General features: G+C 43.7%; 4 protein-coding genes across 9 annotated transcripts in view; all 4 read right to left on the bottom strand.

Moving 5' to 3' along the window:
- nfatc2a (nuclear factor of activated T cells 2a) overlaps positions 1-9,178 on the bottom strand; it is a 20,651-nt gene extending 11,473 nt beyond the window's left edge. For 2 of the 5 annotated variants that reach the window (XM_056591447.1, XM_056591448.1), the window contains exons 1-6: positions 7,077-7,760; positions 5,568-6,576; positions 5,137-5,305; positions 2,484-2,686; positions 2,181-2,353; positions 328-468 (exon numbers count right to left, since the gene is read on the bottom strand). In XM_056591447.1, coding sequence (XP_056447422.1) covers positions 328-468; positions 2,181-2,353; positions 2,484-2,686; positions 5,137-5,305; positions 5,568-6,576; positions 7,077-7,209 — 1,828 coding nt within the window. In that variant the 5' untranslated portion in view covers positions 7,210-7,760. Of the gene's footprint in view, positions 1-327; positions 469-2,180; positions 2,354-2,483; positions 2,687-5,136; positions 5,306-5,567; positions 6,577-7,076; positions 7,761-8,664 lie in introns of those variants that run through there. The other 3 variants (XM_056591457.1, XM_056591445.1, XM_056591446.1) reach the window with 3 other exon arrangements.
- Positions 9,179-13,627: 4,449 nt separating this feature from the next.
- LOC130383658 (probable phospholipid-transporting ATPase IIA) lies at positions 13,628-43,237 on the bottom strand. Its single transcript, XM_056591444.1, has 28 exons — positions 43,085-43,237; positions 41,611-41,755; positions 39,538-39,651; positions 39,266-39,374; positions 38,031-38,089; positions 36,887-36,938; positions 35,595-35,689; positions 35,052-35,132; positions 34,884-34,959; positions 34,207-34,283; positions 33,893-34,053; positions 33,466-33,608; positions 32,472-32,584; positions 31,450-31,659; positions 26,950-27,111; positions 25,970-26,062; positions 25,630-25,713; positions 24,526-24,696; positions 23,362-23,460; positions 21,873-21,962; positions 21,563-21,707; positions 21,196-21,260; positions 20,686-20,841; positions 19,239-19,303; positions 18,847-18,955; positions 18,219-18,276; positions 17,525-17,728; positions 13,628-15,981 (listed from the first exon to the last, which is right to left on the bottom strand). The coding sequence occupies exons 1-28, from the start codon at positions 43,150-43,152 to the stop codon at positions 15,845-15,847; spliced, it is 3,141 nt and encodes a 1,046-aa protein (XP_056447419.1). The 5' UTR covers positions 43,153-43,237; the 3' UTR covers positions 13,628-15,844.
- A 391-nt stretch (positions 43,238-43,628) lies between these two features.
- Positions 43,629-50,320, bottom strand: sall4 (spalt-like transcription factor 4). Its single transcript, XM_056591443.1, has 4 exons — positions 50,140-50,320; positions 45,783-48,233; positions 45,385-45,683; positions 43,629-45,293 (listed from the first exon to the last, which is right to left on the bottom strand). The coding sequence occupies exons 1-4, from the start codon at positions 50,204-50,206 to the stop codon at positions 44,862-44,864; spliced, it is 3,249 nt and encodes a 1,082-aa protein (XP_056447418.1). The 5' UTR covers positions 50,207-50,320; the 3' UTR covers positions 43,629-44,861.
- Positions 50,321-69,749: 19,429 nt separating this feature from the next.
- zfp64 (zinc finger protein 64 homolog (mouse)) overlaps positions 69,750-72,089 on the bottom strand; it is an 8,769-nt gene continuing 6,429 nt past the window's right edge. Inside the window, exon 7 of one of the 2 annotated variants that reach the window (XM_056591441.1) lies at positions 69,750-72,089. This exon is cut by the window's right edge and continues 1,806 nt beyond it. The gene's annotated coding sequence lies outside the window, so the exon portion shown is untranslated. The other variant, XR_008895850.1, reaches the window with a different exon arrangement.

Raw genomic sequence — 72,089 nt, 5'->3', positions numbered from 1 at the left:
TCTGCGTTGTGGTGCGATGGCAGGGAACCCAGGAAAAACGTGAGGGGGGACGGGGGACGGGGGGGACGGGGACGTTGTAGTCTCAGTAGCACTCCGAGAGCCAGCGATGTTTACGAGCCAAGGGCTATTCTCTCTGACAGCCCTGGAGCCGGTGAGTCATGACACCATATGCTTTGAGAAGGTCTCATCGCGCTGCCGCTGCTCACCAATATAAAGTTTGGTTTATAGCAACCAAAGGTGAATCACTAAGGGAAGGATTTCCCGAAGTTGGGGGAATAAAGACGTGCAGCGTTAAAGTGGTCAGGGGATCCCTATGCTACTGCTCACCTTGGGTTTTCTCCATGAAGATCACCCTGGAGTCGGAGCTGAAGTTCTGCCCCGTCAGGATCATCTGCTGGCCCCCCAGGACGGAGCAGCCGTCCATATCCTGCTTCTCCACTAGAGGGAGCTCATGGGCCGAGCGCTGGGCTGAAGCCGAAAAGGAGGGAGACACAGTAGAAGAAGAAATAAGAGACAGTCTATGGCCCTGCCATGATTTTGAAGGCTGACACACACATTATTACCAGAATATTACATCACCATGATTATATGTAGGTTATAAGTATTATTTTTTTAGAATCAACAAGATGCATTACACGGAACAATTCATCAATTGTAAATCAAATCATAAATGGAACCAATTATATTAGCAACCTGTCAGGATTATGGACTCAATCCAACAAATTGTCACCGCACACCCTGCGTAGCCTAAAGGACACCCAACCAGTTTTCCCCCGCACACTGGTGGGAAACCAGGCGATTAAAAACGACGGAATGGTAAATGTTGAATATAAACTATGCAGATAGGAGATTGTTGTCAATTAACAACAATAGAGGATCGTTGAGCTGTTCCTAATAAATCAAAGCTCTTCCTTGCAGGCAGAAGCGTTTAAAATCAACACCAACGCAGCCTGAGCTACACAGAAAGTTGTGCATCATGTTTATGCTTATTCTGGCTCGACGCGCGCACGGTACACCTGTTCTGCAACAAAATAATAAAATCCGAAAAACACACCACCGCTTGTGTTGTCACTTCGCATCACTTGTCAGCTCAGGTGCCATTCGTTACCCACTGGAGCGGGAGCTGAGGAGTTGGCAAACATTCGTGTGACCTTTGCGCAGGTTTGTTGGGCCTACTACCGTGTGAGTCAACAAAACAACGAGGCGGACATGACGAGAGACCATCGTCTCTCCGTTTGCTTATCGGCCCGGCCCCGGCAGATGTGCTGCAGGGAGTGAGGCTGCACACGACGCAGGTTCACGCTTGATTGTATTTTTACTGACTGCACTGGATCGGATGTTCGTCTGATGGTAATATCCTGGTGGGAGATAGGACGGCAGTAACTGACTGCGCTGCACTATCTACCGAGGGAAATTACATCGCCCATGTTCTGTCACCAGGACTTTAGTGTGCGGTGGATGTGCAGAGCATTGTTTGGTTGACGAGCGAGTGGCGTAAGGCTTAATAAAGGGCCTTGTTTGACTTTGATTAGGTGCCTAATAAACATGTGTGTACTTCCTCACTGATCTTTGGTGAACCAAACGCACCCGTGATCCGTGTGCACATAGTCAGACTGCTTGGTGATGAGCTTCTATGTGCATGTGCACATGTTGCACACACCCACACAGAAACACACACACACACACACACACACACACACACACAAGCACTCACACGCACATACACACACACACACACACACATGCACTGACATGCACACATGCACAAAAACACTCGCTCACCCACACTCACAGACACACACACACACACACACACACACACACACACACACAAGCACACACACACACACACACACACACACACACACATACACACACAAACACCCACACAAACATGCTCACAGCCATGCATTCACCTACAGACAAACACACAAAGACATAGAATCATACAGACATGCACGCTGCAGCCTGCCAATCAAGACACAACAACCCCAACTCACCAAACATATTACTCAGCAACAGAATTTCTCCAAACTCACTGGACATGCAAAAGGCCCTTAAACGCTTGCAAGAAGCCTGACCAATGCCTTGCCCTTAAAACCTCAGCATAAAGCCCTGCCAGTCCTAATCTATGTGTGTGTGCGTGTGTGTGTGTAATGTATATGACGTGTCTTGCTTACAGCACTCTATGGGATGTGAGGCGGCCTGCAGTGAGATGTGCTGCCCTCCAGGTTGAGGGATGTGGACTCGGAACACCAGGCGCACGCGGGTGTTCTTCCGCCCGATGTCCGTCTCCCCTTTCCTCAGTTCGATGTCGGCGTTCCTGAGCTTCAGAATTCCGGCGCAGTCGATTCTGTGAAGTAAAAAAACGTAAACACGTCATGTCAAAATAACGTCCTGTTAAAAAAAAAAAATGTAGATGGCCGGATGCTAGGCTCGGATCTCGGTGCAATTCTGAAGCTATGCATGAGGAAAACGCTCACATGGCTTTCATGTTGTTCTTTGGCTCCAGGGGGATCTCCAGGACTTTGGTGCCGTTGACTACCTTCTCTAGGCTGGTGGTGGTGACCGTCTTGCCCGTGATGCGGTGGACCTGGTAGAAGGCATGCGGCTTCAGGATGCGCTCGTCTGCTGTGCCGATGAAGATCTGCAGGCCGAGGGGCTCCTTGCCTTTGTAGCCGTGCAGCTGTCGAGTCAAAACGAGGAGTGTAGGTTACTGGGACAGCTCTGCACACGAATGCAGACACAATCACTCTGCTCGCTGTCTGTTTCTCAGTTCCTGAAGGCAATCCTTTGTTGCTTATTCTCGTGATCGATTCAAACTATTTGGAAAGTGTTGAGTGGTTAGTAAGTGAACTTGATTAAGCCAGAACTATTGACAAGTTATTACATTTAAGGCAACCTCATTGGGCTCAGAATAACATCTAATAATAAAAAATAACATTCTGCAGCATAGCTTATTATATCGCGATATAGCTTATATAGTCTTTTCCTTCTGTTACAGCATGCATGGACTGAGTATCGAAAACGGGAACCACCCTCTCCTGAAGTTAATGACAGATTGACAAAAGCTTTGTGGAGGGACACACTTTAACACATGGCAGACACAAAGAGCCGTGAATGGATTGCACCTGCAATTGAAGTGGGCGTGTGTGTAAGTGAGTGTGTGTGTGTGTGTGTGTGTGTGTGTGTGTGTGTGTGTGTGTGTGTGTGTGTGTGTGTGTGTGTGTGTGTGTGTGTGTGTGTGTGTGTGTGTGTGTGTGTGTGTGTGCTTATGTGTTTGTGGTGGTTGGTGGTTTTGGGGCTTGTACAGTGTTCAGTAAGTTCAGTGACTTTGCATATGAGCAAGTAAGAGAGAGAGAGAGAGCGGGAAAGAGGGGGAGAGGCACTGACACGAAACCTGAGACCAATGACTGAGGAAATGTGCAGAAACCACAGCAGTCGTACCTGCATGTAGAACACGATTTTAAAAAAAAGAAACAATGGCAGTGAAGTGACTGAACCGTGTTCATCATCAAACTAAAAAATGTAATTATATTATTTATTCTTAACTTAACCTTAATCTTTGTTCTAAAACACTATAGTAAATAGCAAGTTTGTCTCTTCCACTCAAACCATAATGTTTACATTGCAGCGACCATGACCAGCTGACAAATAAGGAGTTAGAAGAAAAAAAAGGGGGGGAAAAAACACTATGGCAAAATGGCCTGCAGAACCACTGAAGTAGAGGAAGTTCGCCGTAAACACGCCACGGGCCATGTGAACAGGTGGTTGTCATGGCGCCGGGGGCAGTGATGATGAGTCATGAGCAGGAGAGGGCTAGGAAAAGTAAAGTGGAGTATTGGAGTCTCAGGGAGAGAGAGGGAAAGAAAGAGAGAGCTAGAGGGAAAGCATGGGAAATATATATATATAGAGAGAGAGAGAGAGAGAGAGAGAGAGAGAGAGAGAGAGAGAGAGAGAGAGAGAGAGAGAGAGAGAGAGAGAGGAGAGAGAGAGAGAGAGAGAGAGAGAGAGAGAGAGAGAGAGAGAGAGAGAGAGAGAGAGAGAGAGAGAGAGAGAGAGAAGATGGTTCGAGAGGTGGTGGTATGGGGGTGGAGGGAGGGGGGTTGAATGAAGGAAGAGGAAAAAGTAGTTTAAGAGTGTGTATGTGTGTGTGTGTGTGTGTGTGTGTGTGTGTGTGTGTGTGTGTGTGTGTGTGTGTGTGTGTGTGTGTGTGTGTGTGTGTGTGTGTGTTGGGGTTAGTAATGTCTAGCCAGACCGTGTCTATCTGAATGGCCCTGACAAACCAGGCGAGACTGAGGTCAGGTTGGGTATTAATAGAGGGTCAGAAATAAAAATTATTTTGCCTTTAACCCCACATTATATTCAAGACAAGGAATCCAATTCAAACAGGGAACTAATGACCTCCGTCACACGCAAATAGGGAGGCCTCCGCAAGATGTTGTCATGGTAACACAGACACAAAAAATAAATAAATAAAAAACAGATGTGAAACCATAAATGAAGTCCAACAGTAAGCAGTATCCGTATCAACATCGATGGTAAACAACTCTAGCCTTGAGTGTTGAGATGGGCCTAGCATAGTAGAGGAAGGCTCCGATGAACACGGGTGTGCCTGTGGTTTGAAGCCATGAGACTGAGGGAGGGTGACTGCATTGTTTTAAGCCGACAAATACTATTTCAAGTCAGATTGTCAACCTAAAAACAACAACACCACCCTCGAGTGTGTGCTGTTCAGCTCTATTTTATTTGGCTTTGAATAAGGACCCCGATTGACCGGTCATGTCACATGATGCACCTGGCGTGGTCTATGCGTGTGAGGGCCCAAACACAGGCGGTCAAAGTAACCTGCGGAGCAATTCTCAAACACGTGTCTGCAAGACAGAGGCCCCGGCAGCCGCTGTATAATGACTAGGAAATACCATCCCATGGAAACCATGGCACACAAGGGGAGAGAGAGAGGAGACCGCCCAGAGCTGCCAATACACCGCCAGCAGCGATCCCTGTATCCACAGTCACACGGGTGATACAACGCGTAACATGAGGAGGTTCCTAAGCCGTACAAAGGATACACAAAAGGAAATTCCGTTTGTGTTTTTTTTCATTCACGCAATCCCAGAATCATGGGGTTCTCACCTGGACGACGGGATGCCCGCCGGTGGGGGCTTTGACGGCCCCCCGGCTGCCCTCCGTCTCGTAGTGGGCCCGGTGATGGGGCTTGGGCTGCACGTCGATGTGCAGCTCGTAGTGCTCCGTGTGGTTGGGCATGGGCCACTCCAGGGGAGGGAGGGACGCCAGCGGGATGCTGCGGAGGGACAACCCAGGACACTCAAAGGAGGGGATGACGTTAACGCATGACATGCATGCACACACACGCGCACACACACACACACACACACACAGATGTAATACTACCATACATACGTATAACGTACACTGATGTAATTATATCTGCATATTTACAATTTATTCATGATCCTTATATTGTAATTGCTAAGTGAGACACCGGATCACGGCCCCACCAGGGGAGCGGTGTTGACACCTCATTCGGCGGTTGTTTTGTGTACCTGCATAGGCTGGACACCAGAGGTTTGGGCCAGATGGGCGGCATGACGAAGAAGGGCTCCGAGCCGGGCCTGGACTTCATGTCCTGGTCGCAGGACACCAGGTAGTTCCCCTCCACGTGGTTCTCAGGGTACAGGGTGTACACCTGGTTGTGGTTGGCCGTCCTCACGATCTTACTGGGCACCAGGCCGGGCTGTCCGGGGGCGAAGCAGTTCACCACGTTGGCGATGGGGCTGCCGTGGTGGTGGTGGTGGAGGTGGTGCTGGTGGAGGTGGGCGTTGGGGCCGTAGTGGGCCCCGATGTTGTACTCTTCGTGAGTGGTGTGCGACGGGGAGGGGCTGCGGGAGCGGTGTCCCGGGATCAGACCCTGGTTGCGGCACATGTCGTAGGTGCGCTTCCCTTGCGGCGACACCGAGCGTGAGTCGGGCCTGGGGGACGGCGAGCGGGGCCCCCCGGGGCCCCCGTCCTCGGCCAGGCTGGTGTGGGGGGAGGTGCCCGGGGAGGTGCGCGGGGAGCCCCCGGTGTGGATGCTCTGCAGGCGGGGGCAGAGGTCAGCGGCGGTCTGCCCGCTGCCCGGCGACACGCAGGGGGACGCGAAGGGGGAGTAGCTCTCCGAGTGCCAGCTGGTGGAGGAGTTGCTGCTGGCGGGGCTCAGGCACTGGGGCTCCCGGTAGGACTGGCTCTCGTGGCCGGGCACGGTCAGCGTGGGCCGGGGGCTGGTGTTCAGGGGGTGGTTCTGCAGGGAGTCCCTGACATGGTTGTAGTGCTCGCGGGAGGGCGTGATCTCGATGCGGGGGCTCAGAGCCAGGCCGCTGGGGCGCTGCTGGTGGTGCTGGTGGTGGTCCAGGTAGCTCCGGGAGAGCTCCTGGGCGTCGTAGCCTGCGAGGACCTGCACGGCGTGGCCCCCGTAGGACGGGCTGCAGGGCTTGATGCCGTAGGGGGCTTCCTCCAGGGGGAAGGCCTGCTCAGACTCTGGGCTGAGGAGCTTTTGGGCCGTGAGGTTCGGGTCACCTGGGGTGGATAAGTGGGAACAGAGTGAACAACACGCAAGATACAGTTTAAAATACTTGCCTATTTTACTGATTATCACATCATGGTCACCACATCATACTATCAGCAGTCAGTAATGAGCAGTTCATCATTTGTATCGGTCCATTTATTAATTTTGTTATTACTAGTAGTATTAGTATCATTGCTGTGATTCCAACATTGTTATTCCACTTGATGCACCATAGAGGGATCAACATATACAGATTAATCTTTCTAGAATAACCCTTAGGGGCTACATTACAAGAGTTGTAGACTAAAATCTCGATTAAAAAAAGGGCAGCGATGCCAACACTTAAACAAATACATCATCAAATGTGTAATATTTGGATTACACATGTCAAATTAACTTTCACATGTAAATACTATTTATATTAAATAGTAGCCTTATTAACCTGTGCGAGACATTAAGTAGGCATGGGGATTATTTGGCATGGCATCCCGCTTTCAAAAGCCACACCAACCTTGTTTTCCTCCTGCAAAATCGTCACTAGGAGGTTCGTATTCAAACAAATATTCGAACTGCAAATCCTCGTCAGGGTAGTTCATTTTGCTCAGGTCCTCCGCAGCCTCGGTTTCGTCGTAAAAATATGTCATTTGTCTTATTTAGCGGTTTCCCAGTTCAGGCGATAAGAAAATATAACACTTGCGACGTCCCTAACAGAGGCCATGCGACGAGCGAGGGAGAGACTCTGGTGTCGAGATGAGATGCATTGAAGGGGGAACCTGTTCACTTGTTGCTGTAGTTGAATATGGAAGCAAGTGATGCAACAGCCAGCGCTCAGGAACAGCAGGGCGAAGAAAGCACAAAAGTTTCCTTCTTGCATTTTCTCACTTTAGTCAAAAGTTGAAGGCTGGAGTGTATATTCTTATCACCGTGGCTTTATTTCGTGAATGTTTTAATGGGTTAGTTGTTTTATAATTTGACTTCAACATAGGCACCTTTTAAGTGAATGGACAGCTTCTCTTTTGACTTACTGCTGCCCCCGGGTGTTTGACATGTGGCAATTACGCAATAGATGTAGGCCTATAAAAATGTACCATGTGTGTTTGTGCATTGAAGTGGGCGTGTGTGTGTGTGTGTGTGTGTGTGTGTGTGTGTGTGTGTGTGTGTGTGTGTGTGTGTGTGTGTGTGTGTGTGTGTGTGTGTGTGTGTGTGTGTGTGTGTGTGTGCGTGCGTGCGTGTGTGCGTGTGTGTGCGTGCGTGCGTGTGTGTGTGTGTGTGTGTGTGAGAGAGAGAGAGAGAGAGAGGTAGGGGGGATAGTGCGTTCGCGCGTGTGCTTGTGCGTGTGCGCGGCGCGCGCAATGATAGATGCGCTCTATTTTTTACACACTGGACATAATTAATGAGTTGAAATGCCTTAAGGATCACGCCTATCAAGATCGGCTATTCCCCTCCTTCCACCCAGACTGATAGATAGCAGCCTGTACCAGCGGATGGGCCCTGACAGGGGCGTCCACAGGAATAGCCCCGACCCAGAGGTAATATGCTCAGTCAACAAAATAGGCAAGGTCCATCTGATGTTTTTGAGACCTATACAATGCAGCCTATAGTTGTTTAGGTTAAAATACATTAATCAAAACGAAATGAATCTAGATGCAGTACAGATCCCTAGACGCAGTCGGTGGCTATAGGTTATTATAATTCCATGAGATCATTTGCTCCACTTTTTTTTTTATAAATGGGCAACGCTGGTTTATCATCTCGCTTATACTAATGGGCCGCGTTGTGTTCGGTTGTAGGCTTCGGTTGTAGTGACGTAGTTAGCTGTTATTTGTAGCCTTAAACGGCGACGTGTTTCCCGTTCCTCCCCACGAGCCCCTGCCCGCCGCCGTTGGCATGCGCGCGCGGATATTACCGCCCGAAATACTGTGCTGCTAATGTGTGCCCTTCTATTTGGCATTTTTCTTAAGATTAAAGTATTTCTTTTTAGGAAAACACGTTATAGTTACACTTAGGAACATCACACATTAAAAAAAGAAGTCTGTTAAAAATCAAATGTAATGATTACCAGATAATCATTCACACGTCACCACGCGCGGCATCCATACCTTGATCCATGGACCTCATCGCGTGGTACTGGGGCAGTCTCCAAGCCTCCTTGAACATTTGACGGGGAAAAGTTGTAAAACCTAAAAAAAAAAGTTGAAAAATGATCTTCCTCTTGTAACCATAACAGTTCAGACCTCCTTCGTCTGGGAAAAAATAAAAAACTAGGTGAAACACTCCTTTGGTTTGTTCAGGAAATTGAGCTGTAAAGTTAGGCTGCTGTAGACGCAACTCTTGTCTTTATAATGGTCAAAAGTATGAAGCTGCATCGGCGTCTATCGCAGGCGGTTATGGTATGAAGAACCTTTCCTAGCTCTAAGGATTACTTGAGTATCAAGAGCGGCTTCCTTCCCCGCTCTTGGTGTTTATAATGGTCCAATGCTGTAAAATAACGGGATTCCCTCTGTGTTTCCTCCTGTTTATGCGCTTTGCCATGGAAACCTGGAGCCGGTCCATGTTGGAGACTCAGGGCTTTCCTGCAAAGCCCACACTCAGGAATCCATGACGTCTCCGGCTCATGCGCCAAGGCATTTCTGCGGCTTCTCTCAGACAGTAGCGCACAAGAACTTCATTGTAGGGATAAAAAAAATACTGTAGGCTGAGAAAAAATACGAAAAAATAGTCCCGGTGCCTTGATACGGTAGCCTATAGGCCTACATTACATTAAATTGAGCTGCACGGTTTAAAGACTGTCCTCTGTTTGCAGTGGTATGTCTTTCAACATCGTTAATGCTTTGCTAGACCAAATGTTGTGCTTCCAACTGTTTATTTTATTTCACTGAATTATGAAGCCAGACAACTTGGTGGTTAAATCCTGCTTAGCCATCTTGTTTCCATGTTGTTAATAACTATATTCAATGGAAACTTTACTGTTGTTTATCCCTTGAATGGAATGTTTGTTATTTTTAAATGGAAAGTTGATGCATGTTATACCTGGGGGAAAAGTAATGAAAAGCGTCCTTTTTTTTCAAAGACGCTTGAAAAAGTACTGAAAAATAGGTTCCTCTTAACAAGTTGTAAAACTTTTCAGGTACAATTTCAGGTAATAACATCAACATACATTTTGGCCTAAGTTCATGTTTTTAAATTATTGTCAATATTCAATAGTTTCCTTATTAAGATTTGAATGAAGATTGTGCTCTGCTGTATTGAGGACATGAAAGAGTAAACATCACCCAGCAGCACCTCTTCCCCCCAACAAGTAAGTTCAATCTCTCAGAACCTTCTCTCACAGCAACAACAACAACATACTTATATATATATTGACCCACCATGAGATCAAACACAACAGTCAAGAAGTGCAACTTGTTTGAATTTGTCGCGGCGCTAAACTTATCAACCTCTACTGAAACTGCACCTACAGAGACATACTACCATACTACTCCAAATCATGACAGCCATGCATTTACGATTGCAGATGATTGTCAGCAGATGTACGTTAACAGGAAGCCTGCGAGGCTGCACGTTTGGATCGGCTTATGTGGATCCTCGGCTCGTATGTTCGAATAATTGAAAGCATCCCGTATGTTTTTGGGGAGGAGAAGAACAGCATGTTTGCAGTTTGATGGAACATCCTCTTGTGTGGATCATTGGAAGCAGAGGAGCTTCACATGTTTCAGGTTCTGAGATAGTGGAACAACATGTCCTGACCATGCAGCAAGATGCAGCTTATGTTATTTTATTCACCTCAATTTCTTCTCAGAGATGGCAGGATGTTAGGATGTCTCAGCTGTTGGTGGCTGATTATAGGATGACAGCTAATATGCTAATTACATATTCCACTTTTCTTTTAATATTGTTAAGTATACACAAACCAAATAAATGTTCTTACTTACTTTTACTTATTCTCCTCAATGGCCTTTACTAACCATTTTGTCTTATGCCAACTTGGAATTAAAACCTCAACCCATGAAGGCCGTCAATGGAAATAAAGAATTACATGTAGCAAATCCTTCTCTTATTATGTTTCTATCAAAGTCATCTAGCTGGAAATATGTGTACACCAATTGCATTGCCTGAAACAGTGCTGGCATCTATGAAGTCAGACGCCAGCCAGCTCATAGGAAAATCAGAGTTTCCTTGTTGGGCGAAGAGAGGATCTGTTTTGGATTGCGTTAGATTAGGCGGTCTGATATAGTTTGTGCTGGAGACTTTTGGGTGAGCAAGGGGACTGACTCTGTAACCTGTAGTAGCTCGAGGAGCGCATGTTTCTGGGGGTAACTCTGTGACTGGGTCTCGTCTAACACATGTAAGTGACTCCACCACTATGGAACTCTTATGCAATTGAAATTATGAATGAGTAAATGAAAACGGCACAGGCTGGGAAAAGGAAAGCTGCCTGAGTCCAGACAGCCAAAATGCATTTCCGTTTTTTTAAACTTGGAGAGCCAAATTTTTCCAAGTCCGTGCAGTATTTTCCATCACTCGAGAAACAGCTCAGTGAAGTAGGCTAGTCTGGGTTAGAGCTTTGCCCCCTGTAATAGTTTTCCAAGGCTAACATGTGTGATTGAGTAGTTGAATCCAAACAGTGGAACTTTGATATGGAAATGCTACACTGAAACGTGGCTCATGGAAATTCTATCGAGGACATTTTGGGGGCAAAAGTGTGCATGAATTAAAAAAATAGAAGAGTGGACTAAATCATTTGCCTGATATTAAATAAAAATGTATTTTCACGTTATTTATAGCAAGGAAGTTAATATAATTGTACACTTAACTTCCCAATTTATTAATGTTACTGGGACACAATTGACTTTGGAAAATTAGGACTTCTGAAGAAATTACTTTTGTAGAGTGCTACATAACCCTTTCACTTTAAAACATATGTATGTGATACTATTATTTTGGATGACAAAAAATCTGGGGCATTACTTAAAATGCAAATATGTAGATCATTCCCCTTAACCATTAACACTCATCACAGGATCTGTGCGGCCCTCGAAGCAATCATAACCCTTTATTGGCTGAGACAAGTACTGGACCAATCCTATAGCATGTGTCGGTCTGCTGTTAAGACCTGAACCAGTCTGACATGTAAGGTAATTTATAACCCAGCCATAACATGCCTCAATGGATAATACGATACCGTTTCTAAAAAGCTTATTTATTTAGATCAAAGTTTCTTATAAAAATCTAATAAAGTACATTATTTACAAACCCTTGATGAAAGATATATGCACTTAACTGTTTCACATAGAAGGTGTTTCTTTCCCTCCACGCAGATTGTAGATTTTTGAAACCATATAGATTGGATGGATATAAGTAGAGCTTGTGAGGCGGCACGCAGCCCACCGCTGGCAGACTTTGCTTTGGAAAGCGCTGGTGTTGCCATTGTGTAATAAGGAATCCTGCTTCCTTCCTGCCACAACTAGAGATATGTGGAAAACATTTAGCTGCTTTTTCCAAACACTATGAACTCATATGTTCCATCAGTATGGAAACTGCATACCTCCATGCCGGATAAAACAACCTTGTTATGTAACCTGATTCAGATCGATATTCTGGAGTGTCTTGAGTTCAGTGGAAAGTTGCAGACTGACTAGCTCATGGAGTTTTCCCTCTTAGCAGCCACAGTGTGGAATAGTAACAAGGAGACAGGATCACTGTCTCTGGCTTCATTACACTCTGCCTGACCCGGCATTTCAATTCTAAGTCCACCTGTCCATATCCTCTACTTAAACAAGTGCCACAAACCAATAACCGCCATCAAATATATAAACACATCATAAAAACATTCCAATCTAGCGAGCTTCAGGTAAGATATACAGTTTCACATACAGCTTTGATCTGAACATCACAGGGAGATTTGATGTTCAGTGTGATGATGGATGTGTTGCCCTGGTGCTCATGCATCACAAGGGGTCCCACACAGTAGGCCAGGAAACACATCTGCACAGCTTCCTCAGCCCTGATGGGTGCTAGAACAACTCAAAGCATTCCTATCCTACTCGGCTATAAATAGCCCTAGAAAAAGGGTGTGTGTGTTCGTTCTTTGCAATGTTTCTACGGGGTGCCTGGCATCACCAGGGTCCTGTGTTTACACAGGACTAAGAACAGTATATAGTAAACAATTCATCTTCCCTGAATAGTTGGGTAAGTACCATTTAATGTCAATACAAACTAAATGTAATGGTGACTAGGCCACTGCAAACGTAACACTGTGCTGCTATACTGTAGCACACACTGTATACTACAATGCATTATTTATTATTATATGCTAGGCTAATTATGCTATCATTAAGATCTATATGTTGCGACAAAACATCATTCATTCTTCTCTTTACCAAAGTGGTTATGACGCTCACAGCAGCCCCAGTTGACCTGTCACAAACTTCCCATAGCATCCATAGTGTTGAGTTCTCTAGGAGAGGGTGTTGGCATGGTTACGCTGGCCGTACGGTTGTGTCTGTCCCACACGATTTCCATAGCGTCATTTGTCTTAGCCACTCAAGTCAATGAGCGTATGACATATTTTTGGTGTATTCTGTCGTGAATTAGAAAAAGACAGACACTCTCTCTTACAATGTTCCATTGGGAGGAGCATGTTAGGATATTTCCAGAATGGAAAAAACAATCTAGTAATGAATGTTGTGAGGTGCCAATAATAAGACGTAGCAATATGTATGCTTCCAGCCAGGATATCTAACGCAGGTCCCATCAGTGTGCTATACCCGTTTCCAGTTTTTCTGAATCAAAACTCACTGACCTGTTCTCTCCACTGATTGGATTGTACATTTGGCCGTCGTCCAATCGGGCGCCCCGTAGAAGCCCAAAGAGGAGACCTTGAACGTCGGAGCCAAGAGGCGGCTCTGTTTGTTCTGGGGTGGAATTTCAGCTTTATAAGACTGATTAAGTTTATGGGTTTCCATTAATGGTATAAACCTACGCACTAAGGCCATAAAATAATAGTGAGTTTTGACACTGAAATACAGTTTGGTACAATTACAAGGGGTTTAAAAAAAAAGTCTGACTCAACTAATCCCAATTCATTCACAACATCCCGAATGGGCAATGCAAGAAGTCTTCATTTAAAATGAAGTATGACAGTGATAAGTAATAAACAAATACATGATTTATCTTTTTGCATAGAACTATTAGTTTATAACCATCTCAAACGGCAGGGGAGTGACTTGGTCTAAGAGAGTGTGTTGATTATGAGATGGCAAAGGGGGTCTGAAGATATTCTGCCACCAGGGACTCCCTCCACTGGCGAGAAAGGGGCTCAACATGTCGGGTATTAACTCAACGTATAGGATTCAACACATTATGGACACACTTATACACACACATATGCGCACGCACGGAGACCAAAAAAAGAAAACATAAGATTTTATTCATCATCATAACATTATCCACTCAGTTCTTCTTTTTTTTCTTTCATTTCTCGAGAGATAAGTTAATATAATTAAAACAAAAAAATGCTTAATCAAAAATAGTTATTTACAAGCACGATCACATTAATCATGGCTTAATAAAACACGTGTTAATTAACCTCCATTCATCATCCATTTACAATGTCCCTATAACAAAAATGTGTAATCATTATAAAGGTTGTGCAAAAAGTTGCAAATTAAATGGGTTTAAACTTTTATATTTATTCAAATATGCCCAATAAATCAGTACGGATGGCACCTAGTAGCTTATTTTTTCCTCCTGGTTTTCTACAGGTTACCATCATGAGCACAGTCACCATTTCATCATGATATCTGTAAAACAGTCCACAAACACACTTACACAAGGTGAAAAACAAGCAAAATCATTATAACCATTTGCTTCATTTGCGGCAAGTATAATTAATTCCTTAGAGGAAGATGAGAGAGATCTCAGTAATTGAGAATGTGTACTAATTCTGAAGTGAAGATTTCCACAACCTACTTAGCTAAGGTTTTTTGAATCCATCCCAATCATATATGACTCAGGTCAATTCATGGGGGTTAGCTTTAGCTTTGGCCTTTTGGCCGTTTGGTCGTGGTCAATAGAACCAGACAAGAGGGCAGCTGGATTTAGCTTTGGGTCAGTGCATCGGAGTGAGTCATCATGCAGAGCTAAAACATGGCCAGTGTTAGCTTCTAGAAGTGGACACATAGGAGGTCAAGTATCCCTGCTTGTACATCTATAGCTCCCCCCCTGTGTGTGTGTGTGTGAAAGAGAGGGAGAGAGGAAGAGCGAGCATGGCTTGTACACACCGCCAGTAAGGAGCCACGACGGGCCGCAGTGAACTTTTCTCTTGGCTGACCATGTTCCTTAAACACAAGACATGGGGCTGGTTTAACATCAGAGACCAGGGGTCACTCCAAGTAAACAACCACACCGCCTCCATCATGTTGAGGTTGAGTAGCAGGAAATGACGCACAAACAAGTACACAACGAACGCACCAACACGTTCCATGCTCAGTGAAAATGTTTCAGCGTATAATTATCAGTAGCCATTTATAGCGCATGGTTAAGGGATAGTGTGAATCGGGTCCTGAGAATATATGACCGGCTTGGGCTGAAATAAGCCTTCCCTCTTTATGGTTTTGCTTTAGATATGACTCTAAAAGATCCTTACAGCCCCCATAAACCCACCTGTCTACACCTCGGCAGAACTAGGGGAAGAGCTAGCCTCATGATTCACTCACATAACGCGTCTTTCTCATACATTTCCAACTAGGGTTTTTAATAATGCAGATTTCGAGACGTCTGTCAGCATTTACCGCCCGATGCTTGTGTGTTAGTATTAGTAAGTTATTCTATTGACATCTTCCAGTGTACGGAGCTCTGTGGGTGTTGTACCACGATGAAGCCTATCCCATAGGCTATACATCACACTCATGCAGCATAAAAACACCAGTGTCAACCACCAGTAAAAACACATCCAAAACAATCACGACTCACTTTCCCATTCAGCAACAACAACAACAACAAAAAAAAACATCCAAACAAATCGTTGATCTTCTTTTTCTTTCCTTGCGGATGTGCACCGGAGGGATCGGTTCAACCGGAGATAAACAATACATGAATGAATAAATTAATAAAGGGGGGGGGGGGGGGGGGGGATGCAGGGCTCCTCTTCCCCCTGGCCCTCCCCTGAAGCGCGGGCCGGGCCGCGTTGCTGCTCCCTCCCGGTGTAAACGAGCCCGGCGGGAGGCTGGTGGCAGGCGGGCGTTAGGGGGGGGTGAGTGTGAGGGCGGGGCTCCTCCTCTAGGAGGTGAGCTTGGAGTAGCTGGGCGGAGAGAAGCGCCGGCGCAGGTACTTGAGGATGTAGAGCGGCAGGCAGCTCACCAGGGTGATGACCGTCACCTTCCACAGGAACGACACCGTGGCGATGAAATACACGTCTGGACAGAGGGGGGGGGGGAGGTCACAAGGGGTCAGGGGTCACGATAAAGGTGGGATGTGTGAGAGACGCACAGAGCCGAACCATATATAGGGTATGATTAAGATCAATGTCCTACAAAAGAAGACAATAAAAAGAAAAAGGGAAAAGTATGATTTTTGATAAAACAATTAAAAATTCATGAACGTAACAGGATATGTTGTCAAACAATGTCTTAAAGAATCATCAAAATCAACAGAATTTAGCAATAGTATATTACAACATTAATACAGTAAATAAATGCTGCTTCGGACACTGCTATTCTTGGTAGTGCTAGGAATAGAATTATGGATAAAGCCTATTATGCTTTGGAAATAGGAAAATAAATAAACACTGGAAAATAAATAAATGCCTTGGATAAAATGTAACTAAAATTAGGTACAAGCTATTGTTCTAAATAAAGATGTTTTTAGACTAAATTTGACTTTTAAGACCGAAGCCTAAAAAAGTTACCCAAATAGGGCAACTTTTGACCACATTCCTCTCATGATTCTCAGTGGTCTAGATTGCAGGCTAAAACTGAACCTCCCCACCCTACATAAAGGCCCAAAATAAAGCGTTGGAAAGGTTTGAAAAGCTCCATTTTAAGGATGTATGAATAATCTAAGCAAGCAGAAATGCAATTGACATTTTCCTTCACGCAGGCCAAGAAATAGAATATCCAAAAGCCTGAAAACAAAGATCAGGGAACATAAATAGCATGTTTACCTTTGACAAGTTTATAAAAAAAACCACTAACAAATCTGGATTGTATGTAATAGAATAAACAAAAGAACAAGTCTAGTTTGCATTGTTTGCAATGCGGTCGCAGAGGCAACAAGGATTTCCCCTGTAATATCACGCTATGCCAACATGTTCTCCGGAGCAGGGCCACGCGTCAGCATGTTCACCTTGGCTTTCCTGACGGCCCAACACAACAAGGGACAATGGAAGCTCCCCGCAATTATTATTACACACTGCGTTATTCCAAGGTTAGGAAGCTCTGGACACGAGTAATCCCCCAAGACGGATATGTTTAGAATCAGCAGATCGTATTTTTCGGTGTCCACAAGCAAATGTCTAAATAATTAACCGTCAAACCGGCTTGCGTAGAACGTCTATGAATAATTGCAGTGGTTTCCAACCGTTCTGGGCCTGTGATCCCGAGTTAAGGTCAGCCTCAACTTGCGGGAAAGAAGCATGTAGGTATTTGACAATACATTTTAGATCAATAAATATGATTAACACTTTTGAAAGGTCTGGGAGACACCCATTGTTTTTTCTCTTTGAACATTGCGACACGCTGATTAACAGCAGCCGTTTCGCTCTTGGACACAAAGCATTCAGTTGTTTGTTACAGATGGGGTGTGTACCAGACCTTTCAAAACTGTTAATTGTTTTTTATTGATAAGAAATGTAGCGTCAAACACCTAGATGCTTCTCGACCACGGCTGCATATGCGACTCCAAAGTGTGGTGAAACTGAATGAATGTGTTCAATCCGTGTGTATTGATGTGCTCTCTCACCGATGTAGTCGTGGAGAAAGACGAGCGAGGCCACGTAGCAGGACAGACTCAGCAGCTCGGCCACCATCATCAGCCAGTGCCAGGTCTGGACGGTGAGGGCCACCATGAGCAGCTCCGTGAGGATGAGCGAGGTGAAGGAGATGGCCACGATGTGGACGAACTCAGACTCAAACAGCAGCATGGCGCCGTACATTATTATGCTGCCTGCGGGAACAGGGACGAGTCACATGACATGACGATACCTCAAAACATGACATAAGGGTCCTTCTTTTACTCCGATTACTCGGAACAGTCTGTTCCCATTTAAGACGGATGGAATTGAAATTAAAAAATGAGTAGGCCTGAAATGCTGAAAGAATGGCAGGATAATGTGGAGTGTCAAGAGTGTTAGGCTGTTGGAGCCCCAATGTCTTTGGAAGATTCCCAGCCTCTTCCTGCTCATAAGTGACATGCATCAAAATTCTCTGCAAGTCTCTTTGCATAAAAGTGTGACAAAAGAGTAAACTAGACATCTGTAAGCAATGAATGGTTGGCTTTTTAAACATTATCCTTTCTGCAATTTTTACTCCACAAAAGGCAGGCAAATTAGGCATTGAAACACAAACACACGCAAAAATGATAGCGCAATCTCACAAAATATCTTAAAATGCTGTGTTTGCACAGGAATTTGTTTATTATGTGTGATAAACCGTACCTTGGTAGATGCTTATTAGCACCCATATTAGGAATGTTTTGAAGGAAAGCGGTCGGCCCTGTGAAGACAAAAACAAGTCAATAAACGATAAGAGCAATATAATATATTTGGAATAATGTGAGGATCAAGTGAGGATCCCTCCGTAGGAGTAGGGTTAGGGTTGGAGAACAGCCAATAAATGCTCAGCGTAGTTGGCATACAGTACCAGTGTTGTTAAGAAATGCATTTAAGACAGGTCACCTAGCCACAGGCAAACATCTCCTCAATGTACTAAAAGGCTTCCTATTTTTCTGAAACATCCATGTTAAGTCTGTTCCAGGAATAAGTACAATGAATCAAGGAAAGCTTGTGAAAAGCTTGTGTGTTGGATGCATCTGTTTTTTGGACAACAAATCGGCTTTTTTGTGGCACAAAAGTAAAGCATTACATCTACAAGTTTCTAGACAGACAATCTTCTCAGGAATGTTTGGCAGATGCACAGACATAGTCTCTTGATCTCTTCTGGATTATTTCACTGAATGTTGTCAACAAGAGAACCATTAAACTATGCTGCCCATGTCCGTGAAAATCGTAGAATACAATGCTTTTTAAAGGACCAAACATCCAACCACAGTGTGCCGTCACACACCTTCAGTAGATCTTTGTATAACTCCGGGTAGAGCATGGCCACCTCTGACTTCACATCCTTGTCCAACACCAGGGAGAACACGGGGAACATGGTGTAGATGGTGGAGTAGCTGCAACACAAAAGCCGTGGTCAGTCAGGGCGGCCGTATTGTATTTGTATTGCATTGTGCTAGCATTGCGTTTTCCACCTGCACAAAAATATCCTTCTACCATCGGGATCAGTTCAACCTAAAAGTGCATTTCTGCGATGACATAATGTAACCCCCGAACCCCACCCCCGATTCTTATGACATGAAGCTGGACAGGGCTTGAGGCACAGAGAGAATGTCAAGTGAAACAAAGCGAGCAGATGCCCAAGGGAGACGTCACGCTTAGTTAAAGTATTTAGCTCACCCAACGATTAGGAATCCTTGGTAGAGCGGGACAGAGGCAAAGTAGAACACAGACGAGAAGACGGCCTGCGAGCAGAGAGCACAACGTTGTCATTGAGCTATTAAGTGTGAGTCATCATTTACTCGCTTTTCATATTTAACGCATGAGGGCATTTGGAGAGGACCCGGGCCTAGAACATACCAAAACACAAGTCAACAACAAACTGTGGTAAAAGAGGATAGCAGCATGTCCAGTATCTAAGCGAGAAAAACATTCACGCCCAAATAACTACAATGAGGAAATAAATAATTCACACCACTCACTACTAAAAGAGGTCTTAATGCCAATGATGTTGAAAGACCCCCCAGGGCTGCAACCATTGCCGTTTCGGCATTAATAACTCTTTCACTTAAGACCCATTCTATCAAACATGTGGATGGGGATATGAATATTTAACATAGAATATTGACGCAGCCAGACAGATTCTCCAGCCAGGTGTGCCCAGGACTGAGACGTGTCAGTAGTTTGTTGTGGTTTGTCTCGACGTGACAGACAGGAGCCATGTGGTGCAGGAGGAGGGGGGCCTTGTGAGGTCTCAAGAAGGCCGAGCGGGTCAAGTGAGTCACAGGCTGTCCCACAGAGGTGGTGGTTGTGGTGGTGGTGGTGGTGGTGCAGGGGGGGGGGGGGGGGGGGGCTGGACCAGGACCTTGGATGCAGCTGTTGGAGTGGGAACTGGGCAGAAAGGCCACCACGGTGCCCACTTGGTCTGACTCATCCAGGACCGCGCCCTTTTGATGGTCAGACCTTTGAACGGAGCCGTAGCGAGCTTGACCACTGGACCTTGCCGATCATCCGTGACCTTAAGAGTCTGCTTTGGTTTTGTCTCGTTGGCTAAAACGTCTGAAGCGCAAGATCTTTTTTTAACATCAAATTGATTTTTCACTTCCTTTTTTGGGGTAGCTAGAATCCTCTTGACCGTTTTTGTAACTCTCGACTCACATGAGCCAACGAAGTTGATACACTGAAAACGAACACACCTGAATGATACACCTGATTCCGGTCACTAGGGGCGTCAAACCCAGTGGTTGCCTAGTGCAAATCAATAAGCTGTCAGGTAACGACCCTCACAAATAAAATGCAAAACAAACCATTAAAGGTGACATATCATACCACCAGGTGTGAGTGCGATTAACTGCTACAAGCCGTTTTGAAAATCTGCCCCTTCTGACATCACAAGTCGACGTGTCCACCTAGATGTGTGCTGGATAGATCAGTCTACCAGCCTACCCAGTGGACTGTAGCAAACGTTGCTCATCTATCTGTCATACATTTGGGTGGACCCACTTGTGATGTCAGAAGAGGCAGATCTTCAAACGGCTTGTAATGATTAATCAAACCCACACCTGGTGGTCTAAGATGTCCCTTCTAATGATACCCACAGTGGTTATGTGTCAGGAGTAGGGCCTACCTGCATGGTGCTGATGCAGAGGCTCCTGTGGATCACAAACTGGCTGAGGGCGGCTGACCTCTTGTAGCTGTTGCGGCCGTGGACCATGAGCAGCCGGCCCAGGTGCTTGAACTGAGTCACGGAGAAGTCTGCAGCCAGCGAGGCCTGCTTACCTTCCTGTCGTTGACAACACAAGGGGGGGGGGTGGTGTTTGAAGGTCAGCAAAGGCATTACCGGGGGTTACCGTTAGAGCACATGAGACAATATTAGAATGAATGTGTTGGGAAGCGATTGAAGATCAAAAAAGTTTCTCTATCATTACCCGTTCTATCATCCTAAGCTCAGTGCCATTCCCTATCCCCTCCGTTTCCCATCTCTCGTCACATAGTCAAAAGTAAAAAGACAGGAATGCTCGGAGTTGTCAGCCCTCCCTTGACATGTGACAGCCAATATTGGCAGGAAGGACCACAGGGGGTGCGGCGGCAGGGAGATGGCCGCGGCATTGTGTTGACGAGAGGGACAGATTCTTACTTTTCCCTCCACTCCCACGCCACAGTCGGCTTCCTGGATCATGCTGACATCGTTTCCTCCGTCCCCTGAAAGACAACAACAGCCGTCGAAGTGTCAGGATTCACATCTATGACTCACCGCTGCGTGTGGGTACGTGATGTCTGTGCATGTGTGATCTCCGTACGTGCGTGTGTGTATGTGTGCATGTGTGCGTGTGTGATATGTGTCTGTGAGATTGGTTTATTTTGTGTGTGTGTGTGATCTCCGTTTGTGGGTGTGTGTCTGTAATCCTGGGAAACCGATAGCTTATCTGGAAGCACACATTGCTTTGTTGGATCAATTGTGCAGTTGGACGGCCGCAGCAGGGCGTGGGGGCGGGGAGACTCACCCACGGCACAGGTGAGCTTGCCGGTGCGTTCCTGCAGCAGCCGGACGATCTGGGCCTTCTGCGTGGGGGCACAGCGGCAGCACACCACCGCGGGGCTCTGGCACGCCAGCTCCATGAACTCATACTCGTAGTACTTCAGACACACCTGGAGGATCACGCATCGACACACACACATACAGAACATTATATGTAATTCTTATTTTGATTAAAAAAATAAATGATGTCCTGCTTTGTGCTGTTTATCTGTATTTAATGTGCATTGTCTGTGTTTGTCCTGGCCAGTGTCTGTCTGCCTGTCTGTCACACTTACCTCTAGTGAGTCCCCTGATATCACCAGAGCACAATCGTGTTTCCTTCTGAAGGAGTTAAGCTCCAGGTGGGCTTCCCCTCGTGTTGTGACCTAGCGTACACACACACACACACACACACACACACACACACACACACACACACACACACACACACACACACACACACACACACACACACACACACACACACACACACACACACACACACACACACACACACACACACACACAATAATGACAGTCATTCTAGGGACATCAAATATACAACAAAAACAGGATAAATATGTAGACACATTCTATCTGCAGCCCAGCAGTTGATATTATACAGTATATTAATTATCTAATTAATTATCTAATTAACTATCCCCCCCATGTTGAAAATAAACAGGTTTTGAAATTGACTGTTTTGTTACAGACATCGCAAAAAAAGTGTGTACAAAATAACTGTGCTATCACAATATCGGGCTGATCTTGTATATTGTTAGTCTGTCAACAAGTGGTCTTGCTAGCAACACCCTTTGACCAGCGGTAACCCAGAGTACGTCAATCCAGCCCACGGCCCCGGTGTCGTCCAGGAAGCCAACCCAGATGTAAGCGCTGGAGTCCCCCCCCCCCCCCCCCCCATCTCCCATCCACTGGGAGAGAGGGGGAGGGGAGGGGGGGGGGGCTTTCTTTTTTTGAAACCTCTGCCAACCATTGTTGTGCACTTCCACTGAACCACCGTTGTACGCAAGCCTACCTCCTTCTCCCTCCTCTCCCCCTGGCAGCCACCCAGAGGGGAAGGCGTGTGGGGGGGGGGGGGGGGGGGGGGGGCAAAACCTGAAAAACAGATGAGGAAGCGCCGGGCCTCCTCTGGGAGTGGCCGGCCGGGAGTTCTCCTGCCTTGAGGTCCGGGCGCTAGACCTGGGTTTTGTTGTGCTTGACAGGCAAGGGGATTTATTTGGTCTGGGCCGGGATTGTCCAAGGTGAGAGCTGGGGAGGGGTGTGTGGTTGGGTGATGTATAGTGGCTGGTCCACGAGGCTCGGCCAACAACACTAGCCTTACCCTAGCCCTTCCATAACCCTCCAGTTAACCTAGCCTTACCCCAACCTACCCCTAGCTTAACCCTAGTCTTACCCTACCCCTAACCCTGGCCCTACCCTAATCCTTACCATAGCCTAGACCTAACACACCCCTAGTCTTACCCTAGCTTTACCCTGGCCTTACCCTAACCCTACGCCAACCTTACCCCTAGCCTTACCCTAACCCTCACCCGTGAGGCCATTCAGGAAAAAAGTGCCCTGTTATGACCGGATTACTCTCCCACTGCCCCAGGGCACTTCAATGGACTGCTGCCCACTACACACACACACACACACACACACACACACACACACACACACACACACACACACACACACACACACACACACACACACACACACACACACACACACACACACACACACACACACGAGGAAGAGAGGGTCCCTCTCTTGTGTACTCACGGCTCTGAAGATGTGTATGTCCTGGTTGCGCGTGACCAGGTGGGCGTTCTTGGCGGTGCAGGTGGCCGTCTCCATCTTGTCTCCCGTGAGCATCCACACCTGAACAGGTCAAAGACGCAGGGGGAGGTTTGAGTGGTTTGGTTTTGAAATGACACATTTCATCTAATTACCGTAAGGATAGATATTGGTTTCTTCAATGTGAGCAACTTCAATATGAACTTATCTTTACTACACTTTCTAAAAACCACTATTCAGCCATTACTCATTCGGCTGATATTTATTAAGGTATTTTGCATTGGATTCAACCCACACCTTTCAGATTTGGGGTTGACCACCCTATCCATTACACCTATTTGCCTTTCGCACATGAACTCTGGAGAATCAGGTCTGGAGAGGATCCGGAGTCGCCCATTCACACATGCAACACACAACCCGGGATAAGCGGCATCAGACGTGTTTACACATATTGGAGATACTCCATATACTTTAGGCGAGGGCTGGTTCCTGGGTGGAGCATGTAGGAGGAAGGGCCACACAAAAAAGGTATGCAGCGGTGTGTCACATTGTGCTGTTTACAACACATCAAAGAATGGCGGTGAGGCTACCAATACTTTAACACACTCTTTTACCGGTGATGTACAATACTGCATTCATTTAGACGCATCCGCAATATCAACAGATGGAAAGCAGAGGTTGAAAGGCAAGTTGGGACGTAAAGAAACGAAGCAGCTACACTCCGTGCCCATGGTTTCGCGCAGTCCCATGATAGAAACATCATCAACACATGAGGGGTTGATTATGACATTTGCGTTCACACATAAACCCCCACATACAGAATAATCGGCTTGCGGTGCATGTGTGAAAGGCCTACTACACTACACATTTTCTAGCAGTAGAGTATATACTACACCACATACTAGCGTGCTGTCTCGTCATCCAACCCTAGGGAGCTGTGTATCCCTAGGTAGCTGTATATCTGTATAGCCCTAGGGTGCTGTCTTTCCTTAGGGTGCTGTCTATCTGTCCAGCCCTAGCGTGCTCTGTAACCCTAGGGTGCTGTCTATCTGTCTAACCTAGGGTGCTGTGTGACCCATCAATCTGTTTAGCCCTAGGTTGCTATAAACCCTAGAGTGCTTCCTAACTGCTTAGCCCTAGGGTGCCTACCTTGATGCCTGCGTTGCGGAGGATCTCCAGGGTGGGCCTGACGTCGGTCTGGAGCTGATCCTCCACGCCTGTCAGACACAGCAGCTCCATCTCCATCTCCAGGCTCTCGATCACCGTGGCAACCTTCAGGGAGCGGTCGTGGACGCTGAGTTTGGCCTGGACGTACCGCGCCTAGAGGTCAGGGTGAGCAACATATGCACGCATGAAGGAAGCTATCAAGAAAAAAGCCATCCTGTTCTATTTATTTATTTGTGAAATTGCTGCATCGCAAGCATGTTAAACGAATCAATTGTGGACCAGATGATTAAAAGCATGTTTCTCCCGTTGGAAAGAGGAAACAGAGATTGTTACCCCAATGTTACTGATGGCTCCCATTTCTAATGATCAAGTTACCATGGTTTCGGGTGGCCGCACAAATACTATGAGCCATTGAAATGTCTTCTGGTGATTTTAGAAGTGAGATAAGGCTAAAACAATCCGCATGACTCATGCAGGAACCCAAACTCTCTGTGAGTCATTGGCTAAGTGACTCACTGCTGCCCACATGCTTGGCTCTGTTAGTCTAAACTCTCACACGTTCACACTCCCCCATTCACACAGACGGGGCTCTGCAGGAGACCAGGGGGACGGGGTGAAAGGGCTGCACCCTGCATCAGTAAGGGCCCATGCTTGAATGGGCCCTTGGGGAATTGGGGACGGGTATGCAATATCAATAGCAAAAGAGGGGTGAATGCGTGTGTGTCAGGAGCTTTCTCTTTTAATAAGAAAAATATGTATTTTTTTATGTAATTAAAAAAATATATACTAATATACTACTACTACTACTACTAATAATAATAATAATAATAATAAAAACATAAAAACGGTTTATATACTTACACTAATACATAATACTAATGATCTTGAGTTACGTAAAAGGGTTCTGGCCAACAGCCACCTACAGACTGCAGCTCCGATAATGACTTCAGCAAGACTCAATTATCCCTCAAGGCCAAACAAACAACCGACTGAGGCAGCCGGAGAGGAGAAGCCAAGACTGTGCTTTACATAAGGACCCCACTGTGAGCGGTGAGTGGCCCACGTCGGACCCCCAAGGACCCTCACCTCAAAGTCCTGGTACTGCTCCTCCGTGAGAGACTTCTTGGAGACCACCAGGACCCGCAGGCCTTCCCGGGCCATGTTTCCACACTGTTAATATACAAACAGCCCCGCAGGAAATCATCCGTCAAAGTTTTAGCAATTCGTCGCCCACGTTTCGCCTCGTACTTTATTGCTTGTTATGCTGGGAGACACAGAAACAAATGACGCTCTGGACTATTCGTGTAAGAAGTGACTCAACTAAATACGGCAACAGTAGCGGCTATATATTATCTAAATACCCACACAAAAAAGGATAGTGTTAATGTTCATACATTTGATTAAAAATAAAACAACCAATATGCACCTCCTCTTCCAGCCAATCGTTGTACTGAACGATCCCTGCCATCACTGCGTCCGCTCCCTTCATGTAGAACGTGATCTCTCCCGTCGACTCATCCTAAAACCAACAACACACTCCACACATTAAATGCATAATGCAAATAAATAATAAATGCCATGCAAAGGGACCAAAACAAACGCCAGTTTAATCTATATGTTTATTGTTTTTTCGCCATGTTTTTTCGCGGTAAGGAGAGGTGTGCGGTCACGGGACTGGGAGAAGCAGAGCTTATTGAGGTATGCCCATGGGATGTAAAGCGGTTCGAAAACACAAGGAAGCCAAGTTACAATCCCAGGCTTCCTGCTTTTTGAGCAGTCTAGCCACGCCAACGAATAATAAAGTGAGTCATCAGAGTTCACCACAAGTTGAGCTCTTTCTCAGATCACTCTTTGAAAGGCATTTGTTTTGCTTCCTAATTTGTACAAATATGAAACGATATCAAAGTATTTTCTATGAACAGAACCCCAGGTGAGGGATTCTGCAAATGAGTCAATTATATAACTTATATTTGTAATAAAACCAAATAAACCCTAGCCCTCAGTCATATGATTCATAGGTATTCGATTACTTCTATCTATAATAAAACAAAATAATTGTATGACCACCACCGCCAACACTATTAATTAACATTAATAATACAACTGACCTCTACCACCTAAACTATAAATTAACATTGATTATACAACTGAACCTCACTACCTAAAGTTTAAATTAACATTGATAATACAACTGACCCCTACCACCTAAACTATTAATTAACATTGATAACAAAAAAGATCCCTACCACCTAAACGATTAATTAACATTGATAACAAAAAAGACCCCTACCACCTAAACGATTAATTAATATTGATCAAACTGTAGACCACCATACTTACACTATTTGTCAACAATGATAATATAATAAAATAATATATACGCCCCCTGGTTACACCAGGCCTTACCCGAACAATGATTCCCATCCTCTTGCTCTCATAGGTGAAAGGGAAAATCTGGAGGATGGTGAAGTTCAGTATTTGGCCACTAGGGGTCCGCAGTTGCATGGATGATTGGTCCCTTCCCACCAGAGTCAGGCCCACACTCTCTGTCCACTGCACCAAAGACACCTGAAAAAAAGATGATGCGAGGGGAAAACATCAACCAATAATATTGACGAAAAAATGAATGCAAAAGAAAGCTGTTTTGGTACTTTCCAACGGGGAAAACCATTTAAGTGCTTGCCACAATTACATTGGAGGACTTTAAAAGCACCATTCATGCCCATAAAGATGTCTATCATAATATTGATTAACCAACTATTTTTTAATGGTAAAAACCCTGCTCCGCCATCATGTCCATGAGATTCATCGGCACATGAATCGAATTAGCTGCAACAATACTGAAGGACACTTAAGTGTGATTGATTGGTTAAGAGCACGAAGACCATCCAGGCCGTGATCAGTAGCCTAAGCATTTTCAGCACTCTAGACTATTGACCAAAGAAAGAGAAAAAAAAAGAAAACATCACATTTTTGGTCCAAACATTGTTTGCGTTGCTAGGTCCTTCAGGAAGGACCACAGAAGACATCCATTAATGAATTGTAAGTGGGGGGCAGGGGGGAGGGGTGCTGAGAGAGAGAGAGAGAGAGAGAGAGAGAGAGAGAGAGCACTCGCTTTTTAGATGGAGGAGGAAAAGGGGAGAAAGATGACAGAGTTCCAATATGTTCCAGACTGGAGATTACAACCCACGATCCCACAGCCAATCCATCACAGCTCCTCTGACGAGAGTCCGGTGACCGATGGCGTAAAAAGGGGAGGCTAAAAACGGAAGCCGGTGATCCAGCAACCGTTCCAGGAGGAACCCCTCTCTGTGGTTCTGGAAACAAAGAGGAAGAACCGCACTGGGTCGTGCTTAAGCCCCCGTGGTCGTTGGAGCTCTAACCAGACGAGGGCCTCAGCGTCCTTCGTCAGGAGCGGGGATGTGCACAGACTCTTGTGTCTTAGTCACAGTCTGGAGATATTCACTGTGGAGGAATGCCATGAGGCAGCATTCACCACAGCAGCCCTGTGCAGCCGCTCTCTGGAATCACTTGCCCTGGCTTCTGGGCTCAAGATGGGTGGCTTGACTCAGACATCATTCTAAGTAGGATTTCAAGGCAGATGATTCATATGTCAACAAACGGTCTTTGAATCACCCTTGATCTGCATGATAAAGTGATTTGGGCGTAATTTAGCTTGAGCGGCATAAAATCGATTCCAACTTTGGACCTGTACGTCAACACAGCTTTATTTCCATCGTGAATATCATTAGTTTAGCGAATTTATTGGTTTCCACGGTTTCCCAGTAATCGTATAAAAATATAAAACACCAACGGAAAAGTCATAGACATAGAATAAAAAAAACACAATTTGAGCAACTGCCAAAAGCCTTGCGCCCACAGTCTAAATGGTCCGTGTCTATATTAGGACTTCCTGAAAGGCCCCAGGAATGATAACCAATCACAGCTTTGACATTAAGCATGGTGAAATTCGATACACATTAATCGCATGGTCTAGCCTTCGCACAATTGAACATTTGGCTACAAAAATAACATTGGCACACAATAACCCAGGGGTTTCTGTGGCTCATTACTGCACTACACTTCATATAACCTTATCCAAAGATTCCATAGATCATCGGAAAGGAGTAACAGCCGATGACTGCATTCAGATATGTTTGCTCAAGGAGGAATTTTCAAATAGGGGGAAATGGCCGGAGCGCAGTGCAGTGGGCTGAGGAACACATTAAGGAAATCCGTATTTACACCGCAGGAAATGGACCCTGTTGAATTCCACAATCTTCTTCCTGAACTTCAAAGGATTCCTACTGATCAAGGACATAAATGTGGAACACAATCCTCCTCCTTCAGGTTCCAACAACCTAGACGCAGCCTATAGAGTCCACGCCAACTCCACCTTAAAGATGAACTGAACTGAAATTTGAAGTTTAGTTGATACAACAGATGTATTGTCTGCCTTCTCATTGGTACAATAACTAAAAATGGCTGAACTTGCTAAAAGGGATTAAATTGTACGGTGAAAGGGGTGAAAGTGTTACAGGGCACCGCCGTGTTGGATTTCAACAATCAGCTACATCACTGGCATGGTAACCTACTCCTACTCTGTGGCTCTAGCAGCCATAGCAGGTAATAAGTCAGGCTCTGAGGCTTGCTGAAATGGCTACGGAAAAGCAAACAACCAGGTCTACAGGAGGGTCATCTTATTGCATTGCCCCTGGCTGCAGAAATGAATTGTATAGGGCCAAGGCAGCTGGGTAAATCGTACATTTCCACAGGCTACCTTTGAACAGGAAACCAGCCCTCAGTACCTTGCTGGCAGCCTTAAAACTGACTAACCCTCCGATAGCCCCTGTCATGTCAATCTCCACAAGCTAGCACGCCGACCATAAAGTGTATCAACGATTACTCCGACGATATCACAGATCTATGTTTCCAAGCTGCAAATTAAACCACGGCGGGTCTGTAAACAGAAGTTCGACAAATGTCCCTTTCTACTCACCCTGATGTTCGCCGTCTAGCGGATTTTTGATGCAGAGGGAGTTCAACTCAAAGAAGTAGTTTCATAGTAAGATGTATCTGTGCAATATCCATCTGTGCAATATCCATCAATATCCACCAGAGAGTCAACCTCCAACCTCCACCTAAAGTAAACGTGACACTCGTGAATCCGCCTCGCATCTATGCTCATCCGCGGGTGTATCTCCCAAAGTGCATCTAACATGTCTTTTTTTTGTGAAACCATGTCTTTAATAACCATGTTATTAGGCAGATGATAAACCATGTTCTTTAATAGGTCCAAGGTCCCAGAGTGGTTTCAAATAAAACCGGACCTATGCAGTTTCGTGTTAGGATTCGTGTGGACGCCTGAAGCGACGAGTTTCGTTGAAAGTTACAGGTTTTTTTTTGTATTATTTTTGTAGCTTTAAATACAGCCCCTTGGTCAATTGAATTACTAACTGTACATTAAAAAGTATTTCTACTCAATCTAAAAGGTTAAACAACTACTATCTCCTGCTCGACTTGAATGTTTTTATACAGCGCGCAGGCTGGATGCGCGCAGGCTGGATGCGCGCAGGCTGGATGCGCGCAGGCTGGATGCGCGCAGGCTGGATGCGCGCAGGCTGGATGCGCGCAGGCTGGATGCGCTCCACCTTTTTTTTGTGGAGAACCAGCACCTTGAATATGTAGGTACTACAGCGTTTGTACAACTCGTTGCGTTTCCGCAATGAGTCCGTCTTTACGGAGGAATTACTGAAACACATCAAAGAAAACCGGAGGGGAAATGATCGTTTTCGGCTTGTTACTTGGTTGCTATTTATGGGGCGCTCCAGTGTCTCCGCTCGGACGTCCCTTAGAGAGAGCATGGCCACTTCCAAAACCTCTCTCTCGCCGCACAGCATCCGAAATGCCCTATGCATGGTTATGCAACCTTATCCCACCATTAGATGGTCAAGGTGGACCGGGACCTCTCGGCAGCAGACCGATTCAATGGCAGTGTCCATGCTCTGGCAGCACCCACACGCACACCAGTCACACCCACACGATCTGAAGTTGGACCTGGAGCCTGAAATTGATCCCTCTCTACTGGGTGGCAGTCGGACACTACAGGCATGTCCCACACAGGCTCAAACGCGTAACCAGCCATATTAAAATCACTATTTTCCGCCCTTCAGCAACGACCTAGTCCTACCATGCCAGTGTCGTCATCGGCGGTCTAATACTAAAAGACACATTAACTTTTGTTTCTAAAAAAGCCTTTGATTTTTTAAATATTTATTTTTGTGTCATTTTGTTTTATAATGGTCATAACTAACACGTTATCGATGTTGATTATTTCAGTTCAGTTCATCTTTCTGCTACACCTTCATACCTCTATGATCCACCTTAATCTCTCTCTGCTCCACCTTAATCCCTCTCTGCTACACCTTAACCCCTCTCTACTACACCTTAATCCCGCTCTACTAAACCTTAATCTCTCTCTACTACACCTTAATCCCTCTCTGCTACACCTTAATCTCCCTCTGCTCTGCCTTAATCTCTCTCTGCTCCACCTTAATCCCTCTATGCTCCACCTTAATCCCTCTCTACTACACCTTAATCCCTCTCTGCTAAAGCTTTATCTCCCTCTGCTCTGCCTTAATCTCTCTCTACTCCGCCTTAATCTCTCTCTGTTACGCCTTAATCTCCCTCAGGTCCAATTTAATCTCTCCCTCTCCTCCTCTCCCTCTCCACCTCTCTCACCCTATTGGGCTCCGAAACAAATTGCCATATTTCAAATGTATCCAATTATCAGTGCCATCTTCTGTCTTAACATCTACAGGCGACTCAAGGCCCACGCATGCAGTGCAGCGCCACAAGGCCGTCTGAAACCCCCCCGAAGGCGGAGGGCAGGTGGGGCGCTGGTACCTCGTCGGGGCTGGCGGCCTGGTAGACCCTGCAGGTGTCCTCGTAGTGCTGCTCCGCCTCGGCCTGGTCCGTGACGCCGTTGGCCTCGTACACCGGGGTGACGTTGTGCACCAGCGCGATGGCCTTCACCGCCTCGTGCACCCTGCTGCTGATGGTCTTGCGGACCTTGGTGGCCGCCGGAGCCCTAGACAGTGGAGGGTCGTGGGGGGGCTGGGGAGGACAAACCGACGGTTACGTTTGTTGTTGCCGTCGTGCTTTATTTTTAGGTTATTGATTTCAATAAGAGCCTTTCAAAAAGGCTCTTGTTTGAAAAAGCTTGTGCGGAGCGCTTTGAGGCAGTGTTGAGGCAGGACCGCTCAGAGTATTATTTTTTCTGTGTACATATTAAAGACTGAACTGGCGGAAGTTCATCTTCAAAACATCCCTGAAGCCATTTGCTGACCTCTGTTCATATCATTAGCGGAGAGGCCAGTGGCTCATAAACAGAACCAGATGTGTAGAGAAAATATGACTGATTAGCGTTGAGCTTTATGGCCGTTCTATTTCGGGAGGCTGTGCGCTCCGGAGGGCTAACTGAGGCGTCATTAAACAGGTCCGGCCAGCACTAGCACTAGCTAACTAATCCAGTTTCCTGTCTCGCTAACCTCTGGTGTCAAAGGGACAAAGTGTGCCATCTGAGGTCAGGAAGCATTCAGCCAAACAATAATGACAAAACCTGAAGCATTTCTGAAAACACGTTGCCCGGGGCTGTTTGCACAGCAACTCTTGTTTGGTTTGTTATTGCTCATGTTTCTTCCTATAAACAACACTGATTTCACAGATTTAAAATCAAATTCAAATAAAAACCTTAAATTGTGTAGATGTTTCAGCGATTAACCACACATAACAGAAAAGACAGCAACAAAAACAAAAAGTGGAAATGCCAACAAGCTGTCTTAATTCAGTCATTGTTAACACATAACGACTGTAGATGGCCATTTGGGATGACCACAACAGTGCATTGTTGGAGGCATGGTGTTCACCTGGGTGTATGCGCTGAACACATGGCTCTGGACCTCGTCCATGGAGTCCATCCCATAGGCTACGGTTCCCAGGTGGAGTCGCCTGAACACCATCTCATTCTGGGTAAGAGTCCCTGGTAAATGTGAAGACAAAGATAATAGATGTATTGTTTCAATCAGGGATATTAAAACCAATTAAATCATTCTTTTTTTATTTATGTGATAGGATTTTCTCATCGGATTCTTCTCAGACTTAAGAAATTTCTGCCAGCTGGTTTCCATGCAAGTTTTGAAGAAGGTTAAAGCTTAGTTTCAGTTTTCAACTAACTAGAAAAGAAAGTTAGTTGATTGTTAGCATATAATCAACACTTTAAAAAAATGATACACTCAGATTTAGAAATAACTTTATAAGTGATTTACGAGCAATTTCTAAACCAAATCTAACTTCCAGCATAATTCATAAGTTAACAATTAAACCCTTTTGTTTGATTCTGATAGACAAAAAACAAAAGAGAAGTGAATTGAATCCAGGCAACCATTCCCTGCATCCTGATGTAAGCCCCTTTGTAACCTCGGCATCCTTAAAAGCATTTTCTGTCCATATATCAAAATGACCTTAAGAGGCCCCTGCACATATATTAGGCTGACATCTGAACTATAGACCCCACCGGCTTCTTCGCGCTCTGAATGGTGAGCATGCCTGATGGGTTTATTGGGCGGGGCGGCTGTAAATCTGACAGGTTATGGCTTATTTCTCAGGAAGTGCCACTGGAGAAGTTGTGCTACTGGGAGGGTGTGTAAAGCAGGGGCCCGTTTTTGATTGAATGAACCAATAAGTAGCATGTTTAGTGGCACGCAGTGGGAGCAGAACAGGCAAAACAATCCAATACACTCACTCACTTTGGGCTCTGTAAGCGGCCCTTATATAGTTGTGTCTTACACAACAAGAAAACCAATGTCTTTAGAGGAGGATGTACATGGACTTGGGGTGCGGTACTAATCAGTGGAGCCCCACCGGTCTTGTCGGTGAGCAGGTATGAGATGCGGCCCAGCTCCTCTGGTATGGTGCTGGCCCTCACCACCGTGCCCGGGATCTTGGAGTCTCTGTTGATCATCCAGCTGAAGACCATCTTTCCCAAATCCAGGTTGACACGCAGACTGGATGAAATGGGGACAATAACAACCTAATGAATACTATTAGCAATAACAAAATAAATCAAGTGCATAAAATACAAATTCAGTAATCATGAGGAGGAAGAAGAAGAAGAAAAACAGCAATTGAATATTTGAAGAATAGTGCCCCAAATAGCTAAGCCTTTGCTAAACTAACACATGACGGTATCTCCTTTGACCAAAGGCTTTTGCACATTTTCTATTGGCTAAGGTCGCCTGCAGGTAGAAATGTATTCATTTAAAACAAGGCAACGTCCAGAGAAACCCACCTGATAGGTACGATGTTGGAGAATAGGAGCAGGAAGCGAAAGATCTGGAGATACCAGCGTCCTGCAAAGTGTTGCAGGGCCACCATGACAAGTGACACCACCACCAGCGCCCCAAACAGGATCTTGGTCAAACAGTTCACTTCCAGGTCAAACAATCCCATCTATCACAGAGACAAGAACAACACCAAGTATGCATATTGATATTGTCAGCGAGGAATGTCAATGGGTTGTAGGCAATGAGTGACTTATGTTGGACTTTTCAACCACAACGTAAACAGTGAGATGCAGTTGTTGCGTGCCGTGCGACATCGTACCTTGTTCTTAGGGTTGGACGTGTTCATGACCCCTCGCAGCTCCTTGCCCGTGTAAATGACCACCCCCACTATAGAACCTATAAACACACAATCATCTCAGGCCAAAAACATAACATTTCAGAAAACCATTGAAAACCCCCAACATGTCAAGCACAGAGATTTCCCAGACAAACTGTTGACATGAAGAGATGTTCGTAACTCCCAATAGAAGATCTAGATGGCCAATTACATAATGACTTGCACATGGCTCCATAGGTTAAAGTGTAATGGCTGCTCCTCCACAAAGGAAGCGTGCTGACTTGGGCTAGTTAGGCCTTACAGAGCCCTCTGGCTACTTGTCAATATACCAAACGTGTTTGTGTGTGTGTGTGTGTGTGTGTGTGTGTGTGTGTGTGTGTGTGTGTGTGTGTGTGTGTGTGTGTGTGTGTGTGTGTGTGTGTGTGTGTGTGTGTGTGTGTGTGTGTCGGTGTCGGTGTCGGTGTGTGTGTGCTACTTTATGTTGTCCACCCACATGCATTCGGAAAAGATAAAATATCGATTACCATATCCGTGACGGCGGAAGGAAAGATAATGATTAATCGTAGCTAGTCTGTAAGCTAATAGCTAACAGGAGGTCATCATTCAACTAGATTCAAACTCTGGGAAGCTGAAGCGAGTGAGCTAGCCAGTACGTTTACCAGAGGCAATCACAGTGCTCGCCCACAGGGTGTTCTCGATGCTCAGGCTCTCATTGACAGGAGGGTCTCCGTCTTCCTGCAACACAGAACAAAGTGATGATAAGAATGTGCCGAGAGCGTATACACATGTACCAATCAGCTCAGAAGGATATTTTGTTATAAACGTACCCTTGTGAAAGTGCCGTTAAAGGTGTGGATGTCTATGTTGGGTTCCTCTGCATATACGTACGATCTGATTTGAAGAAGATCCTTTGGAAAAAGAAAACGTAGTTCGGTTAAAAAACATAAAGTTGCAAAGCGGGTGGTTCATTTTAAAACCACAGCTGATTTGTGCAAGATGGATGCAAATAAACATCACAGAAACTGCATTACAACTCATTTGTGGTTATGGTGAATTAAGTAGATCTGATGAATACAAAGACGGTGGCCTTTGAAATGATACATCTTCAACTGACATGAGCAGCACAACTGGGAAAAGTTGTGCTCCAGAAATGTCCCTAGTTCAGCTAGTTTAACAAGCATCACACGGACCCATTCACATTCACACATTTTAGGATTCATACCCCCAAGGAAATCTAACAAAGTTGAATACCAGGGCTTTACTTTACCCCACCCAACTGTTGAATTGTGAAGCTGGAGTGTAGGCTTAGCAAAGTATCCTACAGGTTGAGCCTCTAAAGGTTGGGCCTGAAGGCTGAGCCTATGACTTACAGCAGCAGTGGGGAGTCGCTGTGTGCAGGCCACTGGGAGGCGTAGCTTCCAGTCAGTCTCTCCATCCAACTGGTCGGTCCGCAGGAAACAGGAGCCTGCCAGAGGGAGATATAAGTGATTTATACATTCACCCTCTAGGGGGCGCCAACACATCGGATTTACATGGTGTGTGGGTGAGGGGTGTTAGTCCCATTTGATTACAATCAAATGTGTCTTATATGGTTGATGTAAAAACTAAAGTACATTATTAGTTTGTTTAATTTACAACTTATTCACACTATTTAGAATCACTCCCAGAATGATTAGCCAAAATAACGCCGATCGATAGAGGGCATGGTAAATAACCACTTGGTAAAAAACTACAACTAGTTTTGCAGTTATTGAATGGGTCTGGGCTACATGTAACTAGGGGGACAGAGTAGTGGGGGAGCAGAGACCACTCTAGCACATCCCCCACCCACCCCCCCCCACCCTCCCTCCCTCCTCCTCCACCGTTGGCTGACATGCGTCATCCTGCCCAGAACCCCCAACGCTGGCCTAGGCTCCTTTATAATTGACCTAATGGCCTCCACATGGGAGAGAGATAACCCAAGCAGTATTTCCAGTCAAACAAGGCTGGTGTTTTTCTTCCCGCAACAGGAAGACACAACCACAACACCCAATGGCTTCAGGCTCCCAAACTAGAGGCTTGCCACAAAGCAATGCAATCTCTATATTGCCGCACATGGGTTACCTTTAATTGTCATATCCATTACAGGTTTTTTTTTTTTTTTTTCTATTTCTGAGAGGCTTCTGTTTTGAATGGACAAAAGACTATTTTGTATATGTGCAAATATACAATGCAACGTAATTCCCCAAGTTTGTGCAATCGTTGACAAATCTTTTGCTCTAATCCCCATTTGATTATTCCTTCTGCAAAAGTCTTTGCATTTTTTTTCTCTCGTTTTGCATGCCTTAAATCGCCTTTCCATTATCTTTAAATTTGAAAGACAAAAGAAGGAACGGCACAGACCAAAATAAAAATAAAGGCTTGTTATTTTGCATGGCCACCATCTCAACACACATACACTATACAGAAGAGTCACCACCCACCACCAATGCATTCACCAATGTAGCACAACACCGAATTACAATGCTGCCTGGAACTTCCTGTCCAGGCGTTTGGGGGCTAATCCCAACATCTCAACACCCCTTCTTTTCTCTCTCTTTTTTTTTTTACAGGCCGTTTCCCCAGTCAAGCTGGTAGCTTGCCTGTACGTGGAGATGTGGATGAGTGACTGGCAGATGTTTACCATTTCTTTCTGTGGTCCTTAAAAAGATCATGTCGGCAGGAACACGCTGGTTCTACAGGCGGAAGAAGAAAAAACAACAACAACAACAACACAGGACTTAAGCATCATATCCTGATCCTGCACGTTTCCTCCTCCCTCCACCGCCTCCTTGTTCGCCCTTTAACTGGATTAAGTGAGACTTTCAGTGTTTTATGTTCCACATTACATGGAGTCTGGCATGCTAAACACCAAGACCCCCACAGTAACATATCCCTCTGTGATGTAGGGAACCATGGGGCCTGGTTGTTAACATTACACTGAACATTAAGCCCACACTGTAACACCTCTTCATGTATTCACAAGTTGACTGCCTGGGCTGATCCTCTTGACAGATCTCCTGTTGCCGATACTTTTCTAAAAGGGAATGTCTTTCAGCCCATTTTGCCAATATTAAAAACAATCTTTGTGGACCTTCCTGTGTCTTGAATAAAGTTATAATAATAATAATAATATATATATTTTTTTTAATTCAGCAAACGTTTAAAGCCAATTAATCATTGAGAAATGTGTGTTGCAACACACATGAGTGACCTTTCTTTCAGATGTGTTGAAGTGGTTGATTGAGAAAGAAGTCTCCTGTTGGAAATTGAAGACGGGCTGCATCTCATATTTCACGCACACAGACTTAAGAGATTCCTCCCCGGCCACAAGAATGAGTGGCGGATCAAGAAATCAGTATGCTTACACCAAGTGCTGAGATATGTGAAATGGAACAAAAACCCTTTTGTTTTTTTGCCAAATGCTTATAGGTTTTTGTAGGAGAGGGGGGAAAACATTAATAAATAGTGCTGTATTTTATCTGTGCCGGAGATTCAACAAAAAGCTATTCAAGGTGTATATGCGCGACATGGGCATTGAATCTGACAGGCTGAAGCAAAGCATTGATCACAAGATTACAAAATCATTACTAACTCCTTTCACCTCTGTCCCAGGTCTAGTGGCTGTGAAGATTAACTGCCCTCTTGTCCCTTAACTTCCTTGTCATGGAAATAGAACCTGACTATCCTTTAACAGAACAAGATGACACAGAACAGGGCCCAGGGCACAGGGCTTAACCAGCCCTACCCCTATATTACCAGTGTTGCTTTGACGGAAAAGTACAAACCTTCTCCACCATGATAAGGTCCCCCACTTGAATTCCACTGCTTTTAACTTTCACCGTGCCTGAAAAGATGAAGGCAGATATCATTAAACCGACGGAAGATAGAGATGAAGGGCAGACAACGGTGGTAATAGTAATTCAAAGTTGAACAATAATTTAAACCTGCTTTTTGGACATTTCAATCTGCTTCGGACTGAGTGCAGCCAGATGGTAGCAGGCAAAACTCTGACCCATCCATGTATACTTTCAACATGGATCCTACAGGATTTATGGCCCTCTGACATCCTGTTACCATTAACGTCATTCAAAAGGCATAGTAAAACCTCTCCCTGCAAAATATGCTTTGTGAATCTGTGACCTCTTGTGAATATTGTGGTCTGTGCTCCAACAGTCCCGCTGTGGATTTTGTGTGCAGCAAAGTCATTTTCTGCACACAAACTCTCATGTAAGAATGCTGGGTGTGTTCAGCCCTTCCTCTCATTCCGTTTGGAATAAGGAGGCAAAATTGTTTGGGGAGTTGGGAGGGGGTCACTGACCCCTGCCCCCTGCCGTGACCTCTAGGTTTTGCATATGTAAGACATTAAACAACATTAATATTGCTAGGCAGTTCGTTCAGATGGCTTTGCATAGTTTCATGTTTCCCTTAACTACTTATATGGGTTTTTTTCAAGATAAAAAAAGAATAACGATAAAACATTTAATTATATGTTTGCACAATGGTGCAAGATCCACCCATTATGCTATACAAAACTTCCATTGGAAACTAAGAATATTATGTATTTAACAATAACGTTTTCTGGTAATGAATTGGTGCTGTACTGGCTTCATTGATTGGAATCAACAGAAACATGTTTGTGGTGAACTTTGCTTCTACATCCAACCATATTACACCATTAAGTTTACACCATCAACCAGCCAACATTTGCACTGAGGCGGCGATCATGGAGGCCACCAGTCATTTTGTTTATGGTTCGGACAAGCTGCCACATCAAGGGAAACCCCAAGCGGTCTCCTGCATTTTATTGCTAGTAGCACTTTATACCAACCTCTCTTATGTACACTTTTAAATCTCTGCTTTGAATTACCAACCATTTCCCCAAGCCCTTATACATTTTAACAGCACCCAGCCCCAACATCTTATAGCATCTGAGAAAATAAAACAGCAAGGCAAGCTTACATCAATCTTTGATAATTGTGGTTAAGTAAAGTATAGCAATCCAAAATGTTGGCACTCTTACCCCTTGGCAAAAGCTTGGAATAAATATGGGAGTTGACTTCCTTGTCCCTAATAGAACACCGGATCTCTTCCACCGCCTCTCTCCCGATCGTGATGAACAACACCACTAGCTAGGAAGAGATCATGATACAATTAGACACAAAAATTCTAAAGCATTATTCAGTACAGAAGTTGCCTATTCAGCGTACTTTATTTTTTAATAAGCTTTCTCCATAACAATAGGCCGATAATTTATCCATTTTTCCAAAACGACAACTATGAAGGGCTACCTACCAAAGGAACCCAGTAGGTATAGAGAGCCCCAAGTCGCAGTTCGTCCACAAACTGAGAGCAGGCCAATAGCAGAAAGTATAAATTGAAGAAGTACTTGAATTGATTGTATAGAACCTGCAAACACAAAATAGACAAGCAAAAGAGCCTTTTTTGAATATCTTGTTTAATTCAAGCAAAAACATATGCATTTTGAGTTTTACATTCATTTGGTAAGCACATCTTTAAATTCATGTAAAGAAATATATTAGAACATTTTAATGAAATGAATATTCCCTACTGCAAACACCATATTTCAGACTAGCAGAATTGAAAAGAAGCTAGAACTCAAAGAGCAGACAGGGGAGGAGACGATAAACAAATACTTTTGTTTCTGCAATGTCAAGCTGTGACATTGCATGTCATATCACGCCACTCCCTCTTGTGTCTTACCACCATGTGCAAGTTTACCAACAAGGGAAATTCAATTTTGGTGCGACAGAAAGTTATTACTGCTACATGCGAATGGAAATTTGAATCTAAATAGAACCGGCAAGCTAGAAAATATTGAGTGCACACATTTCCACAATATGTTTATGATATTGCACTCAATAAAGACGCACCACGCTTTGCAATGCAAAAACGGGCTGGCCTTGTCTTATCCCTTTCAAACAAATTGGGGCTACTTTTAATGGCTAAGTCCATACACAAAAATCCCATAAGACTATAAGACCACTGAATGTCTGGAAAGCAAATTCATATGTAAAACAGGTGGAGAATATGTGGCTGGCATAAGCAGTACTTAGACTACAGACTGTATTGTTGGGCGAAAACCACAACCACTCGCCTCTATTGATTCTTGAAATGTGACCGAATATTGGCATCTAGTATAATACCATATGGATCTAACATGGGCCGATTTGAATGTGTTCCCTGAGGCTTGATGAGCATATGGCTCAACACTAGCAAATAATCAAAACATGCCTATACAGGATGTGACCTGCACCTTTTAACAAGGCTTATTGTAAATAACAATTGGCCCACTTTTTCAGTACTTACATATGTTGCAAGTTTGTAAGATGATTTCAAACGTCTGGATGTGGAAATGAACACTTCCTTATACTGCGAATGCTTGCTAATTAGGCAACAAGGCATATTTTACACTTTAAATATGTGCAAAAATTGAATGAGATTAGAATTCGCTAGTGTCCTTTTCTGATTGGCTAACAGTCACATAAGATCACATGACCTCAGTAGCTAACATAGCCAGTTTTCCTGGGCGTCATTAGATCGGCCACTAATGAAGATTGTTTTGACTGTTGTAAATTTGTTAATTAATCACCTAAAAACGATTGATAAAGAACTTTGTGAGATTAGTTTAATCAACCAAATGATGAGGGGTGAGGACTAGACACTAGTCCTAACAGGACACTAAGGTCTGGGTACTAGACACTAGTACCTACAAGTCTGAGGACTAGAGACTAGTACCAACAGGGCGTTGAGGGCTGAGGACTAGACACTACTCCCTTCAGGTCTGAGGAGTAAACACTAGTCCCTACATGACGTTTTGGTCTGAGGACTAGAGACTAGTCCCTACAGGTCTGAGGACTAGACACTAGTCCCTAGAGGACGTTGAGGACTGAGGACTAGACACTAGTACCAACAGGTCTGAGGACTAGACACTAGTCCCTACAGGACGTTGTGGTCTGAGGACTAGACACTAGTCCCTAGAGAACGTTGGGGTCTGAGGACTAGACTAGTCCCTACAGGTCTGAGGAATAAACACTAGAACCTACAGGACTTTGTGGTCTGAGGACTAGACACTAGTCCCTACAGGTCTGAGGACTAAACACTAGTCCCTACAGGACGTTGTGGTCTGAGGACTAGACACTAGTCCCTAGAGAACGTTGGGGTCCGCGACTAGAGACTAGTCCCTACAGGTCTGAGGACTGAACACTAGAAACTACAGGACTTTGTGGTCCGAGGACTAGACACTAGTACCTACAGGACGTTGTGGTCTGACACTAGTCCCTACATGTGTTGAGGGCTGGTGAGCTGGGGGAGTGTGTTGGGGAGTGACCCGTGGCTGACACTCACCCCGGGCAGGAAGGTGAAGAAGTTGTACTTCTGGTTGTTAATTACGTTCCTGGGGTATCGCTGGTCCCGTTTCTCTGGGTGGCCGAGCCACACGGTGCGGGGGCGGAGGTCTCCCATGCCACAGCACCCAGACACCGGGCAGCACCTGGTTCACAATTACATTCACACGTTAGGAAGAATTTGTAGAGAACAGTGCCAAATAGTCCAAATAGGTAGGATGTCGTTATTTTGTGGTTATGGCTACTTGTTATGAAAAGGAGGATATTAAGATGATGTTATGCTAAGGTTTACGGTTATGATTTGCCATGAATTTAAATTTGTACTCCTGATGGAATGTTACTGCATAGCCTACTTTTCTATGAATGACCATGATTCCTTTTTTTTAGGCATGTGAGAAGAGAGAATCTGCAAGCCTTACTCATGAAAATATAATATTTGTTTTAGTCTAGCTGATAGCCTGGTCATCCTTTTGCATCCATATCTCATTCATCTTATTTTTTAAATTATCATGAATGTATTGATAGACATTGTTTGAGTCCAGCTTCATTGATTGATTGGTTGTAGCATTCGATTAGAAAGTATTGAAATCAATCAATTTAATGTTGTGCTACTTTTGTATATAGATATATATTTATTTAATTTTGAAATCAGATGCAAAAGGAAACAAATGTCATGTTTACATTAATTGATTTGTAATAGAGACTTCCAGAATACATGTGAAATTTAAGACAACTAAGGAAACGGTAACTACCAGTATTCTCTATCTGGTCAATGAAGGCCTGTGATGCCAACCAGAGCTGAGACCGGACAAGAACTGATATATTTATAATAGCCGTTCTCTCGATATAAATTGATACATCTGCTTTATATCACATATATTGATTACATTACGCTAAAGTAGAACAAATATGTCACTAAGACTGTACTTAAGCATGTGTTTAGGTGACATCATCGATGCTATCCATAGACGCCAGCCTAGAATCTGTGCAGCCAGCATCTAGCATCTATTCTCGTTCCTTTTCCACCAGACACAAGGTTATCACCGAGATAACCTAACCCCGGGCGGGTTAGAATAATAGCAAGTGTCGAAGCACGTATGTTAATTTTAAACCCGCCATGGCGTACATGTTGGCAAGCCGTCTGGGTTTGAGACAATCCCATAGTCAACAGAGCAAATATTGACATGGGCGTCGCGCTGCACTTGTTCCAACGGAACACGGATGTCCCAGCGCCAAGGGAGCCGTCAGACAATAAATGATATATATAACTACACTACAATTTATATATTACAGTCAAATTTGTTCAATTGCCATGTTGAATAGAAATGCTTGTTCAGCTGTTTCGACAATGTCGAAAAGACGACATGTAAACAATGACATCAGCATCGACAGTATGTGACGAGCGAACACCGGGTCTTTTTCGTTGTAAATATTTAAACGTTTTCAGCGATTTTTATTCGGTATAACACCCTTACCCATTCCTGTGTTTACTGTCATGTCTTTTGTGGCGTCTCACGGGTTGTAAAGGAATATTGTCCGTCATTCCTGCAGCCTCCGCTGAGCTCCAGCACAATCTCTCCGCTGTCTGCGCTCTGGGCGGAGGCTCGAGAACTGTCCTTCAATGGGTTGTAATGAGTCTGTAACACACAGCACTGAATCCAACCCAACCTTAAATTCATCCCAATATTATAGAAGTTACATTTTGTAGAAGGAATTATATTATTGCCCTTCATTGTAGTGAAAAGTTATAGTTTTTCAAATATACAATATACGTCCAAAGCATTATATTTACATGTTAGCCAACCTAGTGTAGCCAAATGCATTTCATCTTCTACCATCCAAACATGTGAAAGGAAAGCCATCATTAAGTCACATTGATTTTATTTTTTAAAGACCTGGAAGTAACACTTAGTGAGAAACAATACATTGTAAACATGTAAAACGGCTAGACATTACTTAACTGTTTCAGAAGCTTTTTTTTTTTTATTATTTCTTTTTTTAGGAAAGGCACACCGTGGCATATGCATATTAATGGGGAATGTACAGCAGGAGTAGCCGTAAACTTTTACTGACCATTCTGATTTGTGTAAAGTGACCAGTGATACATTCATTACTGTTGAACTCAGTTTGAGGATGAAATATATTTTGCGTCACGAATGTATCAGCTAATGAAAATTCTGCATTGATATAAGGGGGGCAAGAATGAAAACCTATCATAAGCTAAATGAGGTAGAATAGACCCCCCATCACATTTTTGTGTAATATAAATAATGAGTTTACAGAACATGAACAATTGCAGATTACGAAAAAAAAAGTCAAAAAAAAAAGAAATTCACAAGTTAGTTAAACAAAGTGAGTTGCTATCCCCGAGTAGAACATGAAATGCATGTATAAGAACAAAAAAAAACATGGGACTTGAAATGCACTGATAGAATGTAAATCCAACATTTGAAAATATAAATAAAGTGCAGGCACGACAGCATTGAACATTCTGTAGCTCAGCCAACAGTTCTACAAGAGGACTAGAATGGAGTAGCAAAAACATTTTAATCAGTTTGTAAACGGTTGTAATAAAAGGGTAAAAAAAAAAGAAAAAACAAATGCAATGTTATACTGTAAGACATGCTTAAGTATAAGTCTAAAGGGCCTTTATTGTAATTGAAATGCATTCAAGATAAATTTGAATTAGGCACAAAGATTATACATTTCAACCAACATTTCAGCATCAGTAACCATGTGAAAACCAGTTTGTAATCTGTGTCAATTGGATGACAAAGGGCATCTGGTTAAAATAAAAAATGCTGGAATCATTCAGACTCTAACTTCTGACTCTTTTCGAAAAGCAAAAAAACTGTACAATTTGATAAAATCTATAGCACACAAGGGGAAAGCGAGTAGTCATGTACAAAGAAATATGGTTAAGCACACTATTATTCCCATAAACACTACAACACAGTATCCATATTCAGTCACACCCTGAAACGTTTCCCAATCCTAGAGAAAATCCTTCAAAAGCACGTCAGAAAGACAATGTGTAGCAGTTTCAAGTAGTTATACATTCAACATCTGGATACACAAGTCACACAAAAAATACCCGCATGTTAAAAAAGTAAATACAGCTACAGTAGTTATAGGTCAACTACAAATAACACTTATGATTTGCATGACTGAACAGACTCTCCACCTTGAAAGATTTACTCAGTATTGATTGTACAGGTAGTTTCCAGGCGTAACTGGCTCTAACCTTCATGACTAATTGACAGCGATTTTACCCTCTTCCATAAAATGGGAAAATTGTGATTTTGACACACCACCAGAGCCGTTCTTTTCCATTTCAGCCATGGAAGCAGGCAGGCCAGAGTGGGACCCGTCCATCTTCATTAGGCCACCGGTAGAGCCAGCCATAGGCCCACCAGCAAGGCTACCAGGATATGGGATCCCACCCCCCTGGATGACTGAGATCTCATTGGTCTTCATGGCCATGCCGCTACTGAAGACAGCCGCGTACTGGTTCCATAGTGATGGGTCAAAGTTCATGGCTGGAGGACCCAACTCTTTGGGCGCTTGCATCATCTCTTGCATCTTCGCTTCGGAGCCCATGGCCATCAGAGCCATTGGATTATCCAATGACATACGCTGGCCACGCCTCGAAGTGTTGTTCCACATGTGGGTTCCAACATGTACCTAGAAACAAACAAAAAATAATTAATGCTCTGTTGAAAAGTTGTGTTAATAAAATAATAGGTGATAGCTTTTCGTGCCAGAGGATGCATACCTTTAGGTTTCCCTTGGTGGTGAAAGCTCTCCCACAGATAGTGCAGGCAAAGGGCTTCTCCCCGGTATGAGTGCGTTCATGGATCTGAAGGGCACTGGCAGATGAGAAGTTCTTGCCACAGGCATTGCAGAGATGCTGTTTGGTAGACCTTCGCGACACACTGGAGTTGGATGACGTCATGCCAGTTCCCTGTGGCAGCTGGGAGCTAAACAAGCCATGGGCCCCCAGGGGATTCTCTGGAGGAATCTTCATCTCCAGACCGGCAAGACTAAGGGGCATTCTGGTGAAAGGCAGGTGAGCTGCAAAAAGAAAGATTATATTAAGGGCAGGAACAACAATGCATTATTTTCATAATAATATCTGTAAAATATGTCAAAAAAAACAAAAAACATATTTACCATAATCTCCATTTGTGTAGGGCAGGCCAGGTTCGTCTTTAATAACTTTAGGGACGAAGCTGCTGGGGGCTGTGAGGTCAAGGGCTCCACTGGACTCGTTGCCTTCTTGAGCACCACCATCAGAGTCTGGTCTCGAAGCGTACTGTGGGGAATCATCCTCAGAGTCTGGAGACTTTGTGTGGCCATTGGCCATGCTTGTTAAGGGGGAGAAGGAATGGTAGGACATGGCAGCCTCCGAGATGGCAGGACTACGGTCGTTGTGAAAGACCTGCTCTTGCAACGTAGGGGGAGACTCCTTGGACGTCCCCTCACTTTCTGAGGCAGTGCTGCTCTGGCGCTTCAGTGAAAGAGCGGAGGAGAGATCCTTTAAAACCTCCAGGCTTGAAAAGGGAGATGCAAGAGGAGCGGGCTGCTGGTGTGCTGGCTCTTCAGTGGTAGGAGGTGGTAGAGACACTTCGGTCGGCATCTCTTTGGAATGCAGCTCCTCCTCTGGCTCATCCATACTGTCATCAAAGCCGTTGATATCCATGGACCTTTCGTCGTCCAACACGGAATCCATTGCTTCGGCAGCCTCGATTTGGCTCTCTGGCACGGGGGTGTTTGGGATTTGCCCGCCCATGTGCATGCGAATGTGCTGCTGCAAGACCACGGCGTTGGTGAACTTCTTCTGGCAGATGGGACAAGAGTGCTGCATCCTGAGAGGCGTGTTGGCCCGGTGCACCCCGTAATGGGCCTTCAGGTTGCCCTTTGTGGAGAACGCACGGCCGCAGATCTTGCACTTGTAAGGCCTCTCGCCCGTGTGCGTGCGGTAATGCATTTTGAGAGAGCTCTGGCAGCTGAGCACCCGGTGGCAAATGACACATTCGTTGGGATCCTTGGTCCTCTTCTCCAGGCCGTCGACCATCTGCTGGAGTTTGGCCGTTCCAGAGCTTTGATCTCCCGACTGGCCGCCGCCGTTGACGTGGTGCAGTGCTCTGATCAGATCTTTAGAATCTTGGATCTGCTCGAAGCCCACGTCGTGGCCAAACATGTTTGAGGAAAGCGATGCAGACTCACTTGGTGATGGCGAGGGCCTCAGGGAGAACTGATCACTCATAATGCCTTCAAATGGATTTTTCAACCCTGGTATAGATGACTGGTGGGGCCCAGCCATTGGACTGCCGACCACTGGTTTCACGTCGGTGAGGTTGGCCTCGTCGTAGGGCATGGACATGCCATAGGGAATGCCACTGCTGGTGGGAATGTTATCGAGGTGCTCTGGAACAGGATGGGGGTTCATCTTGATGTTGGGGTATTTCTCCTTGTGCCTTTGGAAATGCACTTTGAGGTTTCCCTTGGTGGTGAAGCGGTTACCACAGATGTTACATTTGAAAGGCCGTTCTCCAGTGTGAGAACGCAGGTGAATCTGCAGAGCGCTATCATTTCCAAAAGTCTTGCCACAGTACTTGCACTTGTGCCTGTATGGTGACTCGCTATTCTTTGACTCGGAAGGAAGATTCAGCATCTTGGCCTTTGCTTTTTTAGAGGCCTCAATACCAGCCTGAAGGCCAGCAAAGGGGCTGGGGAAACCATTGACCCCGGCAGTCTGTGGCAAAATTGCTGGTAGGCGATGGGCCAGGTCTGAAACTCCCTTTGAAATGTCAGCTTTAGTGGTGAAGTTTCCCAGTCCTTCAGTCAAAGAGGTGGGGATACCAGTGATTTGAGGTAGTCGACTCTGCTTCATGGTCTCCATGGAGAGGCTCTGACTGCCTGTTCTTTTACCTATGAGAGCTGCGGCAGCAGAGAGCTGTTGAGAGAGATGGGCACCGAGGGCTTTGAGTGGGTCCACTGCGGCCCCGAGAGCCGAGTGGAGACCTTGAGGTGCCATCATGGCCACCTGAATTCTAATCTGCTCCGTCAGCTGGATCTGATGGAGCTGCTGTTGCTGGAGACACACCAACTGTTCCAAGATCATTGGTATGGTTTGCAGCGCCTCTTTGGATGACGACAGATGCGCGTGTTTTGAAGAATGCTGAGTGACAGCCACCTTAGTGGCACTCATTGACTCTAGAGTTACATTTGAATCTTGCATCTTGCTGGATCTGAACGTCATCTCAGAGCTGGGGGACATCTCTGTTCTGTCTTTTTGACCCGACTCCTCTGCAATCGATTTGATCTCGTCTGCCAACTCTGTATGGTTGTTGGATAGGGAGTGACTGCTTGACTGGCCATCATCAGGGTCACTATTTGCACCATCGGAAGAACCTTGTGAATGGTCCTCCGGAACCCCGTTCCCATAGCCATTCCTCAAGATGACCACCTGTTGACTTTTAGTGCAATTTTTCTCATGTTCCTGGAATTCAGTCTCATCAAAGAATTCAGCGCAACACTTGTTGCAGACCTTGGTATTGTCCATTCTGAATCTCTTCATCTCCCGTCCTGTTTCTTCAGCTTGTCCACATGAAGTGACTCCTAAAATAAGAAAAGACAAAATCTTGATAAGAGCAGGTTTGTGGTGAATGAAAACATTGATAGTGGTTTGTTTAAAAATTAACAAAGGTAGCTAGAATAAAATAAATTTCTATACTAGGACAATAATCATGGAATCTCGATGTCCAGCAGAGGGCGCCATCTACTTTTCAAAAGTACATGAGGACCAAGGTACCGACAACAAACAATGCCAAATCATTTGGGATTATTCCACAATTGACTAACCCATGCTCATAACAAATATGGTGGTTAATATGACATTGAACATACGTCAAGGTTGGTATGAACGCTGGCGAGATTAATTTGCCTACAAGAACAATCTGAATGTAAAGTAAATTACATTAGCCAAATTAAACTTTGAATACATTTTTATTCAGCGAATCTTCTCACCATGGTGCATTCCTCAAATGGCCTATGTATGGGCATTGTCAAATGCTAATGCACTCAGCGAGGGGCAAGTAGCCTACTTGTTTGCATTCTCACACAAAAATGGTAGAGTTGTTAATTGCTCACCAGGCATCATACAGTGGGGGGAAAGAAAAACGGACTCCCGCATTCTTTTTGAAAATATAGGCGAACCTTGTCCTTGATATTTCATCAATGATTCATTAAATACACTTTACAAAAGACGTGGCCGTAAGTCAAACCTGGGGATATTAGTGGTGTTTAAATCTAAAAAGATCCAACTATATATATATATATAGTAATAGGCCTTTAGCAATTAAAAAACACTTCCACTTCGTGGCACGCAATCTAGATGAGTGATTCTGGTCACCTATTGTAGGGTTCATAGTTGAAATAACTTGGCAGATCAATGAAGGTAGAGAATTGAAAATGGTCAAAAAAAAGAAATAGTAATGGGGCGTAGTATTTATTAATGTGGACATTTGTTAGCGTTCCCATTTGTGTCATCAGGAAATGTGTCCACGACATGGTTTAAATAGGGCAACGCCAAACGCACCCCCTCCCCGTCTCAAAAAAGAGCTGAATGCTCCATCCCCCCACCACTCCCCATATGTACCAAAGGAAACAGTCATGCATTAAACTAGGGGATTTATTGCCTTTAGGTCAGCTTACTCCCGAGTCACATTTCATACGGATTTGTAAACTACCTTTGTTTAGAGGGAGGAAAAAAATTGCAAACTTTTTTTTTTTTGAAGCAGAACCTCAATAAACACGTGCTGTTAAATACACTACAACAAACCTTGTTGAAACTTGCATATTGTCGTGCCAGCACCAACATTGCGAATATACAAAAGGGCAATTTCCAATTATATAAACCAAAATAACCCAACCTATAGGACTACACGACAAAAATGTAAAATGATTTGATGCAAACTCAATATAACTAATAGTCACTATATAATGCCACTTGTACCATCAGCGGGCTACTGGCAACACAAAACAAATCTATGAAGTTTGGAAATCCAAAAGGTAACGTGAGCAGAATCAAAAGGTAGTCCTTTAAATCAAAACACAAAACGAGAGGAATACCACGACTGAATGCCTGCTTTTGGTTAAAAGTTGAAAAGTGAACTGTAATAATTTCCACTCGGGTAAATTAGCCTACTCGTGGTCATGTCGAGCCTCCATAATCAGTTATCGATGAGCAACTAGAACTCGTCCGAGAGAATCGGAGTCCTTAAACGATGAATGAAAAAGATTCTGCCCATTATCTTCACTTTGATCAAACACTTTCGCTAGATGAAAAAACTCAGAAGACAGTTTAAAGACCGAAACTTGGTCAACAGCAAGGGTCACTTTGCAGGTCAAAGTGCGAGAACAATGCAAGGTAGCTAAGTTAAAAGTGCTACTTTAGAAACAGCAGAGGACTAGAGCAAACTTTCAGTAAACTCTGCGGACACAAACCAAATATCCACTCTCTTACCTATTTCTGACGAGCCGGGTTCATCCGAATTGATGTGCTGCGGCTTTGCTTGCTTGCGCCTCGACATGGTGCAACCATCAGCAGCAAATAGTCCTGAAATATTTCTCCCTTCTTTCCAAATTCTTCGGGTTGGAAATTAGCCCCTCAAGTAGAAATGCGCATGTCAACGTAATTATTATTATCAATAATGCATTGCGATTTATCATGCCCCCCTGACAGCTGATTGGCTCTAGTCCAAGCGCTCACACATTATTCAAATCGGTGCTATTGATGAGAAGAGCAGAGGGGCCGTAGGGGGCGGGAGGAGCGCTACTAGTGGATGGACGAGGGAGGAGCACCAGTCCACACTTCTTCCCTTCTTCAAGATTCTTTTTGTATTTCGAAGTAAAGTAAATCCTTCCCTACTGACTTTTCAACTAGATAGGCCTACTCGTTGATATTTTACGTGAAATATCTTGGATTATTAATGCCTGGTCTCAAACCAAATAGGCCTACAAATGACGTATTTTGCTTCATATATGTCTTACCAATAGTTTGATTAAAACTGATAATTGTGTGTTTTTCTTAGAGCTTTGTTGAGGCTCAATTTTTCCTCAGAAAAAAAATACTAATATCCTTTATCATAGCATTGATCATAGCAATGTTTTTTTTATAGATATATTAGGCCTATAAATATATTTATTTAGGACTTTGTAGTATTTAATTCATATTAGCCTTCAAGGTGTTATTTGTTTGATAAGATCAGTTGTGTTATATTGAAATTGGTGTAAAAAGCGACCCTGAATGTTAATGACAATGTTCCACACACAATAGAGTATTGCATGCACATAGATTCGGTTAACGCAAATTAACTTAACTGAGCTGATGCTTAACAATATGACCTGTGTTTTCACAAAGCTGAATCTGTAGATTAAGCCACCACTTATTTTGCTATGCCAACTAATGCATTTTGGACCCTTGATAGGTGTTTGTTTTCCATGTTTGTCTTTGGGGAATATAATAAACAACCCCTTATTTCCTTTCAGATAATGTCTATCCACTTCAGGGAAAACTGTAGGTAAGTAAGTTTATGACAAGCACCATTTGTCTTTAGCATTAGCTTTGAACTTAATGTTAACGGTTGGGACTGTCGTGCTGTGTGTCCATGAGGTTGTGGTGAATGTTAAGGGTGGAAAAGAATTTATTGCCCTCATTAAGAGACAGACCGGTCCAACCCATTTTGTCTTGTTGCAGCTCATCTTCGCTCATGTCATCAAAGCTGAAGACCAGCACTCCTCAAAAGCACGGATCCATGATCCACTGAACACAATATTAACCAATATACAGGTATATGCCTAATACCTTCTTATAGAAATATATGAATATAACCAGCGAGATATTAGTAATTTCTCATTTGCAAAGAGATCCGGCAAGGGAGCAGAAGGCTTAATTGAGGACCTAAAATGTACAAACAATCAAACAAAATATCTATCAAACTAATTGTATCTCAATAGGTGGGAGGATGGCGTCCCTTTTGGTTAATATAGATTCAAATTCAGCACAGAATGTGTTTATAATATATCATAATACTGCAAAGTTCAAAAACGTATGAGCAGCTATGCTTCAATCTGGTGGTTTGTGGTTGTCATGAAGGGCTTGGACATAAAGTTGCTTTACTATAGATTATATGCCAAGTGTCACTTGGAAGGTATTCTTGATAAAGGGTCTATTAAATGACTAAATGTGAATGTAAACGGATACTATGGAGTATACAGGAACACTGATATACATGACTAAGCATTCATGCAATGGGAAATTCTTTCATTCTATGTGAAAGGGGATTTTTATGACGCCATATGTGATAATTGTAAGACAAATACAACCCAATACATTGGGCAAAACAATTGCTCTTATGGGCCCTGGTTGAAGGTGGAAAGGAGGGGATAGTTGTCTAGACAGTTTATGACCCCAATAGGAAACTATGCTTGAATGCACTGCTTCTGCTACAATCAATCCAAACAATGTAAACTGTTCGCAGTTGTGCCATAAATCCACACTTGTTGACCAAATCATGACCAATTTCCTCTATATTGCCTTCCTTCAGAGCAGAAAAATGTGATATATGGAATAAAGAGCGAGCCTAACACTCAAATTGAGATCTGGAACAGAATTGAATTGTGCAATTGTGTTTATTCATCCTTCAAAATGATAATGGTTTAAGCTCAACTTATATTTCTTTGCCTTTCACCCTCGCCACAAAGTATTTTTCAAAGCCTTTTTTATATTCATGCTGTATTTATGTTTGCAGGAAATGATTGCGTGTATATTTGTATTGGAAAATGTTGAACTCAACAGCGGTGGTGTTCCAAGATGACAATAAAGAATCCATAGTACAAATGACTTCTAAAAACCTTGACCTGGGCCAGTAAATAAAAAAATAAAAGCCTCATCAGTGGTCAATAATGGAGACAGAAAACAACCGATGGAAGGTTGCCATTCAATTGATATTTTCTATATCCTAACCCTTTTCTAAAGGATGGCGAAAACATGCCTATTTTGAGGAAGCAAAGCATGGCCCAATGAATCTCCCTCCGACAGTAACAACACTGGCCTTGAGGTGGACAAACAAAGACAACTGAACACTTGGTAGAGAATTGTGAATTGAACATGTGTCGTTTATTACGACTCAGTAAAAGATGAAAGGACCAAAGAAGGAATTTAAGAAGGATGAGATATTTCACATCTGTGTGAAAATCCTTTAAGTCAGATGGACTCCGTAAATAGTGTTCTCAACAAATGCATCATATAAGCCATGGCATACTCCAGCCTGACGGGCTGCTGCCCCTGTCTCCAGTTGTTTCAGTATTCCCACAGCCGTACCCTCCAATGTGTCTCATCGCCGGGCCCTAAAAACCAGTTCCTTCGGTTTCAGTCGTTTTGGTTTCTGTCCAATTAAGGTACAACTGGTTCACTCTAAAATTAGGTCTCGTTGAGACAAAGCATATGGGAGACAAACTCTTGATTGAATAGCAGGTTTTAACGCGGTAATGTCCTCAAACATGTTAGCATTCTTTGGCTCAAGGGTGAAACTTTAGTTGACATTGTAGGGGGGTCGAGAACTGTGACCCTAATATCGGAATCGATGGTTTAACAGTAGCATGCTTTCATGAAGGTCATTTCCATAACATTTCTGCCTATAGCTTTGCTTTACTTTGCTTTACACATTTCTTGTTAGGATACTTTACCATTACTGAGGCACATAAAACTAACATGTATGAACCCGTTTGCAAGTTCTACCGCCTTTTATAGTAATACTGAGATCCGAACTTCTGGCATTTACAAGCCTTCTCTTGATAGCTGGAGATTGGTGGTAGCTTTTGGAGGCTCATGGAGACTCCTCAGCGCTGTATTAAACCAGGGACCATTCCACCACCGACCTACGGCAGAGAACAGCCTGCAAGGGAACCATGGTTAGCCAGTGTTTTTGTAGCAGAGAAACATTAAGAAGTGAAGACATTTCCTGAAGCAGGAACTGGGACTGTGACAATAGAACAAGACTATTTCTGGTCCCATTAACAGGCTCAGTGGGCTCTTCCTGGTTACTTTGGTAATTGGTTAATCAATGTAAAATGTTCAAATGTAACATTTTGTAACATAACATCAAAATGTACGGCGAAAGGAACCGATTAAGTGTGCAAAGAAAGGCACTGACTTTTTCTGCTTTTATTGATTTCCAACTTATTGCTTTCAAGTATTAATTCAAAATCAATGTACATCATTGTTGTCAACATTGGCGCTTTGTGGCAGCAGTGTTACAGCAACGTAGGACGTTGTTGTACAATACAATCACTGCTAAAGGGGCCCATTCGGCATTTTCCGAATCCATCTGAGCGCATTCTTTTGTCTTCTATGATTGTCAGTTAAACACAGCATTATCCAGCACACAGAGGCTGCAAGGCAGTCATTGCTATGGTGTGGCTTTTATTATTGATCAAAAGCACCTCCTTTGAATGGTAATCCTTTTCAGAAGCACATGTATTTTGTTCTATTATTTGGTAAGGTCAGTGTACAATAAAGGCAGTGCGAACTGAGGGGGAAACATTTCACTTCTGTCGATCCAAGGTCATGTTATGTACTTCTAACTCTGCAGCTTTGAAAAGCACTATGCACGGCTTGCAGTTTGAAAGTTTAGAGGTTATATAATTAAATATGATTTAGATATGTATAAATTGAGGTTATTAATTATATATATTATTGATGCTAGCACATTATAAAAAATAAAAACACGTTAATATATGTTAAATAAATAAAAACAATTGGCAATTAATGTGTGCTGGCTGTGCCAGCTGAGGCACAGCCAGTTGAGGAACAGGAAGCAATGATGATTCTTTCTTTAAACAGAGAGAACCATCCAATTGGGGACACAGGAAGTACTAATGAATCCGTCTTTAGAGAACCATCCACTTGCCTTCACAGTAAGTACTAATGAATCTGTCTTCAAACACAGAGAACCCAGTCAGTGGAGGACACAGAAAGTTGTAATGAATCTGTCTTTAAACACATAGAAACCAAGCCAGTTGAAGACACAGGAAGTACTGATGAACGTCTTTAATCACGGAGGACCAAACGAGTTGAGGAACTTGAAAAACTGATGACTCTGTCTTTAAATCCAGGGAACCAAGTCAGTGACACAGGAGTTACCAATGACTCTGATGTTAAAACTCAGAGATGTGAGTCCTCAGAGATAACAAGGTGGCTGTTTATTTGTCTCACACCAGGAGAACGTTGGGGGTTGGGCTGCGGGAATTTATGTTCCCCAGCATTCTATACAATTTAGCATTTTTCTCCATCTCTGGGCAAAGCTTCTTTGTTATGTAAAACTTTGTTATGAGAAACAAGTCTTTGTGCATTTTGCCTTTCTAGCAATTTAGGTTAAAGCTTTTGCAGTGAAATGCGAAATGTTAAGCGTAAAAAAATAAATGATTACATGTATTTTTCATCTAAGGGTGACAAAGGAAAGTCTGTGTGGTTTTCGTTCCCTAACACTTCATAGCAATCACAACGGTCAACAAGGAACTGGCCCAGCCCCAAAGAAGTGTGAAAGAGTGTGAAGCTCTATTAATGGGAGGCTGGCGGGTGAGGGGGAGAGATCAGTTGGCCCACACATGGCTGTAATTTAACGGAGAATTGCCCAGTGGTTCCTGTGCAGAGGTAAACATACCAACAGGCCCGCTTTTGTTAATGTGTGAATATGACAAGTGCTCCCAATAACAACAATAGAGCGTGTGGGGGTTAAACAAGGACATACTGTATGTATGGAAAGACACCCACTGTGTCCGCTTCTCAGTCCCAGTAAGCCACTGATTGACTAGAGATTGTCTGGTCAATTCCCTACGGCTCACTGCTTATTATGAGTTTGTGTAACGGAGCACTGCGGCTACCACTGTGTTTTTGGGGAGTGCTTAAATCCCCCACCCTTGTGTGAGCCCTTGTGTGAGCACTCCCCGAAATCACAGTGGTAGCATTTAATTTCAATGCCTAACTTTTTAAGTTAAGATGCCCATTTCAGTTGTTAGCAGGAAAGGGGAAATCAGGGCTACTAATAAATAAATTAAACAGGCAGTGAGACAGAGAGAGAAGGAGAGAGAGGGTAGAGAGAGATAGAGAAGCAGTTGGCCAGTCACCATCCAGCTGTGAGTCAACAGGGGGCCAATCCTTCAAATCTCAGAGGCAATCTGCGCCAGGGGGTCATAAACGTTTACAGGGTGGGAAGCGGCGGGACAGGGATGCAGGATATCAGCCCAGGCCCACCTCTAATTAGCTTATGGGAATGCGCGAGATACACAATAGCTTACACAAGTATTTTGGAACGGCAGAAAAAAGGCCTCTGTTAGAGGCTGTGTACAAACTCAGTAGGCGTTACTCCACATTTACATTAGAGAGGTCTCTGAATGGCAAGTGATGTCCATATTCATACAATGTGAGGATTAAAACAGAGCACTCTATATGCTTCTCACAAAGGACACGAAAGCAAGTGGGTCAAAGGAAGAGTTTGTAAAGAGGAATTGTGAGATTCAAATGTTTCGCTGACTTCATATGTGGCTGTAGAAAATGTCAGTATATTTGTTGCATTAAGGAATTATGCTTACAATTAAGAAGATTAAGAAGTAATTAAAAGTAATTAAAAGTTTTTTCATAAAACAGTTATATATATATTTATTACATATATACAATTATAGAATATTAATATTAATAACATGTTAATAAGATAAGTGAAATCATCACACCTCTCTCATTTTGATTCAAATTACCTGATTCCTGTTTTAGAAAACTTTCTGCAAAGTCTTTTTGTCGGTCTTCCAGTATCAACAATGGTATATAATGTTGTTTTGTTGAGGGAGTGTCAGGCAGATAAAAGTATGTTCTAGTAAAATATGGTCCCAGTGATGCCTGAAGCAAAAAGTAAAGATGCTTACATTTTACGCATGCAGGTAATCGTATTTGCACTTATTTATATAATAAATTGAATACATATGCTAAAGTCCCATTTCTTAATAAATGAATACGTATGTATTTTATTATAGTCACACAACTTTTCATTTTGTTATCAATCCCAATGTATTTTTTAATAATGAGTCAATAAGTTTTGTAAAAATAAATTTAATTATTTAATTATTTTAAAGGTTCCTAATATAAATCATACCCTTTGAAATAAAAAACACATGCAGATTTACATTAATTTTTAAAACAGAAATGGATGGTGAATCCCACCAAACTTAATCATGAACCCGGTTGGCATTATTAATTCCACCATTGAGCATTTCCATTGTATATGAAAGGGGAATAACAATGACTCTGGTCATAATACTTTGGCCCAAAGACTATAAGACACCTGGTGTGCTTTAACTGTAGGAGGATCAGCTCTCAATAACCAGAGACGGCCTTTAACCTCAAGTATTGATTGCCCTTCCTGGCCTGTGAATAGAACAGCTGAATGTGCCTAGAGACTACTGTACAGAACTTTATAAACTCAATCGTATTCAATTGAATGTGTGGTTGTTCAGTAAAATTGTAGATTGCTTCAAAGTGTTATTTTATCAAGGTCCAAGAACATCCCACATGTATCTATTGAGCATTTTCATTCATCCAACGTTAATTACTTTAAATCATTATGCTTTATCATTTGTGTGCACCAATAGTAGATACACAAAAAGGTGTATCCCTGTTGTCGTGACAACCAAAGAAATGGCTGCCAATCAGAACAATGGTCAGATGGGCCTTCGGGAGGCCCAGTGGGTACACCCCCTCTCCCCCCCCCCCATCCACACATCTGCTGCACCCCATTCACACTTATGGGGATGTTATGCCGATTATTCTCTATCCCACTTCCCCCTTTCAAAGCTGACAAGTTGGAGGAATCGGAATCACATTAAGAATTCTACCAACATCTGTCTCAGAACGATGATCGATCGAAGTCACGTAAACACATATTCAAACACAAGCACACACACAGACACACACACACATACACCAACACACACACACACACATCCAAACACACACACACACACACACACACACGCGTATGGACTTGCACACAGCCAAATCGACCCACGCACACTCACACACACACAAATGCACACGCACGCGCACACACACACACACACACACACACACACACACACACACACACACACACACACACACACACACACACACACACACACACACACACACACACACACACACACACACACACACACACACACACCCACACAACCACACTGACACACACAGGAAGAAAGAGGGAGGATAAAAGTTCAAGGGACTGTGAAAATTATTCAACAGGTGAAAGAGTGTGTGACCAAAGTGCTTAAATGCTTTGCTACATTTTCATTGAGGCCGGCATCAAAGCGGAAGAGCACCTTAACTATGTTTGAATACAACAAGGTAATGGCGACCTGAACCCAGATGCTGATACATGGATAAAACCTGTATGTTATACTACAGGTGTGATAGACTAACCAACAGTATCCATGGTTAGTCTATTAAACCCGAAGATTTGAATTGTTGCTCTCTCTGCCTGTAGGCTAAGCTTATATGCACATTAGATGAATTCAACAGTACTAAATAAACCTACAGCCTCTTACACTTTTCCGCAGGCCACGCACAACCCTTGAAAATAATTTGGAATGAATAAACATACTACGAAGTAGAACTATTTTGTCCTGTCAAACATTTTATTTGTTTGTTATAAGGACCCCTACACACACACACACACGGACACACACACACACGGACACACACACACACACACACACACACACACACACACACACACACACACACACACACACACACACACACACACACACACACAGAAATGCAGACACACAACAAACGCAACAGGTTAGCGCTGACCTACAGTGGAAGCACTTGTTGACTTCTGATTCGTACGCAGACACAAGAAAGACCGAGAGGTGGGGGGGGGTTGGCCAGAGAGAATGGGAGACACCGCTCAGGGGGCTATCCACACCCCCACATCCATATTGATTCAACAAATTTGCCACAAATCATTTTACAAATGCCCAGTTGGGGGGCTATAGAGGCGGGTGGAAACACCCCATTCACACTCTGCCGTCCCCCGCAGAGCCGAGGCGCGGGCCCCCGGCTCGTTAAGCTGACAGCCCTCTGATCCCCCCAGCCCCCCCCCAGCCCCAGCCATCTGCAGGGTGGGCTGCCCCGGATCAGGAAGCCATTGTGTCACCAAAACTTTAGAAAATATCCGCTGCAAAAGAAGAAAAAAAAAAGGGGAAAGAATAGAAAAGGTCAAACAAATAAACACACGCACTGTCCACCAGAGGAGGCACTGTTTACTGCTGGTTCGCCGCCTTACTTATTAAAGATGCAAACAAAGAAAGAACAGGCAGGCGATAGCATGGATTAGCAACACCAGTATGTTTTTTGGTTGGTGGACCATTTAATGGGTGATCCCGAACGCCCCACTCATTCACGTAGGCAAGGCAAGGCAACGCAACGTTATTTATATAGCACTTTTCATACACAAGGCCGACTCAAAGTGCTTCACATATCAGCATGCAAACACACACTAATATTACATATATGTACACATACACGCACAATTACTATATACACAACCATGTAGACAACCACATACACATGCACACATACATACACGTATGCATACATTTAGACACACATACAAACATAAACACACATGCATTCACACACACATAAATGTAGATACACAATCATACATTAAAACACCCCTATGCATACAAACACTGCGTGAGTCTTTATTTAAAAGACAATATGAAGGATAATAATAATAGTGATATAATAATATTAAGATTAATAATAATTATTTTATTTATTATAATTACACTGATAATATAATTTCTTGCAACAACTGACGTTCTCTGGAGCATAGGAGCTCTGTTGGGCTCTCATCTGTCAACCACACCCACCCACCCACCCACCCACCCACCTCCACACACACACACACACACACACACACACACACACACACACACACACACACACACACACACACACACACACACACACACACACACACACACACACACACACACACTCCCATTTGGGTCCACCTCCCTGACCAAAAAGTGGTCTTTGTGATGAAAATAGGCGTGAACTTGGGGTGCGCGTGTGTTTATGGATCTGTGTGAGTGTGTGTGAGAACATGTGCTGAGTCTGTTTCAGAATGAGGATGGTACATCAAAGCTTATTAGGTTCAGTTTCTAGAACTTTCTGTCAAAACGTTATTGATTTGAATGAATTCCAGTCTTTGATCAACCTTTTCAATGTGTTTGAAAGTATAATTCTGATTATGTTTATGAAAAAAGGAAAACCCATAGTACACATTATATACAAGTGTGTTAATAGATATGTTCCTGAAACGTGCCAATGTTATACACAAAGTATATTGATCTAAAGCAACAAATGATATGATTGACATGGGTCTCTCTCCAAGTAAAACATGTCCTAATGCTGCAGCTATACCACAGGACGTCCCACGGTGGCTTTACGGGGTCTGTGTTCTTTGTGTATGTGTGTTGTGTTAGTATGTTTGTGTGGCGGGGGGAGGGTGTGTGTGTGTGTGTGTGTGTGTGGGGGGGAGGGGGGCGGGATCTCTTTTCCTTGTTATAACCTCAAACACATGCCCGCATGCTCCTATTATTTTAACTGCTTCCAGTGACTTCAGATGGGACGGGCCGGGCGGTGCGATCCCGGTGGCAACATTAAAAGGCCCGGGTTTGGGTTACCGGCCCTCTGACGGCCGCGCACGCCAGCCAGCATCCTCTGAACAGCTGCATAACCCAATGAATGACGCATTTCTGTCTGCGTTTGTGTGTTTTTCCCTGTGTGTATGTTCGTGTTTATTTGTGTGTGTGTTTGTGTGTGCGTGTTTGTTGGTTTGTTCACATTTGTTTGTGTATCTGTGTGTGCGTGTGCGTGTGTGTGTGTGTGTGTGTGTGTGAGAGAGAGAGAGAGAGAGAGAGTGAGAGAGAGAGTGTGTGTGGTGTTCATCAAATACAATCCAAATCCCATCCATTCAAATACAATTCCATTAATGAATGAAAATATACATTATGCAATGCTTGATGTTACCACACACAGACACACGGACACACGGACACACACACACACACACACACACACACACACACACACACACACACACACACACACACACACACACACACACACACACACACACACACACACACACACACACACACACACACACACACACGGGGCCAGCAGCACAGACTTCCCCAGGTCCCCAGACCAGGGTCTCTGGCAGTGTGAGTAAGTTGCTGACGGAGACAGTAATATGGTAATGCATACAGCAGCTGCATCTATACTTGTATGTATTAGAAAACAGATCCTTCCGGCTGAGCTTCAGGATCCACCAGCGGGAGCTCCCTTCTACGCACAGAGCCGCTTTGATGGCATTACCCCGCCGCAACTCCTCCCGTATGTTTTCAATATCACCGCCCGACCGTTCAACACAGCCAGACAGTCATATCCCTCTTATTGACCATATTTAATTTAGACGCGTTCTGTAGAAACAGGGGACTGTATAAGTCTTTGATTCGATTACATTTAAATTGGCGGCGGCGATAAAGAAGCACCTTTTGAGTTCGAACGACAATCAAATCCAACTGTTTATTGTTTGGTGTAGGCAGCAGGTGTTGTATATATGATTATGTTTCAGTGAGGGGAAAGAGGCGCAGATGTAGATCATCCCCAGCTTACATCAGCATATAAATTGATGTTCATTTGTAGACACTTTTACTGTATGCAAAGGTCTTTATGAAATATATGGAGTGACTTTCACTTATTGTCCCTTATTGGTAGTTTCTAGAGAATGAGGGGAGGGTACGAACACATAAGTACATGCAAACATACACAGACACGCACACAGACACACATAGACACGCAAATAGATTCATGCAAACCCACACACACGGATATACGTACCACAAACACACCCACACCCACACGCACACACTCATCTATCCGTCTCCCCCACAGAGTTACAGGGGTTTCTTCCTCCACACAATGATAAATATACTAGTCCACTCTTGCCTGCAGATTTTTCGCATAAAAAACCCTTTGATAGTTTAGCCGTCTGGCCGGAGCTGAAAGAGCTCCTCATAAAAGAGGCCCAAGAAAGGTCAGAGGTCACAGCCTCCCTAGGTCAGGGGCCCTGGACGTTGTTTCAGTCGACTTTACTAAAGTTGTCAGGCTTGATCTCCTTGACGAATTAAACTGCATTCTTCTCTTCTTTTAGCAACTGTTCCATAACATTGGACTGTCTACGAACTAAAGTTGTTCATCTATCTGTCGGAGAAGGAAAAACGACCAACTTACCGTTATGTCCCTGACTATTGCAATCAATACTGTGTGCAGCCATTTTTTATCCTCCTGTTTCTTTTCTCTTGCACTATACAGATTGTTGGCTGGGTAACGATGCAATCAGTGGATGCTATTCATTTGATGAGTTTAAGTTGCAAATGGCAATAAAGAAACGTTCAACCTTAAAGGTGTAGAAGATACCAATAGGACACCGCATATACTCTGTGTACTTGTTCAATGTACAGTGGATCGATGTTTCGTACTGAAGGATATATCTGATCACTGTAATGCTGGTCTACCTCGTCATTCGATCCAGGATCTTGTCTGTCCCCATCTCAGCGTTCAAATTCCCTGTAGGTAGGACAACTTGCAAATAGCGTTGAATCAACACGTAGTACATTAAAGGTTCACTGAGCACCTGTGATTAGCCCTGACCTGTCTGTCTCTGTCCATTTGTTGCAGTGATGAAAGGCTCGTCTCTGACTTACCAGATAAACACATTTAGCTGGCAGGCGATCTGCCTCAAGTGATGGAATCTGCTGCCTAACATAATGCATTTGTTTGAGAGACAGATGAAAAAAACTGAAATGCAAACACACACCCACACACACTCCCACACACGCACAAACACGCACGCACACACATCAACACCGACCCCCAGTCATACACCCCCCCCCAACACACACACACACATGCCAACGCATATGCTCCTTTTCAAACACATTTAATACATTTTCTTTGAATTTCAAATACTTTCCTGTTTAGATTTGAATTACAATGTCGACCTTCTGATTACAAAAATATTTTTTGCAGACATGTTTTAGAAGTCCCTTTCCAAGGGGCTGTATTCTAATTAATAACAACCATACCAAATTCGAAATGAGTTAGTGAAGCAGAGGGGGAAATGAAAGAATGCCCATCAGTCAAGGCTTTGGAATAAGATATAGTCACACTTCTATGGTTCGAACCGATTACCTTATACTTGCTAGCACATTTGAGCAAAACCAGCCATGATAGAGAGTAGGAAAAGCAAGTATTGTTACGGTGATCAAAAGGACCCTCCCTGTTCCTCTCTATTGACTCTCGCAAGCTTCAAGAATTTGTTATGTTCCAGCCCACATGCTCTCAAAAACCCATCCAAAGGAGGCCAACAAACGCGGGGCGTATGACAGCCCCTATAACACAGGTTGGGGGGTGGCCTGGACAAAGGCAAATGTTGTTTTTTCTCCCTTATTTTATTTTTTTATTTTCCGAACCACACAGCTGGTCAGTGGCAGAATGTGTGTTGAGTGGATTGTCTTTGGAGGGCCAGGGCTCCGGCTCCATGCTCCACTCACTCCCTATGAAAGGCTGCCGGTGGATGATACATGGGCACGGGTGTCCAGTTTCAAGGCTGATGGTGAAAGAATCGGTAAGAAGGCGATAAGCACCATTAAACACCGCTGCAGGAGCAGACCTAGCACGCCGGTGGCTACTGTGAAGCAATCAATACTCGGAGGAGCTACAGATGGGTGTGTGGGAAGAATCGGCAGAGCATCCCTCCGTCACTCCAGGAAAAAAAATCTGTTCCCAGCGGGAGTTTTCTCTGGCGCTGTGAGCATCACCTTAGCTAACATATTAGAGTAATTGCTACCTGTTACCGTTTTGATTGTTTGTCTTTTTAAAGGGCAAAGCACTTTGTAACTCACATTTTCTAATAAATAAATAATACAAATATATTATGTATATTTTATAATGAGTGTACTTTATTACAATGCATATGGAGATTAAAAACAACGGTTAACCACAGTGTGTGTTTTGTTTTTTCAGCCAGGGAAATAACAGCTGAAAGAAGACATCACTTCATTGTCCAAACACACATTCGACAAACTAATGATGAATGAGGACGAGAACCAGGAAAAGTAAAAAAAAAAAAACTACTTCAAATACCATTCATGGAAGAATGCAACGTATCCAGTTTCTCATAATCAGCATGACTATGTTGGGCGAAAACAAACAAACACTTTTTTCTCACAGGAGCCTGCCTGGGGCCCCAGATATGAGGAGGGGCTCCATCAAAGCACACCGTTATTAATCTGGGCTAATTGTAGCCTCCTCCATTTCAACATCCAGCAGTCGTATCCTTCATAATCAAGACCCTTACTTTTCCCAGAGACAGGCTGGAGAACCAACCCCTGAAGATCAAATCACTGAAACATCAAGAAATGTACATTATTTATATATATTTATTTTTATTGAATGAGGCAGAGAGAGTTTTTGGCTTGTGGTTGTGTTATTTTCATCAGACACAATCAATTAATCAATTAACAGGGATAAGAAGTAATCAAGCCTTATGCAGATGGAATTTTGTTAGTTACTTTAGTAAGATATATTACAACATAGAGCATTAAAGCATTATTTACTTTAATGCTCCAGAAAAAGCTTCACTTTGCATTTAGTTATATATACATGTAATTTTCATTTATTTATTCAATTATTTGCACCCATCTAATAAAAACACAGAAATTCACAAAACAGCTCAGTAGTGCCAAATTTGAGTTGTATTTGTTAAAAAAGTCAAATTTTCAGGTAACATTTTCTTTATGACTTGACCTTACTTTTTGTGCTGAATGACATATGACATATGCCACAGCACCTGTTTTGCTCCTTTTAGCACATATCTGCACCTCTGTGTTCCTTACTTGAATGCCCATAATAATCCAAGTTGCAAATCACACTCTCATACCAATCTCCTTTGAAATGGAATGCATCTGAGTGGAATAATTCATTCACTTATCTCTAGCAACTTAGTTAAAAGGACCCACACTGTTTGGGTTCCCTCTCTCTCCCACCCCTCCTCCCATGGGGAAAGGAGGATGGGGGATGGGTGTATTTGACTTGGGATGGCTGGATTTGGATGGGGGGTTGGGACATCTACATACAGAGACTAACTTTATTGCCTCCGGTTCTTATGCACAAGGAGGAACATGTTTCCTCTTCAGCAAACATCTTGCAAAACATAAAGTCTGATTGTTGTTCAATCTGGTCGTTCCAGAAACTCCCCCACAGAACATAATAATAATAAATGAAAGTCCAGCAGGACTGGGGGTGAGCCAGAGCCATGAGTCTTGGGGGCTGACATTCCACAGAGATTCCCTAAATAGGGTTTAGGACAGCACCCACAAACAGACTGGATATTGGATTATGGTGGCATAGTAGTCACATGATCCATCTAGATCACGCGACGGCTCGGCTCCTTGTCACCTCTTCAGGTGGGCAAGCCAAGGACACAAGCTAATTGCATGTCATCGAGGCTTATATGTTTCAGGGAACATATGCACGCTCACACACACATATGTGTGCAAACGTGCATGTAGCCACGCTCACAAGCAGTTACGTTTGAAGCGATGATCGGTTCCTGTGTTTCAGTGTGACCTCAAGGGGTTGTACGACAGGGCTGTAAGGTCAGGCTGAAAATACAGAGATGTACGACGTTATATTTATTTATAGAAGGGAGGAATGGGCCAGCACCTTCAACAGGTGTCATGTTTTGCCGTCTCTGCGGCAAATCATATGCATTAGAGAAAATCTCTGCGGCGAAAAAGATGCATCAGGGGACGCTTTGAGTATTCAAGCAACTTATTTCTCTGTGCTTGCTTTTAATAGGGGACCACATTTAAACACAACCTCCTGAACCCAAACCCTGACCGACAAGGACTGCTTCTGCTGCCTGGGTTGGACTCAATCCTCCGACATCCTTTCCCGCGAAAAATTATGTTGTAACTATCCCCTGCTCGACCTAGAATAATTAAAAATGAGCCATGATACCATTGAGGATGCGTATATCCCAGCCCCAACTTTACAGGAAGGTGTTGGGCTGCTGCGATACCTGCACCGACAGGCGGGCTCCAGTGGGAGCCCAGAGAGCACGTGTCTGGGTCTTCCACCGCCACGTCTATGTGCTACAAGGCTGCCGGGAGTCTGACACTCCCATTGAGGGGGTCCTGTGTGTGTGTGTGTGTGTGTGTGTGTGTGTGCATGCCATGCTGCTCCCGCTGAGGGGCTAATTAAAACAATTTCAAGCATAAAGGAGGGGAGCCCATTGTAGCACACAGCCAGCCCTGCAACGGATATGGTGCCAGAGGGGCGCAGTTGTGGAGGATTAGCACTGCTTCATGAGATGGACATATCAGCCCCCCCCCCCCCCCCGAACACACACACACACACACACACACACACACACACACACACACACACACACACACACACACACACACACACACACACACACACACACACACACACACACACACACACACACACACACACACACACACACCACGAGTGATAAGCATTTAAAGAGACTGGCAGCTGTATGAGTAAACAAGTCAGGGAAAATGGTGTTGTTGTTGAATAATTCATTAGAATTAAACTAGTGGGTTTGTATATTTCTCCGGCAAGCAGCGTACTATTATTAGTTTATATTAGTTATATAAATATACAAGCAATATGTTTTATTAATAATCAGTTGTATAAAATTTATGAGAGTACATTATTTCCTACTGGTCATCACACTGGGGAACTCAGTTGTCCAAACGCTCAAACCTTTTAAAATAACTCAAAATTAAACATTTCAGACGCATGATTCATCATTTGTGAAATGCATGTGAATGATGAATGGGCCGTTGATGTATGATCTCCAAGCGGTGCTCTGCCTCGAACACACACCAACATCCCGCTGGCCTCCTCCCGCAGGTTCACTCAAACCCCCCAAGTTGTCCCGGGACCACCTCCCTTTCCCCTTAGCGGAAGAAATCCACTAGTGACAAATCTCCCCGTCAACTTCCTCTCCTTCCTTTCAACCTCGAGTCAACGGACCAACGAATATTGGAATCCTTGCGTCCTGACTCACCTCCGACCCCCCCCCCCCCCCACCCCCCCACCCCAACGCCATAATATTTATGTTGCTCATACAAATGCTGGGATTCTAGTTCCCTGGCTCACTACCTCTGAGCCATTATGACTAACAGTCTGGCCATGGCGAGGTAAGCCCTCTACAAGTCGACAATCCCAAAACCATGCGTCGTCGGAAAGCAAGGAAAGCTGCACATTTAAAGATGTTCTAAAATTCAAACTGAAAAATTTCACAGCAGCCTGCGGGGAAGAAAAAAATAGAAGGATGGGATGGGGTCGGACAGGAGGGAGCTACTTAGAGAGGTACTCTGAGGCTCGGCCTGGCTGTTAAGTGTTCACATTAATCCGGGCAAGACTCCGAGGCGAGCCAGGCGTTGACACTGGGTCGTGTCATCCAGGCTTTTAAGGCGCTGCTGTTATCTTAGTGGCCAGGGCAGACTTATCTAACATAAAGGAACTGTATAGTGACTGAAACAATAGGCGTGATTGAATGAGTCGCCTTATGGGTGTTGGGTTACGCCGGCCCGGGTCTATTAGTTAGACCATATCTGTGGTGGGGGATCTCTCAATGGGATCCTTATCAGTTGAAGCCCGAAGAAATGCCAGCATCCAATATAAACTAATTAATGATCCTGCTTTAACAGGCATTGTGCTCACAGGAAGCACCCTGAACCAAAACGCATTGTCACAACATAGGAGTTTTGAAGAACTGGTCATTTAAGCAAAATAACTAAAAGTCCCTCTGAGTATCCACATTTAAAGATTCATATATATATATATATATATATATATATATATATATATATATATGCATACACATATATATATTCTAAATATAAATTCATCAAATATATATTAATATATAGTTAATAAAAAAAATAAAAAAATATGAATAAATATATATAGATAATCATATACATACGCATATACAGATATATATTTATACATATACATATATTATATGAATGTATATTTAAAAAAATCTGTCTCCTTTGGGGAATGTACATTCATAAAGATGAAACCCCCTCCGGGGTTTAAAAGAAGCTACAATGATGTTATTAGCTTAACAAAGAATATGGTAATCCACCAGTCAGATTGTGTGCATGGGTGGGATGCATTTGTAATGACCGGTGAATGACATTTCTCACCAATCAGCTCAGGAAGAACTAAACCAAAATCGAAGAAATTGACGACAAACAACTATGTGCGTCTTGCTGCTGACACACATATAAAAAAGCACCAGTATATCCCTTCTATGCAATTAACAAAATTATAAATATATACTAATTATGAACATGCAGTCACTATATTTAAGAGGGCTGGGGACTTCGAGCAAAAATGTGCAAACCATTAAAATGCTGAATTTACAGGACTGGTTAACAGTATGAAACATAATCAGACCACCAGCAGATGCATGGCTGGGGGTGAAATCACATATGCTAATAAAGCAGATGTCCACAGTCCTCCACACATTCCAGGCACCCTATAAAAACAAAGCTTCTAACACCTCTTAGGCCCAGTGATTCTTTACTGACCATCCCTGGCAGTAACAGGCCACAACACAGACAATTTGTTCAACCACTGGGACTCACAGTTGGGGAGGTCAGACCATAACTATATCTTGGTTGTTTATTTCCCCTTGATACAATTGGATCTGCTTAGGTTTTGGACCCCCCCCTCTCTCTCTCTCTCTCTCTCTCTCTCTCTCTCTCTCTCTCTCTCTCTCTCTCTCTCTCTCTCTCTCTCTCTCTCTCTCTCTCTCTCTCTCTCTCTCTCTCTCTCTCTCTCTCTCTCTCTCTCTCTCTCTCTCTCTCTCTCTCTCTCTCTCTCTCTCTCTCTCTCTCTCCATTTTTCTGTGACACTGGACGTTTCGCGGCCATGAATCTGTGTCTGTTGTCCACTGTGCCAAGCTCCCATTGAATTCATCAGCCATTGTTGTCTCTACAGAGGCATTTATGATGTCACTGCAAACATAAGCTTTGTCCTTAGATGAAGGATAGGCTAGGGTTCCTGACCTTTGGAGGTCAAACAAACAGCAAATATGGCCAGGCTTTGACTTAGATCCCGGGGTTGGGTGGACATCACTATGACCAAGAATAAATAAAATATGAGCAGGACGATTGGGGTTTGAAGAGAGAGAACAAGTAGGAGAGATAATCTCCCTTCCTCATTACAAAGCAATCACATCAATTTCGTTGTGCCAATAGTTAAAAAGTCACACTTAAAAAAGTGTGATGAGAAAGTACAGTCATAAAACAAAGGGTCGTCTGTGTTTCTCAGAGTGAGAGACAGTGCATGTTCTTCTTCCTGGAAGACAAAAGATCCATCCTGTCGGGGCCACTGAGGTGTTCACAAAAAGCTCCCACAATAAAGAGACAAATCCTGGGCCACTCTTGATCATTTTCATGTTAATGTGAGGAGGCGGGACTCACATCTCTCATTGATTTCCTTGAGAGTGCTTAAGGATCCGTCTGGCATCACATTTAAGAGTATCTGCTGTGCTGAAATAAGACATGGATAAAACATGGATGCACACATGCATGCATACAAAGATAACACAGACAGAGAGACAGAAGAAAGAGCAGAGAGAGAGACAGAGCAGAACAATGACTTGTGTTTGTAAAGATCAGATTTCCATTTGTTTGTTTTCTTAGGATAAGGCGTGAGCAGATGTGACCATAGCACATCTGTTAAGCCCCATGGAATTTGAAAAAAATAAATGTGAATGAGGTTGTGTGGCTCGCCTCGCCTTATGGAATATATAATTGAATAACATACAATAGAATGTTGCATATGTGTTGCGAGTAACTGTTTTATCTTTCTTCAATAACATGACTGTTATTTTCCTACATGTTACCGCCCAAAAGGAAAGTTTATCTTTAGAACGTGTTGTACTGGGGTTATAGACAAATTATTTTTTGTTTTTTAATTAGCCAGGGCTGGCAGTCGTTTTGAATGTGTAAAGATACACTAATCACTCTTTGGAATTCACAAGGCAGTGATAAAAAAAGCAGATGCCAAACTACACACAACGCTGGGACTGTCCTGTCCCCGCATGTGTTAACGAGCCAGACACACACAGTGTGGCGATATGTGAAAATGATCAGAGGTTGTTACTGAAGCAAACAGCATTGTGATGGGAAAGGTAACGACACCTCAGCCAAAGTTTATTTGTTCTTTCTTCTCCTAAACACCCCGCCAACCCCCTCTAAGTCCCATGGTGCTCCAGAAGGGGTCCTACACGACATGCAACTCAATTTGATCATTTATTTGATATCAATTTGTTTAGACATATGGAGCTGCACAGAAATCAAAGAAATCAAACCACAGGCCAAATGCTCAGCTCAGTTATTTACATTGACAAGATCACATTCCCCAGTCATCTCTCAACAGTGAGGCTGTTTATGACTATGCAATTATAAAGGACATAGTCATAAATGGCATGGCTTCTGTGTTTTCAAAGCGAGATTCTTTAACATTCCAATGTCCATTAAAGGACTTCCATGTGCTTTGGACAGCTCACTCCGGCCAATGGCTATTGGCGCAACATTACACTTGTATTTGCTGGCCCCCCTGAGGACTAGTTTTAAACCACTTCTTTCAATCCCAAAAGAGGTAACAACAAAAGAGTCTGTCGGGGTTTCCTGATGACTAAAGACGGATAACAAACCAAAAATACAACCAATTAAACACCCACAATGCCAAATGGATATCACAGAGAAGGGGACAAAGTTTCAGTTCAAAACAGCTGATATGAGGAACAAAATAATCGACTGAGTGACAAACAATGAATGAATTAATGAATAAAGGAATGTTTCACATTTTGGATGGCCATCAGTTTAAAATTATTTGGGCACATTACAAAGTGTGTAGTTTCATCAAATCAAGATTTGCTATTTAATTTGACGACCTTTCTTGCTTTTGTTAGATTGCTATGCATTTAAGGATTATTTCATTGTGTAGAATAATCTGAGTACATAATCAGAAAATACTACGAAAAGGCAAATTAATCTGTCATTCACTCACAGAAAACCTATCAAAAGTCTTTACCTTCTGCGTTTCTTTCACAAACAAAGCTAATTAAACACAGACAGAGATATAGAGTTTGCAGTGCCCTGAGAAATCAAAAATCACTTAAACTGTCAATAGTGTCAGGGAGAGAAAACATTGTGTCAACATTGAAACTCCATAGTCTATATCAATACTTGGCCCCTCCAGCTAATTTCATTAAAGCACTCAATGCAATTTAGTAAATTAGCTTCTCCAAACAAACCTAAAATCCTGAATATATTGTCAATACAGGTCAAATAAAGAACCAAGATGTGGTACAAAAAATTAACTTCCACCTTTAAATCAAAACACTGTCTTCGGTCAAGCCTGAAGTAACCTATAAATCCTGAAAATATTATGAGCTCTGTGACAATTTCACACTGTTAAAGGAACTGCCCTCTTTGCCTAATGTACCCCTGTAATCCTCGGTGGTTCTGTTCATTTTCTCCCCAACACTCTGCTCTCCCTGGATCCGTTTGGTGTCCAGAAGGAAAGCATCACAACTTACGGTTTCTTTAAGCAGCTGGGAGTGGAAATTGCTTTTGGGGAGACATTTATGACCCTATTCAAAGGCTGCCATCTCACACACAGGAAGGAAGGGGCAGAGAAGTGCCATACAGTATCAAGGGGTCCATTTAAAAACCCTGCTACCTTTTTCCCACAAAGCCATCCGACCTATTTTATTTAGGGCAAAAGTGAAGGATTCCCTATTTTATGAGACAGCAGCTTTTGCATTTTTGCCAGCATATTAATTAGCATGTCTTCAAGTGCTTTTCCCAGCACATTATTATCCCTTTCCCTTTTCCTCATGTTACATTGCTGTGCATTGCGACAACAAATCAAGATCTACCAATTGTGACATTGAAAACTCTCCCTCCAAAAAAATAGATGTACATTTATATATACATATTGATTTGGTCTCTTACAAAAAGGCACTTAGCTCGTGTATGATATCACATGTGGAGGGGTGGAGGGAGAACGCGCCTCCACGTGGAGGGCGCTTGGGATTAGGGCCTGGAAGTCTGTGAAATAATAGATCAAAGAGACACATCCCTGAGCGCTTCTGCATTTTGCACAACAAGTGCATCCTATAAACCATTGTATATGGCTTTGGTAATTAG

The sequence above is a fragment of the Gadus chalcogrammus genome, chromosome 1, assembly GCF_026213295.1.
Source record: "Gadus chalcogrammus isolate NIFS_2021 chromosome 1, NIFS_Gcha_1.0, whole genome shotgun sequence".
NCBI lineage: Eukaryota > Metazoa > Chordata > Actinopteri > Gadiformes > Gadidae > Gadus > Gadus chalcogrammus.
The sequence above is the reverse complement of the archived record's forward strand: the minus strand, read 5'-3'. Positions and strand labels throughout refer to the sequence as shown.

Excerpts from the sequence above, each read along its gene's own strand:
- sall4 (XM_056591443.1), bottom strand. The coding sequence starts at position 50,206 with ATGTCGAGGCGCAAGCAAGCAAAGCCGCAGCACATCAATTCGGATGAA. Across the intron at positions 48,234-50,139 it reads ACCCGGCTCGTCAGAAATAG|GAGTCACTTCATGTGGACAA; the intron begins GTAAGAGAGTGG and ends TTCTTATTTTAG. Across the intron at positions 45,684-45,782 it reads CTACACAAATGGAGATTATG|CTCACCTGCCTTTCACCAGA; the intron begins GTAAATATGTTT and ends TTCTTTTTGCAG.
- LOC130383658 (XM_056591444.1), bottom strand. The coding sequence starts at position 43,152 with ATGACGGACAATATTCCTTTACAACCCGTGAGACGCCACAAAAGACAT. Across the intron at positions 31,660-32,471 it reads TGTTCAGCGCATACACCCAG|CCCCCCCACGACCCTCCACT; the intron begins GTGAACACCATG and ends TGTCCTCCCCAG. Across the intron at positions 24,697-25,629 it reads AGCAGTACCAGGACTTTGAG|GCGCGGTACGTCCAGGCCAA; the intron begins GTGAGGGTCCTT and ends CCTGACCTCTAG.